The 72,089-nt window shown below is 37.4% G+C and overlaps 1 protein-coding gene, 1 long non-coding RNA gene and 1 pseudogene across 5 annotated transcripts; all 3 read right to left on the reverse strand.

Moving 5' to 3' along the window:
• Positions 1 to 25,229: 25,229 nt before the first annotated feature.
• On the reverse strand, positions 25,230 to 30,194 carry LOC143549953 (prolycopene isomerase, chloroplastic-like; annotated as a pseudogene). The gene is made up of 9 exons (XR_013138236.1): positions 30,083 to 30,194; positions 29,399 to 29,622; positions 29,194 to 29,304; positions 28,204 to 28,257; positions 27,855 to 28,121; positions 26,870 to 27,061; positions 26,646 to 26,803; positions 26,330 to 26,566; positions 25,230 to 25,571 (listed from the first exon to the last, which is right to left on the reverse strand). The product of XR_013138236.1 is annotated as a prolycopene isomerase, chloroplastic-like (transcript).
• An 871-nt stretch (positions 30,195 to 31,065) lies between these two features.
• On the reverse strand, positions 31,066 to 40,519 carry LOC143549954 (regulator of nonsense transcripts UPF3-like). 2 transcript variants are annotated; one of them, XM_077040717.1, is made up of 13 exons: positions 40,386 to 40,519; positions 38,146 to 38,252; positions 36,583 to 36,678; positions 36,402 to 36,500; positions 36,221 to 36,300; positions 35,331 to 35,441; positions 35,124 to 35,259; positions 33,906 to 33,970; positions 33,499 to 33,820; positions 32,265 to 32,351; positions 32,043 to 32,161; positions 31,905 to 31,956; positions 31,066 to 31,449 (listed from the first exon to the last, which is right to left on the reverse strand). In XM_077040717.1, exons 1-12 carry the CDS (start codon positions 40,511 to 40,513, stop codon positions 31,918 to 31,920), a joined length of 1,389 nt encoding a protein of 462 aa, XP_076896832.1. In that variant the 5' UTR covers positions 40,514 to 40,519; the 3' UTR covers positions 31,066 to 31,449; positions 31,905 to 31,917. The 2 variants fall into 2 exon arrangements, with proteins under 2 accessions (XP_076896832.1, XP_076896831.1); XM_077040716.1 differs by having other exon boundaries at positions 32,265 to 32,342; positions 40,386 to 40,513.
• Positions 40,520 to 60,666: 20,147 nt separating this feature from the next.
• On the reverse strand, positions 60,667 to 66,057 carry LOC143549950 (uncharacterized). 2 transcript variants are annotated; one of them, XR_013138235.1, is made up of 3 exons: positions 66,028 to 66,057; positions 61,710 to 61,967; positions 60,667 to 60,940 (listed from the first exon to the last, which is right to left on the reverse strand). It is a non-coding gene; the product is annotated as an uncharacterized LOC143549950 (long non-coding RNA). The 2 variants fall into 2 exon arrangements; XR_013138234.1 differs by lacking the exon at positions 66,028 to 66,057 and having other exon boundaries at positions 61,710 to 61,970.
• Positions 66,058 to 72,089: the final 6,032 nt, after the last annotated feature.

The raw sequence follows: 72,089 nt of genomic DNA on the forward strand, positions 1-72,089 counted from the left end.
AAGCAATTCACCAACGCTAACCATACCCGACCGATTACGTTGGGACTGAGGATGCTACAATACTTATTCAATGGTTCGAGCACATGGAAAGCGTGTTCCTCCACTGTGCATGTTCGGATGACAAAAAGACCACTTATGCCTCAAGCGTTTTCATATTGAGTGCCCTTACTTGGTGGAATTGCAAAAAGAAGGACCTTGGGGCTGAGGTTGCCATGGCCTTGCCATGGGATGACCTCAAGAAGCTCATGTTAGACAAGTTCTGCCCGAAATATGAACTCCGGAAGTTGGAAGAAGAATTCTGAAATTTGAAGCAAGATGGAGGTGATAAAACTGCTTACAACGATCGGTTTCACGAATTGAGCATCCTCATCCCGCACATGGTTACTCTTTAGGAGCGTGCCATTGATAAGTACATCACGGGTTTGCCGATGCAAATCCTAGATTCCGTCCTTAGTTGTGACCCGAAAGAACTTCATGATGCCATTACCCTAGCCTGTACCCTCACTGAAAACCATGTTAAGGCCGGGACCTTGACGCGGAAAAGTTCCAAAAAGCCCAAAGATAAGCCCGCATCCAAACCCGCTAAAGAGTCCAAGCCCGAATCTTCCAAACACAACCACAACCACAACTCATCTAATTACCGCAATAACAAAAGAAAGCCCAATTCATAAAACTTTGTCTTAGCCCAATAACAGGCCCAACAAGCCCCTCCAACCAAGAAACCATACACCGGCACACACCCATATTGCAACACTTGCCAACGTCACCATTTGACCCAATCCACTTGCCGAATGTGTACCAATTGCCACCGATTCGGCCACCTCACCCAATATTGTCGAGAGCCTATGAAAACGTAACTTAACTCCCCTATTCCCCAACCCATCACTCAATAATTTCCCCAACCATATGCCCTACCATATGCTCCATCTCTCCCAACTATACGAGCCTGCTATCATTGCGGTAGCCCAGACCATCTTCAGAACGCATGTCCAAAACTCGTTTATCAAATTCAAACCTACCCAAGCCCAACCAATCAACTCCAAATATATCAAGCCCAAACTTTCCAACCTCAAGCCGATCAAGTCGACCAAGCCCAACTAATGCAAGCCCAACCCATCCAAGCTATTCAACCTCAACCAAACCAAGCCGAGCAAACCCAAACGAATGAAGCCAATCAGGGCATGCAAGGACGTGTGTACTACACCAACGCCAATGAGTTGCAACTTAGGAATAATGGCATCACTTCACACTAGTCATTATGCCTAAAGACCGACCTACCCCGAGAAGACAAACGCTGCAAGCAACATTTTTTTTTTATTTTCGCATTTATTACTTTTGTTTTTGTTCTTCTCTTTTGAATATTGTCTCCTTGTACTCAAATTTTCAATATTATTAATGAATTGGTGTTTACATTTGATATATCCATCTTCACTTACTCCCCTCAAAAAGCACGAGATGCATTCTCTATAGCTATCTTTAGAATAGTAATTGTTTGCTCATGATCAACTCAATTTAACGGCCTATGACCGGTGACCTCAAACGTAATTGTTAGTGAAAACCGGGACCATGTGCATGGCTATGTACCTGGTTATCTAATAGGAACCGTAATCTGGGCTGCTTATGACCGGTCACTTTCGAACCGGGGCTGTGTACTTGGTTAAGGCGTAGCTATCTAATAGGAGCCCTATGCACGCATTTTATTTTATTGATTTTATATTCTCATTTACGATTTATCATTATCTCAATACGAGCGTCACCAACTTACACTCTCCCCATAACGGCTAGACTTCCTCGAGAATATCACAAACTTACGACTTGCATCAATATTTCTCTAATTTTGTTGGTTTCTTGTGGTTATCATATGTTTACACATTTTTTTAGCCTCTCATGAATCCCAATGTTTCGTATATTCGACTTAACTATTGTGATGATTATTTTCGTTTACTATAAAAAGAGTTTTTTTATTTCTCGTTTTAGTACCCGACAACTTGTTACGTCTTTCAAACGTTCGATCTTGATATACATTAACTCTAAAAAATTTTAATATTTAAGCTTGTTCAATCATTTTGGTGTTACACTAGTTAATATTTAACTTCAAGGGTTTTCTTTATTTTTCAATGGTCATTAAATTTTGTTTCGCCTTCACCCCGAATTTACTTTGACTTTCAAAAAGATTTATCTTAAACGTGTATGTATGATTTTTAACCCACCAAAAGGAACGAACCATGTGGACCAATCGACGAAATAAGTAATTACGAGTGCATGCATAATTACCGAAACCCTCGCATGGAAGTCATGGTGAGTACGTTGGTGTGCGAACAACTCAGAACCGAGGGACTAAAGGACAACGATACAAATGATATATAAGATGACAAGGTCATGATGGATACGCCGCTGGTACATCCTATATATAAGTGGACTTGTCATATTACCCATTTGTAGCGTTTTCCGGGTCACTCGAACATCTGTGTTGTTTCGTTTATTACGAAAATGAATTAGTAATTTGGGTTTATTCTTATTTTAATTTCTGTTTTTCTTGTATTCTAATTTCAGGACGAAATTTTCAAAAAGTTGTGAATACTGTAAAATTCGTTACATTTCGGACGCTAAAACCAGATCCGTTTAAAATTTTATTTTTTGTACTATTTTATTTAATCAGATTAATAAATTTATTATTGATCAGCTATTCTATTTCACGACACCGACTTAGTTTCGGTTATTATTTTTTATATATAAAATATTCTAACTATCAAAGAATTGCCTAATCAACCCCTAAACTAAGCTCTTAATCATTTTTGCACCCACCACAAAAGATGAAGGACCAATCTTTAAATATTTACCAAAAATATTCAAACATCCTTTCTCTCTTTCCTTCTTCACGATTGCCGGCCATCACCACCTTTTCTTTTCTTTTCTTTTCTTGTTCCATAATTCTCGGGTATGATCAAAAATTGATCTCATCAAATCTTTAGCTAATCATAAATGCATCACACCGACATGTTAATTATAGAAAACGAATCACAATCACAGCTAATTGCGTAATATTAATCTCGCGGCTCAACCGAATCTAAATTACTATATAAACACGACGAAAACACAATTAATCCTGCACACTCAATCATCTCTACATCACGAAACAAAACCCTAACCTAGTAGCAGCAAACGAAGCCATCTGTATAAGCTTTAATACCAAGAACGGGCCACAAACCCTAGTCGCCGTTCACCCTTAATCTGTCTTCAATCCGGGTAATTGAAACATGCTTGTTGTTCGTTTTTAAACCAGGAACAAAACCCCCAAATAAATTACAACAAACAATGAACCAATCAACGGTTTTAAGAGCTAGTGTTTTTATGTAAATGGATATGAATAACCGAACCTGTTTATTTATTTAACTGTTTCCAAGATATTAACAATTGAGGAACCTAGTCTGATGGTTTGTCTATGCGTGTTAAGGCCTGAACCGGCCAGGGACCCGGGTTCGATCCCCTCCTAAGCCTGACTCAATGTTTCCTCTTAATTTCTTTTGTTTTGAACATTTTAATCATAATATAACAATAAATAAACATTAATTTAACGAAACCGAACCCCGTGATGATTATTTCTCCTCATCTTGGCCCTAGTTTCACAACTTTCTTTTATATATACCTTTATATAATGATTATATATAATTAATATAGTTTAAATGTTTTATCACTCGTTTAAACACACCGATCTAATAACTTATTAACGTTCAAATAGTAAAGTGCTTATAATAATGAATCCACCTATTTCATAACATGTCATCAAAACTAGTATTTAATTTTTCGACAAAATATATATAAATATACAAATACATATAAATATATAATGATTAATTATTCATAATGGGTATTATTTATAAATATCATATCTTGGTTACACATTTTAATAACCATTAACGTTTACCAAATACCAATAATAATAATAACAACAACAACAACAACAACATAAATAATAATAATAATAATAATAATAATAATAATAATAATAATAATAATAATAATTTTGATCATTAAATTAATGAAGTTCTAATAATAAACTTTTTCTTAAAACAATCGAATCCCAAAATCGTTAAGTTTTGTTAATACTTCGCTTATATGTAATTAACATTACCTTTAATAATTAAGGCATTCTTTGTTGACGTATCTCGAAGGCTTGAACGTGTTCATCCTCACTTTTTATTATTATCTCATCCTCATTAATCTACCTATAAGGTAAGTAATTCACACCCCCTTTTTACCGTTTTATATTTTGGGGGCGTTATGCGTTCACAACTCCATTTTATTTCACTACAATTCCATTATTTGCGTGATATGGTATTGCTCAATTAATTATACGTGCAAATGCGATTATATGTTTATTTTTTGTTTTGGTGGTTGGTATCTCATCCTCATCCTCATTAGTATGATCATACGACGTCGGAGTAGCTCGTTATTTATGTGATTCGAGTGAAAAGACAATTTTTATATTTATTGTTATGATACTTGTAGTAGTTCATATTTATCGCAAGGAATTGTCATTTTCAATATTATATGTATTCAAAAAACTATGATTACTTGCTCAACTTTATATTGACAAACTATTTATTTTCACGTATGATGCATATAGCTATATTGGAAGAAGAAAATTTTAATAACCATTAACGTTTACCAAATACCAATAATAATAATAATAATGATGACGACGACACCAACAACAACAAAAATAATAATAATAATAATAATAATAACAATAATAATAATAATAATTTTGATCATTAAATTAATGAAGTTCTAATAATAAACTTTTTCTTAAAACAATCGAATCCAAAATCGTTAAGTTTTGTTAATACTTCGCTTATATGTAATTAACATTACCTTTAATAATTAGGGCATTCTTTGTTGACGTATCTCGAAGGCTTGAACGTGTTCATCCTCATTTTTTATTATTATCTCATCCTCATTAATCTACCTATAAGGTAAGTAATTCACACCCCCTTTTTACCGTTTTATATTTTGGGGGCGTTATGCGTTCACAACTCCATTTTATTTCACTACAATTCCATTATTTGCGTGATATGGTATTGCTCAATTAATTATACGTGCAAATGCGATTATGTGTTTATTTTTTGTTTTGGTGGTTGGTATCTCATCCTCATCCTCATTAGTATGATCATACGACGTCGGAGTAGCTCGTTATTTATGTGATTCGAGTGAAAAGACAATTTTTATATTTATTGTTATGATAGTTGTAGTAGTTCATATTTATCGCAAGGAATTGTCATTTTCAATATTATATGTATTCAAAAAACTATGATTACTTGCTCAACTTTATATTGACAAACTATTTATTTTCACGTATGATGCATATAGCTATATTGGATGAAGAAACAAACTAAAGAATAGTTGGACCTTAGGTTGCATTATGAATAAAGACTTATTTATTGAATTTTAATTTTAATTATTTAAGATGTAATGTTTATTTCTTTTGAGACAATGTTGTGCTTTGCGTACTTGACATATGAAATAAATAATTTAGATATTGGCACGTGTATTTTACTTTAGTGTCTTTTGAGCTATGATACAATTATATCGCGCCCCGGTATATTCCGCTTTAGGTTGGGGTGTGACAATTTTAACTATATGAATTCGTTGCAAATTCATTTTGTTGTTGCGTGATCACGCGGACCATAACATTGACAATAAATACCTCCTCGTTGCAAGCCTTCAATTTTTTTTTCATCACTAGATTAAACTGATTGCTAAAAACCGATATTTTTTAGAACATATTTTTGTTCCAAATACTCTAAATACCGGGTATTCTGGCCTTTGCCGAATAGTGTAAACATTTAGATGTTAAAAAAAATAAAAATTTTCTATCATATATGTTCAGGGTATGCATGCCCAATTGTTATTATAAATAAATATAGGGTTTGAAGCTCTCACTCGAATAAGGTTCATTTTTTTTAACAAATATGCATGTGAACACCTATTTAATGCATCCTAGATTCACTTTGAGGGTTACGAACCAACACACTATTACTATTGCTGACATAATGCTAAAACTCTAATTTTCCTCTTGTGAGACGCATAATTGAAACTCACATTTCCTAACTTTATTCGTTCATATATTTTAAAACTCATGAAAATAAATTTCGAAAATACAAACCAATTATTTTATTTTCTTCAAAATACCTCAGAATTTTATTTGCTTTGAAATGGTTGAGACAACAACCATGTATATAATACAATCAAATGTAACTTTTATTTTATATTATTCTATTAAACCGTAATATGATGAGCGGTTAAAAGTATTATTATTCCGTTAAGTTAGTTTCTGCATTTGTTCACAAAAAAAAACACACACACAGGCGGCAAGTTCAAATTCAGCAGCAAGTGAATCCATCCATGCCACAATCCAAATCTCATCATCAACGATCATCATGTATGTATGTGTGTGTGTGTATATATATATATATAATCTCCGTTCCATTTTTTTTTCTTGAAATCTGACAATTAATCACAGGCGGCAGCGATGCCGAATCCGTTTCGGGCGGCGTGAAGTTTCTGTGCAGTCACGGAGGCAGGATTCTCCCCCGCCCTGCCGACGGCCATCTCAAGTACACCGGCGGTGAAACTCGCGTCATCGGCGTTCACCGCGACATCACCTTCCCCGGTATCCTTCTCTTACAAACCATAGCATTGGCAAAATAAGGTTTTAATTTGTCTCAATGTGTAGTTTTGGTATTATTAATAAAATGAATGAATAAATTTGCATTTGAATCACTGGAATCATGAAGTAGATCGAAGAACAACGAATTTTGATCAAATAAATATTAATTATTGAATTATAGAATATGAATATTATTCGGTAGGAGAGAGAGAATTAAATTAAGTGTCGTTATTATTATTATTCTACTAGGTTAGAGCCCGTGTTTCACACGGGTGAAAAATATAATAAAAATAAAAAAAATTTATATATAATACATTAATTATAAGTGAATTAACAATATATCATTTAGAAATCAAGAAATTTATCACAATAACTACTTAAATTGAGTTGGTAAGCATCTTTAATTTGAAACATGAGGTCTTGGGTTCGAAACTTGTATCACACAATAATTTATATTTAGGAAACTGTTCACATGACATCTATGTAACATCCTATATAGAATAATGACAGTGAAAAAATCATGTTAGCTTTAATATATAGTTAGATTCTGATTTGGTTTGCTTTTGTAATTATGCTTAGTCTACTCTTCTCTTTTTGTAGTTATACTAACATTGGATTTAATTATAGAACTTATGAAGAAGGTTGCAAGCATGTTTCATGGTGAAATGATCCTCAAGTACCAGTTAATACCAGATGATCTTGATGTGCTGGTCACAGTAAAATCGGACGAAGATATCCACCACATGACTGACGAATGCGATCGGCACGAGCACCAAGGCGCACCGAAGCTTCGCGCCTTCCTTTTCCCCGCCAAAACACCGCCTGAAACCGCCAGTATAAACCCTGAATCCGCCGCTAGTCACGGTAAACCTACCTCCTTAACCAGAAACCATAGCTCCCCAAGTTTGCGCAATCAAGTTGCACCTGCAAGTTTAAGCATGAACCAAAACCACCATCACCACCACCACCACCAACCGCCACCACCACCACCACCACCCTACCAGCCGCCACTAGACCACCACCTTCACAAGGCTTCTGGTGTGGCAGAAGACTATTACAGGCAGCCACCATCTCACAACCATGGAGCAAGTAAAGGAGGGCATGTGTACTATCAAAGAGGTTCATCTTATGATGATTATTATGGGGATTATAGATATGATCGAGCCGATAGTCCTCCGAGCCCCGATGATCGGTCCTCAAGCACGGGTGCCCAGTCAGGAAGATGATGAATCTATAATGTAGATATGGTTAGGCATACAAGTATTAATCTGACTGTAGTTTGTTAGTATAATAGCCTAGAAATGTAAATAGATGACTAAGATGTATGCTGTAAGGTCTGATCCGAAGATAATGTGTTGTGGACCAGACCTCATCCTTCAATAAACAAAATAATTAGGTTCTAAATCGTCATTTCTAGCCCGTTCATAAATGGGTTGTTGTGTCATGTTGATATGTTTAATCCGATTAATTAAACAAGCAGACCTGTTAATCCATTTAAAATAAAAAAATTTTAAAAAATTTTAACTTACCCGTGTTCAGCGGGTCATGCATAGTAATGTTATGACTCCAAAATCAGCAAATATAGTTTTTAAAAGATTGGGTTTTGCGATTCAAAAAGGGGTAGCGGCGCAGCTTGTTGCCCGCTTGCCTTCTGTTTCGATGTAAGCTGAATATAACGTACATTAAAACAAACTTCTAGTAGCATGAAATTAATGAATTATTTGGTAAAAAAAATAAAAAATGATATAAATTTATGTTTCTTGGAGGCCCATTTAGTATATGATTACTGTCCAACCAATTCCTTACAACCCGAAAATATATTCATGGCTCATTTAAGCTGTTTATATTTTATTACAACTTGTTTGAACCCAAAAATATCTAAATTTAGATAGCCACTGCTAGCCATGACCACAAGCATGGCTGGACCAGGGGCCCATTCAGACTCACTGAGTTGCTTGAGTTGATCTCGACTTTAAAAGTGGGACTTGTGCTAGATCAGACTCCAACGGAGCCATTAACGTATATGAAGAAACGTGGATCTACTCACTGGTAGCAGATCTACTTTCCTCGGGTTTTGATTGTACTATTTCACCGATGGTTCTTCTGGATCTGTGTTCTTCCACCTACAAAATGAACAACGCCGTTAACTTACCCCTCAGAAAGGGACAGAGGGGTCCTCTTTGGGGTAACCCTCCGGCGTGAGAATAAATATATGTAGGAGAAGATAATAATGTGAGAGTAAGGGAATCTGGAGAGTATTGCTTAATAGCTGAATACTGTATGATTGTGTGACTGTGTTCTTGTATCTCTTTCCTTGTGGAGTTGATGCTGTATTTATAGTGCTAGGGTTTCCACTGATTGAGCTGGGACCAAATTAGGGTTTTGTTGGCCTCCTCCAATCGATTTGCGCCACGTGTCCTTGGAGACACCTGGTGCTTTTTCATTGGTTATAATCACGTGGTAACCCATGAGTCATGCTGAGCTGTCCACCTTTCATTTAGCAGCTGTCAACAACAGCATATCCTTATTCCTTAAAAAGATGTCTTCTGGAAGGTTGTCTGACGTGCACAATCAAGGTTGCCCTAATCCTGATTTGGATAAGGACGAGGTTGATTATGTGCATGTGTGATATGCGCCCATCCTGAGGATGCGCGAGGTCTTCTCTTTATTCTCACGCGCAGATATTTCATGCGCAGATGTGATACGCACAAGCATGTAATACACGTCACGCGCGGATGCCCCACGCGCAGCTGCGCCATGCGCAACTGTGATATGGGTGGGCATGTATGATGCGCGAGTATGTGATATGCGCCGCGCGCGGATGCGCCACGCACGATGTGATATGCATAAGCATATATGATGCGTGAGCATGTGATACGCGCGAGCATATGTGATGCATGAGCATATGTGATGCGTGAGCATATGTGATGCTTGAGCATATGTGATATGTGCAAGCATGTGATGCTTGAGCATATGCGATATGCGCATAAGTTTTGGCTTTGTGCCTTGATAATATCTTTGATTTCTAATGTCTTGTATATATCTTGTGGGTTGACCCGCCCCGCTCGATGTTGAGGCGGGTACATACCTCTTCAAGCCCCCCCAGTCTAATGTGTGTCTTATCTCGCGCTAGCGCGGTAAGATAGATATTAGACTTACTGATTTGGTCTTTTTAATGGGGTTTTGTCGTTTTCTTGGTTGTTTCCATCGTTGCGCGAAGTTCTATCCATTTGGTTGAAACGAAGGGTTGGTTGGTGGTGACGTGCGCCGGAAACGTGTCAGACGTTTCGTGTGCTCGAGGTGCTACAGTTGCCTTTCATGTCCCCTCGCACAGCTGTCTGGAACACGTGTCGCGCTCGCATTGGTTTGCACCTGCGAGTGGGGGCGCGTCTCTGCTCCGTGGCAGTTCCGTTACGTTTTTATGTCCCCTCAACAGTGTTAGGGACACGTGCCGCGCCCGCGTTGGCTTACACCTGCGAGTGGGGGCGCGTGAAATCCGATCAGTTGCCAATTTTCTCTCTCCTGGGCCTATAAAAGCAGGCCCTTAGGAAAAATTTTTATCTTCATCTTCATTGTTGTGTACTCCAAAGCTTCTATCTTTCCGATTTTCTGGTTATTGCTTCCAGATACCCTGTTATCTGTTGCTGTTGTTATTGTATGTCTGATAGCTCAGACTCCTCTAACCCCTCAATCACCTCTATTGCCTCTCGAAGACGCCGTGTGAAATCTGTGGTGATGTCGACATTGAAGCAAAAGGGCAAGGGGAAGAGGGTTGTTGAGACCACATCGGAGGAAGTAGGGAGGACCAAGGCCACGAAAAGGTGGAATGAAATCCCCTGCAAACTGAGGCAGGCCGATCTCGACAGCCTCATCTCGTCACAGGGTTTTCTCCCTGTGTTTGGCTGCATGTTGCCTGTGGCCGGGCAAACGGCGGCGGACCCGCCTCCCGGCTATATTTCACTGTACACCCATTTTTTCACCCACTGCAACCTTCGTCTTCCGATGACAAGGTTTGTAGGCGCGGTGTTACGGTTTTTCGGGATTCATATATCCCAAGTCCATCCGTTTGGACTTGTGCGCATGACTCATTTCGAGTTCATGTGCAAATCACAGCGCGAGGAGCCCACCCCTCGGCGCTTTCAATTTTTTTACAAGCCCAAGATCCAAGATTCTTGGATCTCCTTTATTCCTCGCAGTCAGAAGGTTAAGTGCAGCACCGTGTCATTCAAGAGCCTTCATGACTGGTCTGAGAGGTTCTTCTACATCAGGGCTGGTGTAATCCCCATCCGCATGACGATGCGCGCGATCGATTCTGCGCCCGCGGATGCGGATGTTATTAAGAACCCAACCGGCGCCTGGGTTAAGAAACTGACCGCCGAACCATCCCCCGCCAAGAAAATTCGCGAGGAGGCGCTGGTGGGGGTCGGCATGAGTAAGCTGTGGGCCGACAGCGCGGCGGAGCCTGTCATCCAAGTGGACGGCTTGCGTAAGTTATCGCATTGCTTTATTTCCGCGCTAATAAAATTTGCCTTTGCTGATATTATTTGTCTTGTTTTTGCGCAGTAACCAAGGAGTTTTTCCACGCCGCATACGACGATCAAGTGGAGGGTGGCTCCGTCCCGTTGGGCGCTGGGGAGGTGGGCTTCCCAGATCGCTTCGATGACATGTTCATCCCTGTGGATCTGGAATTTGACTTTGATAGCGACGCGCCTGGTAAGCCTTCGCACTTATGCTTATTCCTTTAGAATACCAAAGTTTATTAACAGTTCTGTTGCTTGTATTTGCAGATGCGCTCGAAAACTACGAGCTGGAGCTCGCGGAAGAGGAGGAGGAGGAAGAGGAGGCGCCCCTACTAAAGCGCAAAGCTAAGGGGAAATCTAGCGCAGGGGGCAGTAAGAAACAGAAGAAAGATGACACCCCTGTCGCTCATCCCCATGCTCAAACGAAGGGACCTGAGGAAACCCAGGTGTTTACCACCAAGGTTTCTTTAGCTTCCCTGCCTGTGAAAGTGGGCAGACCTCCTGTCCACTTGAGGTATGGTGGCGTGACCTCCTCCCTTAGCGCGGCTGAAGAGAGAAGCAGTGTCGCGCCTGCGAAAGGTATACTTTGCTTACCCATAATGGTTCAATGAGGGCGATTCTGATTGAATTATTATTAAATCTTTTCGCATTTGAATGTTTGCAGGACCGGCGACGGTAGCAGATCAGCCGCAGGCGCAACAAGGTGCTGAGGCTGCGCCGGGGGCTGCTTCGAAGTCCCCTGTTCTACCCTCAGAAAAGGGTAGAATGAACTTTATGGCGATGTTCGCCGCGCGAACAGAATTGCGCCAAGGTATGTTTTGCGCCATTGTCTTCTGAATTTTTTGTTTTGATCAAATCATAAACCATTTTTTGTTGTTGATTTGTTCATAGGAGTTGTAGCTGGCGTACAAGCTGCTGGTGACACTCTTGGCGCCGTTGCCGGCGCCGCTGGTTCTGCTCCTGCTACTGCTAGTGCTGGGTCTCCCCTTATTGGGATTACAAAGGAGCAGGAAGCCGTATTGCGCGCCGAACTGGCGGCGTCGAGACCTCCCTCGCCTCCTCCTACGCGCAGCCCTCTCCGCGAGACTGGTTTGGAGCCCTCCAGGTCGCAGGAGAAGAGGCCGATTGAAGAAGATGAGGAGGATGAGGGAGCTCAAGCTGAAGACTCCTTCGGAGTCCGTGCCAGCCCTGCGATGCCACAAGACTCCGCAGCGCAGACTTCTGGTGAGGCTGGCGCTGACTTTTCTGCTTCATCCCCGCAGGTATGTTTTAATTTATTGCTCCGCTGCGCGTACTTCCATATAAGTATGTTTTTATGACTTAGAACATTTCTTGTGTTTTGCAGGAAGGTGACCACGTTTACCGCCCGAGATGGAATATTAACGAAGACAGTTCCTTCCAATCCATGGGTGTACGCGAGGACTTCTGGGCTCATGCCGTGCCTCCTACTGAAAGGAGGTATCAGGAGGGGCGCACCCGCGCTGACTTGCTCAACGATCACATTTTCGCTGGGTCGGCTTTCTTTGCTGCCTCCCAAGAGCTTCATCGTGATTATATTAAAGTACGCGATGCTCTTGTGGAAGCCCAGCAAGAGGCTAAGGTGGCTGCCTGGAACCTTTCTGATGCTCGCGCACGAGCTGAGAAACTCCAGGCGGAGCTCAGCGAAAACCGAGCAAGTGCCAACACCGCCTTTATTAAGCGCGGGCATGAGCTCCAAGCTGCGCGGGAGAAGCAGCAGGTGGCGGAGGCCGAGGTTGCCAAGTACGCGCGGAGAGTGCGTGACTTGGAACTGGAGGCGGAGGCGCGTGACCAAGCTATCGTCCAGAGTATCACTGAGAAATCATCACTGGAGAGTGAGGTTGCGCGCCTGAAGAAGGAGTTGGCGGCCGCGCAGGCCGATAGAGATGAGGCCTTGGCGACGGCAGCGTCTAGCCAGGAAGCACTTGATGCTGCGCAGGCGGAGAAAGAAAAAATTTTGGCGGCAGCAGCGTCTGATAAAGAGGAGCTAAAAAAGACCAAGGAAACTGTTGAGTTATTAAACTCCCAGGTTCCTGCCCTCGAGACGTCTGTTGCTGGCCTCGCGCAGGATCGCCAATGGCTGGTGTCACAGGGCATGACTCGTTGCGCTTTGGCGATGAAATATTCTGGCGAGTTTCAGGCCCTTGTGATGGACTGCAATGCTGCCGCGCGCTTGGTGGGTCGAGCTGAAGGGTTTACGGATGGCTATGAATATGGCATGTTGAAGAAGAACCCATCCGAGTACCCTTACAAGAGCGACGCGGCCTGCGCGGACATGGCCGCGGTGGGGGAGAAGTATATGAATACTCCCATCCCCATCCTTGTGCAGGTACCTTGACCTTAATGAGTTTTTCTTGATTAATTTTCCAAGTGTTTTGTACTCAATACTTTTCTAATGATTTGCAGATAGCTGCGCTTGCTGACCAGCCCGACCTCGGCGCGCTAAAGAAGTTGCTCGATGAATGCGAGGGGGCTGGTGGCGATGATGGTGGCGCGGGGGATGTTGCCCCTGCCAGCGGCTCTGGCGCGGCGAAAGAATCTGCTCCTGACACCGTCGTGATAGAAGACTCCATTGAGGAGGAAGAACTTGACTATGGTCAGTTTGGAGATGAGGAGCGGGCCGCGCCAGATGCTGCGGGAGATGATGAGGGTGATGAAGTGGCTGACGTCGACGTGGAGACTTGAGAAGCCCTTCATCTTTCTAATTTTTTTTTGTTTTTTGTTATACTTGTAATTTGTAACTCATCACACTTGTAAATTTCAATGCTATGGAATGAAATTTGTTTTCCCTTTTTCACATCTTGCGCATTTCCATTCATCTCTTCATGTTTGCTTGTATAGATATAAGATATGCTTGCACGTTAAAATAAGAACAAGGTTGTAAGGAAATTATTTACTTAACCATAGTCCTATTTTGTAAGTGGTTTCGCAGTATCTTGTTTATGCTGACACGCGCGATGACTTTTCACTATTCCTTTTTTGCGCGTCGTTGTCGCGCGTTTTTTATATGGAATTATGAGTTTTAGCCATTACATGTCAGCATGTGTTACTCAGATATCCACTATGATTCCGCGCGCGACCTCGACCTGAGACCTTAACAACTATGATTTGGCATGTACTTTGCCTTAGTTGTGTTTAGGGATTTTTATGATCAGGCTGCGCGGGATGTAAGATGGATGTTTGTGAATGTTTTGAGCTAAGGCTCTTTGTTTTGGGCTAAGGCCCTGACGTTTTTAGAGTTAAGACTCGTTAACGTGTTTGAGCTAAGGCTCGTAGGTTTGGGCTAAGGCCCTGACGTTTTAGAGTTAAGACTCGTTAACGCGTTTGAGCTAAGGCTCGCGCATGTATGTTTTACTTCGTTTTATTTTGTTTTGAAGTCAATATAGTGTTGTCATATTGCTCCAAATTAATAAAGGAAGTGTGAAACATGTATGCAAAGGTAATAGAACAAATATTGAAAGATAGCGCGAATCATCATTCATGATGGCTTAAAAGCCTTGATTACATATTTGAATTTTTACATGAAGCATTTTCTAAGCTGTGCTGCGTTCCACGCGCGCGGTATCTTTTTTCCATTCAAATCTTTTAAAGTGTACGCGCCTTTCCCCAATTCTTCTGAGATTTGATAAGGTCCTTCCCAATTGGGGGACATTTTTCCTGGGGGTATTGCGCGGCTAGCTTCATTGTTTCGAAGGACAAAATCATTTTTCTTGAAGCGGCATTCTTTAACGCGCTGATTATAATATTTTTCCAGCTTTTTCTTGTATTTGGCTTCATTGATGATAGCCGCTTCTCTGCGCCCTTCAAGCAAGTTGAGGTCCAATCTTCTTTCGCGCTCGTTATCAGTCTTGCTCATCATGAGTACCCTATGGGATGGGCATCCAATTTCTGCTGGGATCATAGCCTCTGTCCCATAGGTTAGGCTGAACGGGGATTCGCCATTGCTAGTTTTGCTTAATGTCCTGTGCGCCCACAGGACATTAGGTAACTCTTCGACCCAAGAATGGGATTCTCCCTCCAACCTTTTCTTCAGCCCATTTAACAAACTTTGATTCGCGCGCTCCACTTGGCCATTCCCCTGAGGGTGGTAGACCGAAGTGAAGATTTGGTTGATGTGCAATTCTTTGAGCCAGCTGGATATCTTCCTGTCAGTGAATTGTTTGCCATTGTCGCTCACAATTTCCATAGGAAGGCCAAAACGGCAAATGATGTGGCTCCAGATAAATTGCTTCATCGCCTCAGCTGTGATTTTTGCTAGTGGCTTGGCCTCAACCCATTTTGTGAAATAGTCTACCGCCACTACCAAAAATTTCACTCGCCCTTGCGCTTGCGGCAGGGGCCCCACAATATCAATGGCCCATTTGTGGAAAGGCCATGCGGAGGTCACTGGAATCAAGTTGTTCTTTGGCCGCATGGTGTTTGGCGCGTAGCTCTGACATGCCTTGCATTTTTGGATTTCTTTTAGCGCATCCAAGTACATGCCTGGCCAATAGTAGCCTGAGCTCATTGCCTTGGCAACCACCATGCGCGGGCCAGCGTGTATTCCGCAGATTCCTTCGTGAATCTCCCTAATCACATAGCTTGCTTCTTCAGCATCCAGGCATTTCATGAGCGGTCCAAGATAAGAGCGTCGATATAATGTACCATCAAGTAGTTCATAGTTTTGCGCCTTGTGTCTTATCTTTCTCGCCTGTGCGCGATCGTCCGGTAACTTCCCCTCCTTCAGGAATTCCATTATTGGAGTTATCCAGGATGAAGGGGTTGTATGAATTACAAGGACAGATTGCGTTTGCACTGACGGGTTGCTCATCACTTCCACCCTGACATCTTTGCCAAAGTGATCAAAATTAGTTGATGCCATCTTACTCAACGCGTCAGCGGACTTGTTTTCGCTGCGCGAGATGTGTATGATTTTGAAGAAGTCAAACTGCTCAACGAGCTTTTTTGCCTGCTCTAGATATAGAGGCATGGTGTTCTCCTTGGCATCATAAAGGCCATTGACCTGTGCAGCTACCAAGTAAGAATCAACATGGGCCTCTAGCCTTTTAACCCCAAACTTGCGCGCAATGCGCAGACCAGCCAGCAGGGCTTCATACTCAGCCTCATTGTTGGTACTTTTGAAGTCCAACCTAATAGCATAAGTATATTCATGATTATCAGGGTCCACCAGTTTGAGGCCTGCGCCGGACCCTTCGCTGTTGGAGGCTCCATCAGTGAATAGCCTCCAAACATCTTCTTCATCATTTGCTCGCGGAGGGTCTACCTCGCGCTGAGCTTCTTCAATCTTTCCCTCTGGGATTTCCGTGATGAAATCCGCTAAAACTTGACCCTTTATTGCTGGACGGGGCTTATAGGTGATCGTGTGTTCACCTAATTCCAGCGCCCACTTTGTCAGCCTTCCGGAGAGCGCGGGGCGTCGCAAGACTTGCTGGATGTTGTAACCTGTCAGAACTTCAATAGGATGACCATTGAAGTATCTATGAAGCTTTCGCGACGCATGTGTTAGTGACAAAACTAACTTTTCCATGATGGAATAGCGCGTCTCAGGGTCTGTCAGCACCCGACTCACATAGTATATTGGCGTTTGGATCCCCTTGCGATCCACCAATAATACTGCGCCGATGGCGCGGTCTCCAGCTGACAAGTACAATGTAAGGGTTTCGCCAGGAAGTGGAGCTGTGAGCGCGGGCAGCTTTATGAGACATTCTTTTATCTCACTGAAAGCTTGCTCAGCCTCAGGCGTCCACTTGAATTGGCTCTTCTTCAAGCAGTTCCTCAAAGTGTTAACGAATGGAGTAGATTTGCTGGCGTGGTTCGCTAGGAACCTGTTGATTGACACCAATCTACCATTCAGCTTCTGAACCTCTTTCATGGTGGATGGTGAAGGCATGTCAAGGATGGCTTCCACCTTTTCAGGGTTCACCTTGAAACCATCCTTAGTGACCATTACACCAAGAAATTTCCCCTCTTCCGCGCCAAAAGTACATTTGCTCGGGTTGAGCTTCATGTTGACTTCCGTTAAGCGCTGAAGAGTTTCCTCGATGTCTTTGAGCATTTGTCTCTCCTCCCTGCTCTTGATCACCAAATCATCAACGTAGACTTCTAGATTTCTTCCGATTTGTTCACTGAAAACCGAATCCATAAGTCTCTGATAAGTGGCGCCCGCATTCTTTAAACCAAAGGGCATTTTTGTGTAACAAAAAACACCCTTGTCGGTTCTGAAGGCAGTCTTGTCTTCGTCTTGTGGTGCCATTTGAATCTGGTGATAGCCTTTGTAGGCATCCAGGAAACATTTGAGCTTGAATTGCGCCACGGAGTCCACCTTTGCGTCGATGTTTGGGAGGGGGTAACAGTCTTTCGGACATGCTTTGTTGAGGTCCTTGAAGTCAATACACATCCTCCATGACCCGTTGCTTTTCTTTACCATCACAGGATTGGCTACCCACGTCTGGTATCGGATCGGGCGGATGATGTTTGCGCGCAACAGGTCCTCAACTTGCTCATTCATGGCCTTCGCCTTTTCATCCCCCATGATTCTCTTTTTCTGAGCAATTGGCTCCACCGACTTGAACGTGTTAAGAGAATGTTGCGCCAAGTCTCGCGGGACCCCAGTCATATCGGAGTGTTGCCACGCGAAGACCGACGTGTATTTTGTGAGCAACCTTTTCATTCTCAATCTCGTTTCGTCTGAAATGGTAGCGCCAATTGTGACCGTTTGCTCTGGGAATTTTGGGTTTAAAATCCATTTCTCTGGCGCATTGTCCGCCATTGGAAGTTTCATTCTCCCTTTCCGCGGCGTACTTGTCACTGCGCACAAATGATCGCGGTAAACAAATGTTACGCCTGTTGGTGTAGGGAACCCCAATGCGCCGTGCGCTGGCGACGGTATAGCATTAAATTGGGCAATCGTTCCCCTACTCAGGATCATATTGTGGCATGACGTGGTGGGCAAGACCAAGAAGTTGACAACTTCGGCTCGCTTGTGCTCATCATCCCCCATAGTTAGTTCAAACTGAATTTGACCTAGGGGATGGATGATTTCATTTGAAACACCACAGATTGGTGCGTTCACCATCTCGAGCCGCGCTTGGTCTGCCGGGTCTAACTTTCTGAAACATTGCTCATACATAATGTCAGATTCGCTTCCAGTGTCCACCAGGACCTTTGACACTTCGTAATGAGCAATGTGTGTGGTGATGACGAGAGGGCTGCTGATTGAAGGGCCTCCCCTGATTCTTGGGAAGATAACTTGCTGCTCGCGCCAATCTCCGCTGATTTGCGCGCTTCTCTTTTTTGACGTCTGCCCTTGTCGTCCCCCCTCAGCCACACAGATTCTTTTGTATTTCTTGCTGGCAGAGGCTCCTTCCGGTTGCTCATCTTCTATTCTTGGGTTTTTCACCAAGTGAGCCAGCCTGCCTGATTTTACATCCTTCTCGATCGCATCCTTTAAATGATGGCATGCGTCGGTGTTGTGGCCCGGGGACCTGTGAAATTCACAATATTTGCCACTGTTTTGCGGTCCCTTGTAGTGTAGTTGCTTGGGGGGCTTGAATTGGACATTCTCAGTACTTAACACCTGTGAAGGTGTTTTAGTGAGGGGAGTCCATATTCTTGGCAGAGGTCTGCTAGGATCTCTGCCGCCTTCCCTCTTGTCACCCTCCCCGCGATTACGAACATCTTTTTGGGGCTGGGGTGAGCTTGGTTGCGTTTGCTTTTCTGCGGAAGAAAAACTTGTTGGTTGCAACCTGGACCATACAGAGTTCTGTTTGGCCCTCTTCTCTTTGCTGCGCGGTGATTCAGCCTGATGCGCTCTTTCTCTTGCCCTATCTTGGGCAATCTGTTTTTCATTTCTCGCGAAGACTCGCGATGCTTCCATTAGTTTTGCCCAAGTGGTGGGCATACCATCTCTGCTTACGAGAGCTCGGCGGAGTTGATCACTGCGCGCGCCTTGTATAAAAGCCACGCGCAGGAGTTGCTCAGTTATACCCGATTGCCAGAGACTCCTGATTGAAACGAGTGATGTAGTCCTCAATCGTTTCATCATTCCTGCGCACGCAGTGCATGATGTCATCAGGATCGCGCGTGTGTCTGCGCTGCTGTACGAAGTGGGCTTGGAACTTTTCCAATAGTTCCTCGAACCCATCAATTTGCCCAGTCGGCAAGCTCTCGAACCAGACACGCGCCGCGCCCGTAAGGCAGCGGGCAAACATGTGACACCATGTTGGCATCGTCCAGCTCTCTAGGTTTCCCGTGTTATAGAAACCTTGCAAAAAGTCATCTGGATCTGTTGTGCCATCATATTTGCCCAGACCACTTGGCATCTTGGTCTTGTGCTGGATGGGGGCCTTAGCGATGCGCTCAGTAAATTTTGAGTGCTTCACTAAGATGGCCGGCCTGTACGGCGTGGTTACGTCCACTTGCCCCCTCACTGGCGGGCTGTACGGCATGTGCAGATCCAGATCTGCTCTGGCTCCAGGCGCCATGTTCACAGGCGCGCGGAGTTGTGAGCCTCCTGCATGAGTATCTCGCGTCTTCCTCATGCTATGCACTTCTTCATCACTGAACTCAGTGTGTGCAGTGTGAACAGAATGTCCGTCTTCCGGCGCGCGCGGCCTTTTTGTAGTCTGCTTATCAAACGCTTGCCTTTGTGTTTGGTCGGCTAGCTTTTTCTGTTTGACCATTTCATTGTACTTTTCCATTAGACGCCGCTGCTCGTTTATGAGCCATTCATTCGGATCATTTGTTTCTTCTTCTGGACCCATTGGTCCTTTCAGTTTCGCGCCGGCAAGATTTTGTAACGTGAGATCGTCTGGAGGAGTTTCAGTCTGGCCGTGAGGGGTTGTGATGAAGGGACGGTTACTGGTGGTGCGCGTAGAATCACGCGGCACCCTCAGAAACTGCTGTCCCTCATTGACACCCTCACGTTCAATATCCTCCAAAGCTTGATCAGCGTTACGAACGCCAGAAACCATGGTGATTGATTTTTTTTATGTAGATCTGATGAGATCTGATTGCCGTTTGTAACAGTGGATGGCGCCAATGAAGAAACGTGGATCTACTCACTGGTAGCAGATCTACTTTCCTCGGGTTTTGATTGTACTATTTCACCGATGGTTCTTCTGGATCTGTGTTCTTCCACCTACAAAATGAACAACGCCGTTAACTTACCCCTCAGAAAGGGACAGAGGGGTCATCTTTGGGGTAACCCTCCGGCGTGAGAATAAGTATATGTAGGAGAAGATAATAATGTGAGAGTAAGGGAATCTGGAGAGTATTGCTTAATAGCTGAATACTGTATGATTGTGTGACTGTGTTCTTGTATCTCTTTCCTTGTGGAGTTGATGCTGTATTTATAGTGCTAGGGTTTCCACTGATTGAGCTGGGACCAAATTAGGGTTTTGTTGGCCTCCTCCAATCGATTTGCGCCACGTGTCCTTGGAGACACCTGGTGCTTTTTCATTGGTTATAATCACGTGGTAACCCATGAGTCATGCTGAGCTGTCCACCTTTCATTTAGCAGCTGTCAACAACAGCATATCCTTATTCCTTAAAAAGATGCCTTCTGGAAGGTTGTCTGACGTGCACAATCAAGGTTGCCCTAATCCTGATTTGGATAAGGACGAGGTTGATTATGTGCATGTGTGATATGCGCCCATCCTGAGGATGCGCGAGGTCTTCTCTTTATTCTCACGCGCAGATATTTCATGCGCAGATGTGATACGCACAAGCATGTAATACACGTCACGCGCGGATGCCCCACGCGCAGCTGCGCCATGCGCAACTGTGATATGGGTGGGCATGTATGATGCGCGAGTATGTGATATGCGCCGCGCGCGGATGCGCCACGCACGATGTGATATGCATAAGCATATATGATGCGTGAGCATGTGATACGCGCGAGCATATGTGATGCATGAGCATATGTGATGCGTGAGCATATGTGATGCTTGAGCATATGTGATGCTTGCAAGCATGTGATGCTTGAGCATATGCGATATGCGCTGTGCGCATAAGTTTTGGCTTTGTGCCTTGATAATATCTTTGATTTCTAATGTCTTGTATATATCTTGTGGGTTGACCCGCCCCGCTCGATGTTGAGGCGGGTACATACCTCTTCAGTATATTTGGATGTTCGTGTTGAAAGTGATTACGTAGTTATAAATGACGGCATTCTTTAACTTCATTAATTACAAAAAAACATTATTTATTTGAAAAGTTGTAATACTTTACCTCCTTTCCACCAACAGAAGTTACACTTCCTGTTAATTTTATAAGACAAATTTACCCCTACAACTAAAGAACAGAAATTGTAATTGTAGGGGTAAGGTTGTCACACTCAACAAAATATTTCTAAAAAATTACAAATGACCCGATATGCTTCTTTGCAGCTAGAGGTGGGAAAAAAGACATGTTAACCAAACCGGCCCGAAAATTGAACCAAAATTGAACCGGTTTGAAACCGAATACGTAGAAACTGGTTTGGAACCAACTGAAATCGTAGGCTCAGAACCAGTTTGTAATTTTCTCCACTAAAACCGATCCAAAAACCGGTTAACCGAATCAAAACCGGTCAAAAACTACGCAAAACTAATCAAGAAACCCGTTTCAACCCGAACTGAAACCGATCATAAAATGGTTTTGACTTTTATTGTTGAACTGTTTTGACCGTTTACCCTAAATTGCATTTGGTTCGGTTTTTGGCTCAAACCGAACCAATAACCAAAGGTTGGTTTTTGGTGTTTCGGTTTCTAAAAACGGTTTGGGTTTCGATTTCGGATTTACAATTAAGAGAATGAATCTAGGCCTGAAACTTTACGCTTAAGTTTTATTTTTCCTTCTTTTTGTTAACTAATGAATGTTAACTATTACGCGTTTGGACCTAAATTCTTTGGATCGGGTTTGAAACCCGGTTTTAACCAGTTCGATTCGGGTTGAAAATGGGTCTCTGTTCGGGTGGGTTCGGTTCCCAGGAAACAATTATACATTCATAATTCATATGCATGCACATGTGTAAACAATTATACTAAACTCCTAAAAACCCAATACCCAAGATGTTGAATCAGTATATACATATGCAAGATCTTAGCCGAGCATATTAGACCAAAAATCTAAGTTATTATTTAGGTAAATAATAATCGAACACCTGGCAATCTGGCATGCAACGGGAAACAGTTGCGACCCACATGCAAAAAAAAATGTGGTCTTATATTGTTTAGCAACAAATTTTCCAATAGAATCTTGAAGTCAAATAAACAACGCCAAAGAGATGATTCTACGTTCTAATCAAGGTTTTGCATTGATTGTACGTTGTGCATATATGATTACTAGTTTAGGAGGTTTTCTAGCAGAGGTCAACCGGAGAGTTCGCGTCGTCTAGTGAGATTTTACCGGGTACGATTGTTTGTTAATAAAGTAGAATTAATGTAGCTTTTTAGCTTGTTTGTTATTAAAATATAACTAATGTAGTTTATTATTACCATGTAGTAGGTAATGCCAAAGGGATGTAGTGGGTCTGTGTAAGGTTTTGATCCTGGTGCTCTACGTTCGGTGTTGGATTTACTTATAAACACGGTTCTAAATATCATAGAGAATTAAAACTTTCATGAAAATATAAAACAGTAACCATTTCTTACAAATCATTTAATTTTTGTCCTTCTTTACGGATAACCATACAACCATACATATTATGCCATACATACTTTTTGTGATATATACATATATTCATATACGTGTCTACATGCATACTCTTACCCTTTTTAGGTCATTTAAATATAATTCATCAAACATTCATATGGCATATAATTACCATTTAAGGTAAGTGTATTAACTAAACACATATGAATATGCACACAGTCCCAAAAAACATAACAGAAAAAGGGGCTAGAAGCTCACCTGAATCCTATATCTCTCGGAGTTAACGGTAACACCTCTTTTTAGCTGGGCATGGCTAACTGTGTAACAAATTACAAGCATCACTTAACTACTCCTATTTAGATCATATTTTTTGGTTAGTGAAGCCCTTAATGAACGGGGGTTCGGGGGGCAGCACCCCTAGTAGCATCATCAATAAGTCTTTATTAAAAATTCATAGAAAAATCAACTCTTTAAACAAATCGAATCGAATTCCAAACGAATCGAATCGAGTCCTCAAACGAATCGATTTTGGCAATCCAATCATAAATTCGATTCGAACCGGGCTTTCTTACTTTCGTTATAAACGTTTTCTTTCAACCCTTTATGACCCGTTTTACCAATATAACGAGCTCTGGGTCTTAACAACCTTTCCCACTTGTTCCATACATGGTCCGAACGCCACCCGTTGATCCCGAATTGTCCAAAACAGCTCGTTTAACACCAAGTTTATGTCTTTTACCAGGACCATAAATCTGGTGCAAACCTTAAGTAGGTTGACAAGAACAAATATATCTAATAACCCAAAGGCCTATTGAATATTCTGGTGGAATCAGAATATTCAACGGATAGGAACGAAGGTATGAGATAAGAACAACGAAACAATAAAATATAGTCGGTAAGAACAATATCAAAGACAAAGATTCACTGCATTTAATGTATCATTCAATGAAACAGTGAAAGGAATGTCAAGGGTTTCATGTTGGCGGCGGTGACTGTACGAGGAGACAAATAGAATATTCATTGGAATGTTTGTGACCTCGTATTCCGTTCTCCGCTATCTAAAATGGAAACCTAGGACGCCTTTTATAGGCCCTGACATTCCTTCTAGAATCCCCTAATTATTACATAATGAATGACATAGAATACAAGTGTAAAAGTCTTCGAGCATAACTTGTATCTTGTTTGAGCAAACTTGATATGCAGTGCATGCTCAATGAGGGACTTCGAGCACACTTTACTTAGAATAATTTCTGATAGAAATTATTCTTCTCTAGCATGCTTCATACTTCTTGACTAATCCTTGCTTTGCTCGAATTTGTCCTTCGAGCAAGCCTATTCTTCTTGATGTCTTCAATTCTGCCTTGACTTATTGAGCAATCTTCAGCATGCTATGATGTGAAGCTTGCTCGGAACTGAACCATGCTCGAAGTCTATACTTTGAACACATGACATCTTATTGCATCCATGCTCGTCACCAATGTGCTCAGACCACTTGTGCTTGGATCACTTTTGCTAAAACTTGAATGATCAAGTCGTTTGCTCGATTGGCAATCCGTACTTGATAGAAGAACACTCTTGCTCGGAGAAGTGTAGCTTGCTCGAAGCCTTCAACACCTAGAAGAATATGCTGAAAGACCATGCTCGATGATCTAAGCTTGCTCGTAGTCCATACTTAGCCGATTGCAAGAGGAGGTTGAGAAGATTCCAATCTTCCTTTGTAGATATCCGACTCAACGTCTTTCATACACGATATGGTCCGATTCACTATCCTACCGAGTTTCATAGCGATCCGACCTCAAATACTCAACCTTCAAATCAAGAACGTACCTTTCTTGGATCCGGTTTGGTTCGGATCTGAATCGACACTTGAATCGCTTTAGGTTCATTGTTGTTGATGATACGTGGACACTAAATCCACTCCCCTTTAGCTCGGATCTAGATCCGGATTTGGAGGAGTGTTTGTGTGTGTTTTTGAGTGTGTAGGGAGATGTAAGGATGATGGAAATGAGGGCTTTAGGAAGATTCAAGGGTGTTTAAATACCCCTAAGCCCATGAACCTTAAGGCTCATCCCCGTCTCTTATTCCATCTTTTATTTTTTTCTAAGCCCACACTCAACTTATTATTAAATACTAATTCACAATTAACTTAAATAACAGTATATTGATATTTATTTATAAAAGTACGATGTTACAGTGTAGTGACTAGTGAGCATATAATACAAATATATACATGTATGTTTTTCTACAGAAAGAAAAACAAAGTTAATTTCTCTCACAATCTTTCACCAGTATCATTTGTTTACAAAGTATCTTAACAAGTCGTCAACTTCTTTATGCTTTACAAGAAACTGTAGCTGTTGAACATAACAATTCTCATAAACAAAATATTATAACTTACAAACTTAGTGCTTGCACTATATCCCTATAGCATCAAGAAGTTGAGAGTGTTGAGAAACAGAAACCAGTGAATTAGCAACAATGGCACCACTAGCAGCAACAGCAGGGACCCCGATCCCTGGGAAAGTCGAATCACCACAACAATAAAGTTGCGGGATCGGTGTTGGGTGTCCAGGAAATGAGTCTTTTCCCGCTTCTATGGCGGGGCCATATGTTCCTCTGTTCCGTCTAAGAAACCGTTGGTGCGTTAATGGAGTCCCTACTAATTTCACTTCACATTTATCCCGACGGAACCCCGGACCCAGAGAACGCTCCACTGCTTTCCACATTACCTGAGCCTCAAACGGGTTAAAATTTACGCAAATGTATTCCAATGCACAATTCTTCAGTAAATTTATATTATTTTTGAGAAAAATAAGGGTGTGAATTTCTGACAGGACATGAACCCAACACGAAAAGTCGCAGATTTGGGTTTTGGTCTAAAGGGTTTGGGTCGAACCTGCAAAAGCATTTACCTAAGTGGGTGGTGTTTGTGTTAACCCAATAGGTTCGTGGGTTGGCTCGTTTAACATGTTCATTTTTCTATTATTTTTTTAACTGTGTTTATTAATAACTTAAACTATTTGGGTATTTTTATGCCAAAATGTAAAAGTTTTTAAAAATGGTATATTTAAAACATGACTGCTTAAAAAACTATAGATAATATGTAAATTTAGAATTTTAAAGTATTAAATTTATTAAATTGTAAAAATAATTAAATAAAATCCTTTTTTTGGGCTAAATGGTTCCTGTTCGTCTTAACTCGTAAGTACCCATGCCGTTTTCAGGTTAATGAGTGGCAATTTTCGGATCCGTGTTGGGTTCGACCCGCCAACCTGCGAACATGACCCATTTAACAGCCCCAGAGAAAAATATATTCTTTGCAATATATTTGACACTCTAAGTAATATTCTTACAAGAATATTATTTTTACGCTAAGCACCGCCCATTTAACGCTAAAAGCTAACTGTTTTTATAACCCATCTCATGAAATTGTTTACATGCAAACTCTCAATTTGAAAATAAAAAATGTGAACTGAGTATACTATACCTCAGATCTCTCCGCTTTGAGTTGCTTATATTGTGCGCTTTTACGATCAAGCCCTTCCCAAATTTCAAACGGTTCGGTTCCCGGGGTGTACGCGTGTAAAACATGTTTGCCAGGTGGCGCAGGATCAGGACTAAGGACACTTGGCACCGATATCAACACCACATTTTGATCAGCATCAACTCCACGGTCCCAATCATTTACAACTATATGATGAATCCCTAAATCTTCAGGTATCCCCTAAATATTTGAATATTTAATTAGACACCTCATTATTGAAATGTAAAATTTTTATTATATTTATTTCTTAGACACTCACCTCTGCATCAAATCCCAAATGCAAATGCATAAAGACTCGCATTGCTTTGTATTATTAATCCTTTCCTCATATGATTTTGCAACAACTTCTTTAGGTAATAACTTTAATGTGTCCCACATGGATGCATTGCTCACAACAGCTTGCTTTGCGCGTATAAACTGTGATTATTTATCACAAAAGTTATTAAAAATAAACATCAAATAAAATAAGTTTTGGTTACTCACTTGACCGCTTCTTAGCTTCACTCCAACTGCTCGGTCGTTTTCAACGACTATATTCTCGACATGACTTTTTAAATAAATTTGACCGCCAAAATTTTTTAATCCCCGAACAAGAGCATCAACAACCGCTCCACTTCCACCAATAGGGTATTCTAAACTGCAACCAGGTTTATACCATTCTGCAAACATGTAAATCTGCAAATATGGAAATATTGAGTGCAACATCAGTGGCCAGTGTTTTCATGACCGGACCGGTTCCCCATTTGAACAGGCCAGGTCGGACCGGATTTTAATTTTTTCTCTCAAAATCTCATTTTATGATTCACTTATAGAGACTCCATATTTAAGTCTTAAATGTATTATTAAAATTGCAAATTCACACTAAAACATAAAGTGTTTCCATATTATGTGTTGTGTTAGATATATATTTACATACACACATGAACGGACATGAGAAAACAAGCGTGTTCATGTTCGTTTATGTTCGTTTGTTAATAGTATTAAACAGCAAACCGAACATAAAAGAACGGACATAGCTCACCAGAAATGAACAAACATAAACGACCATACACCGACTAAAATTAAACATGACCATCTATCTGCCGGGCCTCAAAATTTAATAATACTATACTAGATTATAGCGTGTCTAAAAGACTTATTGAAAATAAACGAGCGTAAACGAAAAAACTTAAAAACAAGTAAGCTAACGATCACAAATTCATAATTGAGTGTAACGAAAAACAAAAACAAGTGTAAATGAACAATCATGCACATTCACGGACATAAGTGAATGAACGAGACACTGTTCATATTCGTTTGTTTATTAAATAAACAAACTTCCTGCCGAACAGTTCACAAATGGTTCACTGAACGTTCAGTTTGTTTACAGGCCCATTTGGTCCGACCAATAAACCAGTAAGGAGGCTGTCTGGCCCAGTTCAGTAACCTAACTACCATAAACAACATAATACTAAAGTAATTTATGTACCATTTCGGCTGAAAGCACACCGTCAGATTTAACTCCAGCAAGCAGGAAAGACAAGAGGTCGATCCAGTTCCTAATGAACGGATCTTTGAGTCCCAACGAGTTAACAAGCTTTGTGGCACCAAGTGCACCTGTGGGCCCCATTTGTGCAAATGATTTCAAAAGTGAGAGCGCGTATCGGGCCCCAGCAGTTGAAAGAACACCCAAGTCACCCCTGATGGATAAAGGGGGCAAAGCCATTGCAGCTGCAGATAATGGAAGTATTGCGTCCTGTTTGAATCGAAGTTTGACTTTATTTGACCAGTATTTGAGGATAAATACTGAAGTGAAAATAAAGTTAAATGTTGCTAACAAGAAGTTTTCGCCACTCCAGCACAGCTTCCGGGCCAGCATACATTTCTAAGTCCTGAAATGTTTATTTATAAAACTAAAAATAAAAAGATCTCCTTGAGCTAGAAAAGTGATTAAACTAAATAGAAATTTGGTGATATATGATATATCATATAACCATATTTTAACATATTACAAATAGGGGAGTAAAAGGGCCGAGCCTCAATCACCTAAACCTATTAAACTTCAAATACAATTTCATATTCAAACATAAATAAACATTAATTAAACTTCTACACTTATCCCTATTTTTAAGTGTTGTTATCTCAATAGAGCCCATGTTTAACGTTTAACTTGCGAGAGCTCGAGGTCGAGCTCAAGCTCAGCTCGGTTTCAGCTATATATTGAAGGCTCAAGATTGGCTCGTTTATTAAATATTTATACTTATATTATTTTTATATACCTTTAAAATTATGGTTTTTATTTAACATATATATTATTTAGTTATTTTTATGATAGCTTTTATATACAAATATACAATTATATTTATGTAAATATATATGTAATATATTAAATAAAATTATATAAATGATAGGCTCGCGAACCTGCTTGATAAGTGAAGTTTGGGCTCGTTTATTTAACGAGCTTACTTTTAGGCTTAACCTAGGCTCCTTTATTATATAATTTTCATATATTTATAACTACATTGATATATATTTATAATTATGATTTTTATCATAACTTTATATATAACAATATTCATATGAATATATATGTAGTAATTAAAATGATACAAATGATAGGCTTGTTTAGGCTCATAACTCACAAGCCTACCCAAGCTCTATAACTGAAGCTCATGCTTGGACTTCTTTAATAAATGAGCTTACTTTTAGGCTCAAGTTCGGCTTAGTTCGAGCTTTTATCCTGCCAATCTCAAGTAGCTCACGAGCAGCTTGGCTCGTTTGCACCCCCAGTTATTTAAAAAAACATGTTTTGAGTATTAACAAACTACCTTAAAAAATTCAGTCGGACCAATGCGCGATAGAAACTCCCCTTCGGGTACATAAACCATCCATGAGTTGCATTTGGCACACGGGACCGACTCACCTAACGCATCTAATACCTATCAACACCAATATAAAAATCAAATGCATTTATAGGTAATAACTAGTAATGTTAAATATTATATGAAGAATATGAAATGGCATGATGAATACTTGTGCAAGGGGATTCGCCTGAAGACCTTGAGATTGAAAACCCGAAAACAAGGAGGGGCCCGAGTCAAATTTGTAATCTTTGATCTCAAAGGAATGGGCAGCGCCACCTGGCAAATCATGGCTTTCGAAAACGATAACGTCTTTCCCGTATCTGGCTAGAAGAGCAGCACAACACAGTCCACCAAGACCACTTCCTATAACAATGATATCTGCTTCTGTCTTTCCTGCATGTTACCCTGTCATTTCATTAAATGACTATTTTGCCCTTGTTTATTTGAAATCAACCAATGGAATATAATTCTACAGCATTTGCAAATTACGTAGTGTAAAAGCGACGGACTACATTTTAACCGAATCTTGTAAACGAACTGAACGAACGTTTATTTATTACATGAACATTAAGAAAACTTTTGATTCATTTAGTTAAATGAACGAGCATGAACACATGTAACGTTCTCGCTTATATACTCATTTAATTGTTTGGGTCCGAGTTGAAGACCCAAAAGACCGACTCTCTATGTTTAATAATCTATGTTCATTTAAGTTGGTGAGGCGTTGTTTGATACTATTATTAACTACGGAAGATGCTCATTGCCTTAAGGAACAAGACACCCCTGTTATATTGGCGAAATGATGATTGATACATACATACAATTAAATTAGGAAAGTAGGAGAAATGGAGACCTGAGAAGGATTTGGTTTGTGAAATCGTAGAAGATGAAGATGCATCTTGAGTAGTAGTAGTAGTAATAGGCTTCAACAAGGGGCTTCCTAATCCTAATGTACCTGCTCCCATTATTAATATTAATACAACAGAAATCAGAAATGGGTTTTGACTTTTGAAATTGAAATGCAGTGCCAGTGACTGTTAGTTCGCAAATGGCCACGCAGCGCCTAACGATAATATATAACAACCATTTCCGATATTTATTTATAAACTTAACAATATTTCCTTTTTCTTTTATTAGGTGTCGTTATTTCAAAATTTGGAAACTACACACACACAAATTCTGAAATTGGATATAAGACGGTGAAAACAAGTAAATCTTTAATTCCTGTTGGAGATGAATATTTGAACAATTATCATGCTTACCGATTACCGTTCCTAAAACATAGTTGTCTGAAAGCGTCTATCTATAAACATCCGTAAAGAATAATTGTAATGACACAAATTTTAATGATGTATTTTTTATTGCACATTTTTAGGGCGTAATTTCCAATAAACAGCATTATAATTTTATCGTGTAATTTTAATTAGAGTTGGTAGTATTATGTGAGCCGACACCCAAATATTCATCTTATTCGGCACAAGCTTTGGCTAGTGAACATCCGTATTTTCACACTGCAAAGGCACAGCACTATCTTATGCACATAGCTGCAGCGATTTAGCCATCACGCAAACATGACAAAACACCTATTGGGTTTTTCATAGTGACTCTTCTACCGTGTTAAAACTTGGGAAAACAATAAAATAACACCATAGAAATATGGTAATGACAAAAGAACTAGTGAGACTCTCCTGACTATTTAACAACCTCCTGCATTGGCCCAAACCATGCTTTAAATAGCAGCAAAACCAAAACACAAGATCAACACCAATATCATCCTTAAACAAAATCCAAACAGCAGACCACAGTTACATAACACCATAGAAACACAGTCATCTCTCTATTATATGTGCATATATCAGGAACCAATTCCGGGTTGCTTAGCTTAGCATAGTATATACATACAGTCACTCTTAAAAGCCATAAAATTCAGCTATATAACAAAGACCACCAGCCATGGATAGCTTTGCTGGATGGGCAAGCAAGACTCCCGATTAACTAACGGGAACTTGCTTTTTCATTCAATAAAAAAAACACATCACTTTTGTTCCTGTTCCACTTCCTGTTCCTGTTTCATTTGTAACTAGGGTAAAATGTCCATTCTACCCCTAAGCTTTCACAAATAAGCCTGCATTACTTCATCATCTTTTTTGCTTCTGCAAAAACAAAATTTCATGGGCTCCCAACCTCCAATACTTCTAGAAAATCAATGTCTTCACTCAACTGCAAATCACCAACATTAATGTAATTAATGGTCTGGTTTAAACAAGATATTGGTGACATAAATTCATTTTTATGGCATGAATTATTCATTACGAAATTATGATAAGAAAAATGACAATGTTATTCTACAAGTTGATTCCTAAGAAAACAAATTTAGTAAAAAGGAACTGCTGTTGACACGATTTTTTAAATGATAAAAGAAAGTATATAGATTGCTTATTTAGTATTTACCCAACAAAAAATCATAATATCAAATCTACCCATTTTCATTTTATCGACATTTATAACCTTCCTTTATGCAAGTACATTATAGATTATGAGTGTTTGATGTGTAATGAGAAGAAGGATATAATAAAGTATATTATAAGTTTTTCATTAATGGATATCTTTAATATAATTTTTTTTAGTATGCCATTATTTGAGTTTTTAAAAAAAATATGAGAAGGAAGATTTACCTTAGTGACAAGACTAAGAACCAGAACTCGACTTCTGAACCCAGACCTGTTTCTGCATTATATTCGCATCTTACAAAAATTAGTCATCGTTAAGAAATCAGGAAATGCGGTCACCAATATGGTCTGATCAAAACACACCTCATGAGAACCAGAAACTCCTCTTTTCAAAGGCTTTCCCTCACTTAAATTTGAAGAGCCATCAGCATCCTTAAAATTGTAAGATGGTCCTCCACGCCGACCACCATGTTTGTAGGAGCCTACATATTTATCTAAAAATCACTTTCTTATCATATGATAAAAATCATGTTTTTTTATTGTATATAAGCACGCATGTGTTTTTCATCAAATGTACAAACCAACCGTTATCAACGGAGAAATAACCACCACGTCCCCCACTCCTTGCAACTGACAGGTCATTCTTCACCTCTCCATGAGTTCCTGATGAACCTTTTTAAATGTCAGCAAAACTATATTGTCAAACCAAAGGATGGCAATTTTGACCCATTTACTAATGCACAGGCCAATTTGGGCTGTGAATTTCGAATGGGTCAAATAAGAAAAACTAGCTAAAGGGGGAACTGTGCAAATGGATCAGCATGTTAAAAGTCACCCAACGTCTATCATTAATGAATACAACCTCACAATCATCATATTCAAAACTTAGATGATTATAGTTTTTGCAATCACAATTAATGCATAACTCATAAAAGATGAGCAAAAACTGTCGGTGGGGGGCAACTCAACCTGGCACGTATAGAGTATAGACCCTTACCCCTAATTCTGCATTAAACGTCACATGCTGACATTGGAATTTAGGGGTGTAAATGAGCCGAGCCCGAGCTCAGCTTGTGAGCACTTTTTCAAGCTCAAGCTCGGCTCAGGACCAGCATGCATATTATTTATTAATTAACTTAGATACATATATAATAATTAATCGTTATTTTTTTAGGGGTAAATCGCTGCTTCGGTCCTTGGGATTTAGTCAGAATTGCTATTTTGATCAGATTTTGATTTTTCGCTGAAAAAACAGTGTACTTTCAGTCCTCTAGCCTAAGGCCACATCCACTAGCACCATTTGACACCTATGTGATTTGATAAAAATACCCCTGTTACTAAAAAAAATAAAATAATCAAAGAACATAATTATTATTTATATATATTTTTGTTTTTTTAATAACAAGGGTATTTTTATTAAATCACATACAAATCAACAGAGCTAATGAATAGCGTTAGTCTAGTGGACCAGAATGACAAGTTTTGAAAACCACATTTTTATAGTGAAAATAAAAAAAAACTGATCAAAAGTTATTCAAAACAGCAAATCTGACCAAGCCCCAGGGACCAAAACAGCAGTTCACTCTAGATTCTATATAAAAGCTACTATTATACAAATATGTATTTAATACATTAAATGAAAATTATAAAACTAATAGGCTAGTGAGCCAGCTCGAGCTCGATAAGTGAAGCTTGGGTTCGGGCTCATTTATTAAACAAGCTTATTTTTAGAAACAAGCTAGTTAAAGCTCGGCTCGATTTGACTTTTAGCCAGCCAATCTCAAGTAGCTCACAAGCAGATCAGCTCGTTTAACCGTACCTTCTGCAGAATCTTGTGGCACTTGTATAGATTGAGAGCTAGAAGACGAAAGGGGTTCATCAGACCGCTTAAGGGGAGTCCAAACACCACGTTCAGGTCTGTCCTTGTTCCTGGTACTACGCCTGTCATTAGTATTATCATCTGGTAAACCATTGGAAGGCCTAGGTGGCGGTTTTATCTCCATGTTTGGTGGCTGGTTCTGTTGTTCAGATTGGTTTTGTTTGTTCACAAGTATGCTTCTAATCACCCTTCCCTCCCGTTGCTGGTTCTGTTTTGTACCACCAGAACCATGCAAAAGTTTAACAGGTGATGATAAGTTTATCTGGAATCCAAATAACAAAATATGTAAGAATTAATCAAAGTTTTATAGAAAAAAAAAAGAAAAAGAAAATATATTTAATATTTACATTAGAAATTTCTTTCTCTTTTCCTTTCAAGAGCAGAATTTTCTTTTTCCCGGTATCAGCAGAACCTGTAAAGAAAAATGCATAAACAAAGCAGTAAGGCTAATTGATACAAGTAGGCCTGTAACCGAACCAAATGTTTCGTGAGCAGCAAGAAGTTTGTTTATTTAATAAAAGAAATCTTTTGTTCATTTAAGTAAACAAACAAGCATAAACACATGTTGCATTCGTTCATTTATGTTTGTTTATTTATGATCATTCGCTTATTTCAGTTTGAATATTAACAGAAGTTTGTTTAGGTAGAATCATGATGGATTCTTTGATGAATCATGTGCATATTAACCACTAACTTAGATGTGTTTGTTAACCATTTAAATCAATGGATAATGTATTAGACGTGTTCACTTGCGTTCGTTTACGTTTGCGAAGTGTTCAGATTTTTAATGAACGAACACGAACATGTCCGTTTTCGTAACAAACAAAAATGAACAAAAAAAAGCATTCGATTATTTGCTCGTGACCCCGTGTTCGTGTTCGTGTTCGGTTAAAGTTTAGTTGAACGGACATGAGCATGCCCCCATTCTTCTTTGTTCGGATTTTTTACTGACCCCGATACAACTAATCTAACAATACTAATAAAAGAAAATAATGGAGATGATGTGGCTTCTCACATTCATTCTTGTTCTAATCTCTCTTCTCGTTCATTCTACATATTCATGGGTTATGGGGCAAAACCATTTTGACAAATGGGTTATAATTTCCTTTCTAATCTTTCATCTCATTCATCCTATCTCTTCATGGGTTATGGGTCAAAATAATTTTGACAAATGGGTTATAATTTTCTTTATAATACTCTAATTATCTTATTTATCCTACATATCCATAGATCATGAGTCAAAACAATTTTAACAAATGAGTTATAATTTCTCTTCTAATTCTCCAACTCTCATCTCATTCATCATAACTATCCATGGGTAATAGGTCAAAACAATTTTGGCAGAAGTTGTATATAAAGAGATTTTTTCTAATTTGTAAATTTAAGATTATAGACTTCTTATTATTTGTACTATATATTTTATTTTCTCTTTACCTTTAATTTTGTTCATTTCTTTCAAATAACGGACCTTATTTATTTTTATTATTTGACAAATCCCGTGCAATACACGGGTTCAAAAGCTAGTTATAGAATAGAATAAAATAAACACAGTGACAAGCACATACCCTCCAATACTACACTTCCAGATACAGAAGAACCAGCAGGCTTTTCAGAAAGCTGTTGACCATCACGGTTTTGGATCTGGACATAGGTTGACTTTTCTTTACCACTTCTGTTTTTCCCAGTATCTCTCGGCACATACTGCCAATGAAAACAAGATATTAACTAAATTTCACTTATAACTGCCGTATCACAACTTGTAGGTTTCATACCATGGTGGTTGAAGTCCTCCTTTCAGAACCACGTTTCACTGCAGCTGAAGTAGAACTTGAAGAGGGCCCGCCACTAGTCCTTCTTGCCAATTTCCCATTAGCCAAGGCCCTCTACATAGGTTACCAAAGAACAAAGAAAGCATATGCACATGTGACATGATATATTTATATAGTGGTAATAACAGTTACCATAAAAACTTTTAAGCCAAGAGAGTAAAACTCGTGAAGCAACAAAAACTACAAGATAATGTTAAAGATCTTACACGTTTTTTTGCCAAATATAAGCAACAGTATTTCCATTCTCACAACTAACAGCAACTAGGCTTGTAAACTAACCGAACATCCAGTGAACAGCTCGTAAACTGTTCAGTAGGAAGTTCGTTTATCTAATAAACGAACGAACATAAACATATGCCTCAGTTGTCCATTTATGTTCGTAAATGTTTGTTCATTTAAATATGTTTATAAATGTTTGATAACGTTCATTTATGTTCATCAGTTTAGGCTTGTTTAAGATCTTTTGTTTACTTTCGTTAACACATTCACTTCAATTTTTTTAGCCTGTTACAACTTAGTCACGTTTTAATAACTTTTAGGCCCAACACATTATTTTTCACGTTAGTTTAACTGATTTTAGTTCAGTTATGTTCGTTCATCTGCGTTCAGTTATGTCTGTTCGTTTATACTGCTAACGAACGAGCATAAACAACAAACATGTTCATTTTCTTCACAACGAACACAAACAAGAAATTTTTGTTCACATAATTATTCGTGTCTGCTCATTTGTTCGATTAAAGTTAAACAGACGTATAAGAACATGCTCCATTCGTGTTCGTTCAGTTCGTTTACAAGTGTGATAGCAACCTTAAGCTTTTAGATATAGAACATACCCGAGATGCACCCTTGGCAGCTCGTTTCTGGCGAATAAAATCCATTAAAGGAGTAACTATAGGTGCTTCTTTAGCAGCACCTTGAAAACCAAAAATAAAAATATAAGTTGTATTAACTCAATTCCATGTAAATTCCAATTTTCATTTTTAAGGATTGATTTTATTTCTATTTAAGACTAACCAGCTCGTTCTGCTTCTTTTCTTTCCAACTGTATCTCTGCACTAGGAAGATTCTCAACAGGCTTTGCAAGTAATTCAAGGAATTCAAGATATTGAGGATCTGTGTGTTAATCAAAAGTTAATTATTACTAATATATACGACAAAATTATCAACAAGAGTAACCATTTAGCCACCTACATACCTTTGTCAATGGTCCCTTCACGTCCATCTTTCTTAGACCATTGTTTTGGAACACGTTGTGAAGGTGCATACTCAACAATAGTTTTAAATTGTGTACCTGAAACATAATAATACTGTGATGAAACACTTAGGTCTATAAACGAACCGAGCTTTCAGTGAACCGCTCGGCAAGACATTCATTTATGTTCATTTATTTAATAAGCGGACGAGCATGAACAAAACTTTTGTTCATTACTTCATTTAGTTTAACAAACAAACGTGAACACATGTCACAATCATTCATTTATGTTCGTGAACGTTCGTTTATGTTCGTTAGTTTGAGTTTGTTCGTTTATGTATTCGTTCAAAATTGTTAAGCCCATTACAATCATAGTTGTCAATAGCGAATAGCGATAAATAGTGACAAGCTACCTATATGCTACGTAGCGAATAGCGGTAAATAGTGCCTGCTATTTCATGTTTAGCGAGAAAGCAAACACGAAAACATGCCTAAATATATGCATGTTCTTATCAGCATTAGCATTATGTTAATATTCAAGTATTCAACATTATGGCATTATGCTAATAACATAGTAGCAAAAGTTCAAAAATAATACCATTTAAAATATACCTGAGTACCAAAATTAAATATTATGAGAATTAAAAAATAATTAATAAAAAGCACAGAATATTAAAACCTCAAAAATGAACTTACAAATATTTGGAATTGAAATTTCCAATTATTTAGGCCCACTAATTGTGCAGTTAAGATTAAATTGTAAAGTGAATACCCCTTTAATAGGGAAGACAGTTGAAATCCAATTAAAAATTAAGTTACGGCCTAATCAGATGCAAATCAGCCTGAGATTATGAGATAGATGCAGCCGCTGCTGAATAGCTAATTGGATTTTAGAAGATTTAAAGAACTGAACCCGATTATTCTTGATAGCACAGTAGTTTCTACACTTCTAATCCCCAGGTCAGACCAGAACTCAAAATTGAGAGGAAAAAAAAAAGAAAAAAAAAACAGAACAGTCGCTATATTCACGCTATTTGTTCGCTAAATATAATATAGCGGGAAAGTGCCGCTTCGCTATGTAGCGCGCTATAGCGCCCGCTATAGCCGCTATTGACAACTATGATTACAATTTGTCTAATTTTATTAGATTTTTTGGCCCAACAGATTGATATTTGTGTTTACTTTTAATTGGTCTTTGCTCAGCTATGTTAAATATATTCGTTCATCTATCTTCAGTTATATTCGTTCGTGAACCGCTCATTTATACTATTAACAAACGAACATAAACAAGCGTGAACAGTTCTTTTCCTTAACAAAATAACACGAACAAGAAAACCCTCTTCGTGATAGATCGTTTGTTCGGTTAAAGGTAAACAAACGAACACGGAGCCCCTTTCACATTCGCTTGGTTCATTTGCAGGCCAAGAAACACTTAATAAAATGAATAAACACACATATTAAAAGTCAAAACTAAAAGTCAACAAACACATACTAAAATCAATCAACATGAAAAAGATGATGACGGCATTTGAACTGTTAAATGTATATAGTTAATAACGGTATTACCCTTCTCATTAACAAACACGTGGCCATCAAAGAACTCTGCAAACTCAATAACATCCTCTGGTTGTTTAAAGTCAATGTAGGCTCTAGAATAGGATTGACACTTCAAACTGCAAACATATTTAACAGAAATTGTTAAAAAAAATATGCCAAAAACAGATGCTTTCAATAAACTAGGAAACATAAAAAAAGAGTTCCACATTAGTAACCAGGTAGAATTATTACAACAGTAACAAGATTTGCATTAAATCAGACCAATAGCGGGACGTTCGTTAAGACTGTTATTTATAAATTATACGTTGATGAAAACATGCGCCATCTTGCTATGTAATGTAAAGTTAACAAAAGATCTAATAGCTGATTCAAGCTCTATCTACTGTCACTGGTGATGTCATTTACCAAAAACGAACACCAATAAAATCTAGAGATGTCAACAGTTAACCACAATAAGATGATCATGGGACCCTTGAAAACTAACAAAGCAAATAAAATTAAAGAAGAGTCTCGCCTGAAATTTTATTCCCAAAAGATTTGAACAAGTGACAAATTATGGTACACAAATTACTGATTTATTGATAGAGTTTTTTGTCAATATGGTACACAAATTATTGAACTAGTGATTAACAATGCAATTAAGGATGAGGTATAACCACCACATAATTAAGAACGCCATATGCAATTATAGTAAGTTATTAAACCAGATGCACCAGTTAGCAAAAACATTTTGACTACACGAAATTAGGCCCAGTCAAGTTCACACAAACTAATTATAACACTCGCGTGCTATAACTCAGTCTTTCACTGTCAATCATATGCAATCCAAATGATGAACCAATAGCAAACTATAAAACAAAAACGTAAACACAAATATAGAAACTGACAGGTGAGGGGTCTCTTCACATACTAACAAGACACCTTTGCTTAATGTTAGGCAAGCATGCTATATGCTTAATATTGCATCTTTCATTTATCTAGCTAGCATATCTCAACCTGCAACTTGTCTTGCTTTCAATGGTTCCACATTAATAAGCAGGTAGATTTGGTACAACGGTAACAAGATCTACATGAATACACACCAATAATGGGACCCTGTTAAGAGGGTTGTTTATACAATGATTATGTCATATGCCACCTTGCTATGTAATGTAAAGTTACCTAAAGATCCAAGAGCTAATTCAAGCTCTCTCTATTGCCAATATGATGTCATTTACCAATGTCGAACGCCAATAAAATCGAGATATATCGTTAACTACAACAAGATAATGGGACCCTCATCAACTAACAATAGAAATTAAATTAATAAAGAGTCGCGTCTGATATTTTATTCCCCAAAGATTAGGAAAATTCTTTTGTTATTAAAAATATGACAAGTCAAAAACATATACAATAATTAGCCTCATATACTCCTTTTAAACATATTGCTCACGTTCTTTGTCATTACACTACACAAATTATCAAACAAGTGTCTAACAAGGCATGAAGGCAATTAAGGCTATGGTTCAACACATATTCAGGGGTGTTGGGAATTGGGATTGCTTTTCAATAAGGTATTTGGGTTTGCAGAAGTGCTTTTCGTTTTAGCTGTTTGGTATGGGTTGGAAAGTTGTTTTTGAGAAGCCACAAAGCCTAGCTTTTTGTTCTGCTTTTGCGTTTTAGAATACCAAATTACAAATCTACCCACCCTTCCCTTTGCATTCATTCCTCACCAACCTGCTTTTTGTCCTTTTTGGTCATTTTACCTGAATAAGCTAAACCAAACACTTTTTAAAAAAAACAACCAATTGACTTATTGACTTTTCCCACCACAAAGGCTAATCCAAACACTTTATTAAAAACTCCTTTCGACAAAAGCCATAAGTTAATAAGCAATCTGAAACACCCTCTCAAACGTCATAAAGGTATTCAGGGCACCCAATTCAAATTATCCTCCATGGTTCAACACAAATTCAAATATACAGCAAGAACCAAACCCTAAATGCACATAACTTAACTTTCCTTCAAAAATCTACAACTGGGCTACCAAATCGTGTTTAACAGGTTAGAGGCAACGCAACTAACACAAGTATCAAACATAAAACCGACTCGTTTAGCACTTAGCTATATGTTTTACGTGGAGAAATAATAAACCCTATCCTCCTAATTTTATTAAATATTTTCAAAAAAGCATAAAATTGCTACTTATTTGCTAAACAGGTCTTATCGTAATTAATGAAGGTGAAAAAAGATGCAGGTACAAGCCTAACCTATTCTTGCCGGAGCGAAAACAAAACCAGTGGTAGCGACCGGCGAAGCGAGCATCGATTTGGTCGACGAGCGCCGACTGAGAGATATTATGCGGCAAGTGCCGAAGGACAACCTTGGTTCCCTTCATCCGTCCGTACAAAAGCAAAGCAAAGTAAAGTATCAAATAATTACATCTTCGTAGCGGCTGATTGGTGCCCTAATTATCGAGTGGAATTGGAAGGGAAGGGAAGAGGAAATTAGGAGGTTAGAGATTGAAGGTGTATCGTATAGAAGAAGACATGAACAAGTTTGTCGTTGTTGTTTCGTGTGGTTTTGAGATGCATGTTTGGAATGAAGAAAGGAAGGTCAAATTTCAAGAGGCGACTTGGAACTTGAAACTTCCTTGCTGTTTCTTGATGTCTTTATGACATCAGTCACTAAATAATATTTCTTTTTTTTCATATAAATTTTTTATTTTTTTTATCTACTCTTTTTTAACATCAGCTTTCATACCCGAGTGAGTTTAATAAGACACGAATGTTAACAGTTTATACTAATTTTGACGTTTCAGGCAAACTCATCCGGGAACACCTTCGAAGAGAAAACCCGTCACTTTAGAACAACCTCCTTAAATCTGGTTTCGAACTTGAAACCTTAAGGATTCAAAGCCTTAAACGTCACATTCCCATGTCATTGAACCAAAAAGCTACCTTTTAGGTTCAAAGATTTGAAATTTTCGTCAGGTCTTTGGTCTTCAAAACTGAAGTTTCAAGAATCACTTATCGTCCTTCCTACAACAATTTTCCACAAACACAAGTAGTGTATATGTATATGTATAAACATTTAGACAAGAAACTATCAATAGTCCAATATAAAGATGGGCTCAGTATCGACACGTATCGGTATAAAAAATGCTTGATTTGTTACTGGTATCTTAGGCAAAAATTTGGTAAATATGTTAGTGATTTTAGTGTAATTGGGGATTAAATTATTGATCAACTTAATTGTAATATGAATCTAAATAAGTAGGGTGCGAGGTGCACACTTAATTGATCGTATTATAATTTATAATCTTATTGGTACATATGGGCGAAGCCCTTAAGCTTTGGGGGTTCCAAAGTGGCAACGCCCCTTGATAGCATGGTCCAAGGGACGGAAGCCCTTGGAACGGTCTTGGAAATTTTTTATTCTGAGTTGCATTGCTTTATTAATAATACATTAGAAATATAATTATTATTAAATTCCTATGTGTTTTGTAAGTTACAATCATAGTGTGTTTAATGTATTCGAAAATTCAAATACATGATAACTGCAAAGGCAGTTAATGTCCCAAATCCTAATAATTGTTTCCTGATCATACGAGACTTCTTCCGGTTCAGTATACTTTCTTAAATTCATATTCGATTATTGCTCTCAAATGTGAGTTTCATCCGGTCAAAATATTTGGAAACAACAAATAATTTATTAATAATTACATATCTAATGTATTTTTAATATAGCAATGAAAGTCAAAATAAAAAATCTCCAAGCTAGCCTGGCAGCTCGAATCCAGCTAGAGGCTTTGCCTCTTAGACCCTTCTAGGGGCTGCCGCCCCCTGGACAATGCTACAAGGGCGCTGCCCCCGGATCCCCGCCAAGGGGGCGTTGCCCCTTTGGAACCCCCATAGCTTAAGGGCTTCGCCCTTAAGTTCCAATAGGATCATAAATTATAATAAGATCAAATAAGTATGCACACTGCACCCGACTTATTTAGATTCTTGTTACAATTGACTTTTTCAACAAGTTAATCTCCAATTACACTAAAATCACACACATATTTACCGAATTTTTGCCTAAGATATCGATACCGAACCGAGCATTTTTGATACCGATGTCGGTCGGTACCGAGCCCATCCTTATATTGAGCTATTGATATTCTAAATGTATATACACATGCATATACATATACATTACACTACTCATATAGGTAGGTTTTTTCCTCTTGCACCTGCATATACAATTTTCCAAAAGAACTATTAAGAAGCTAAGCTTCAACATCCTTAACTTGCAAGTCTGAACACATATATTAGGATGATGTAACTAATGTGTTACAATTTATAGATGTTAACCTTTCCACATTTCAGCACCTAATTTCAAATTAGATAGGAATTGGGTGTCTCAACATGAGAAATTTTAGTGGACTTTAAACTCATCCCTACAGCCACCTTGTGCACAAAATCTTTGCTTAACGCTTTCGTTAAATGATCGGCTAAATTTCGTTGAGTTTTTAGAAACTCCATTGATATCACATCATTCATGATGAGCTCGTGAATAATGTTATGTGTAACACCTAAGTGTCTAGACTTCCCATTATCCATTTGACTATAAGCTTTAGCCAAAGTAGCAGTACTATCGCACCTGATAGAAATGGGTGATATCGGTTTAGCCACAATAGAATCTCATGAATCTAGTTTCTTAGTCATCCATTTTCTTTACCAGATGTGGCTAATGCTACATACTCATATTCATAGTCGAGTTAGTGATGCAAGTCTTTCTTAGATGTCCATGATACAGGACCTCCCCCAAGTAGAAAAGTCCATCCATTTATGGAAGAATGATTTTCCGTATTATTAATCCAACTTGCATCTGAATAGACTTCTATAACCATAACCGAAGGAAGTTAATTCTAACCATAATCTATGGTTCCTTTCAAGTACCTATCTACTTGATTTATAGCTTGCCAATGATTTGAACTCGGATTGCTAGTGTACCTATTAAGCTTTCCAATAGCATAAGTTATACCGATCTAGTACTTATCGGTGCATATGGTGCATACATGAGAGATCCTGCAACTCTTGAATATTCAAGTTGATTCACTGCATTACCTTTATTAGGCAAGAGCTTATAAGCAGGATCCGTAAGAGTACTAACAGGAGAACAATTTAGAAAATTAAATTTCTTCAAAATCTTCTCAATATAATGAGATTGAGATATTGAAATACCATTGTTCTCACGTTTAATCCTTATACCAAGGATCACTTCAACCTCCCCCATATTCTTCATATAAAAAAAAGATGACAAAAATTTATTTGTTTTATCAACTTGATCTTGATTTGTACAGCATGTTATCTACATATGAGCAAATTATGACTCCTTTACTAGAAGCATCAAGGTTGTTGTGTACATACTTGTCTGATTGGTTTAAGAGAAAACCATTAGACAACATCATACCATCAAATTTTTGATGTCATTGTTTTTGGTGCTTGCTTTAGACTATAAAGTGATTTAAAAAGCTTACGCACCTTATGCTCATTAATGAACATAACAAAACCCTCTGGTTGTTTCATATATATCTCCTCATCCAATTCACCATTCAGAAATGCATTTTTCACATCCATTTGATGAATCGCAAGATTTTGTATAGCTACTAAAGCAATCAACAATCTTATTGTGGATATTCTTGCTATAGGAGCATATGTATCAAAGTAGTCTATTCCTTCCTTTTGTCTAAAGCCTTGGATAACCAATATGTCCCACCCCAACCTAAGGCAAAAATTTCAGGACGCGAACTAATTGCTCACAGCTCACAAGATACTATCATACAGTATTAATGACAATATCTATATTATTTTACTAGATCAACCAAGTACACAATTTGAAAGAATACAAATATAATCCAAATCAATCAAATATTCTTGTTTATTATAATAACCTAAAAGTCAAATAAACTAAGTTCTTCAATCACTTCAACCATCCAAGACAAACACCCTACAATATGCGTAAAAATAGGTTTGTAAATAACACATATTGAGTAAGTAATTACCTGTTGATGATAAATATAATATATGAAATTGCGAATCAATATCATGAGCATTAACAATTAAATAATGAACAAATAGGTGGTGTCGTTTGACCATTTCCTTGCTCAACATGTATTGTTGATAAACCTATTTTTATGCATATTGCAGAGTGTTTATCTTGGATGGTTGAAGTGATTGAAGAACTTAGTTTATTTGAATTTTAGGTTATTATAATAAGCAAGAATATTTGATTAATTTGGATTCTATTTATATTTTTTCTTCTGAATTATGTACTTGGTTGATTTAGTAAAATAAAATAGATATGATCATTAATATTGTATGATAGTATTTTGTGTGCTGTGATCAATCAGTTCGATCCCTCGGCATTTCCGTCTTAGGTTGGGGTGTGACAAATTGGTATCAGAGTCAAAGGCTATAGGATAGGCCATTAAAAACTGCCTAGGAGCATGCTTAGGACCCTATATGTGCTTTTGTGTAGCCTTATGTGTTTTATTTTGTTGTTTACGGCTTTACAAATTTATTTATTTTTATTATTTAGTTATGTACACATATACACAAACTCCGAGGCTACACGGAAAATTCCTTAAGAATTCTCATTATTTGTTTTCATTTTACTCTTTTTCTTTAAAGCAAGAAAGATAAAGTATTCCCGTAGTAACTGTAAGGGGGAGAAACTATGAATCGGGCCTTGACAAAACGATTCTGAGAATCAAAGGAAAAATGTTATTCCTTTCCTGGAGGATTCCCGACCACAGTATTCAAACCTATAGGCAAAAGCGGAACATACGTCATGTTGGGCATCAGATTTTCGGTATCCTAAACAAGCGATATATTCAAGATAAGTTCAGGATATAGTATCCTCACAAGCAACAGGTATCCTTAATATATCATATAAATAACGGATCAGTCGTCTTTCTTTGATGTTTACCAGGTCTTGTAACGTTCCCATAATCTCCTAAAGACTCGGACTACAGCTCAACTACTTCAACTGAAACGTACTTAATGGAAGTCGTGGAGTTTAACGGCTAGTTTGAAGTAGTCTAGTATTTCCGGATTTCTAGGAGTTATAGTTAGCTGAATTTTTGTATAAATAGAGCTATAGATTGGATTAAAACACACAACGTACACTCTAGCTATAGCATTACTCTGTAACACGATCCAAAGAGAAAAAGCTCCAACACTTGTAACCTTTTTTGGATTATTAATAAACTGGTGGTGATAGCTTTCACCGCCTGGGGTTTTTTTCTTCTTATCCTCAGGATAACGGGTTTTTTCCTAGCAACAAATCCTTGTGTTACTGCATTTTTACATTCATTTCCCTTCAAGAACCACACCTCACTCACTAATTTGGTTACGAAATTACGATTGTTAATTTTTAGCCAAAACAATTTGGCGCCCACCATGAGGCAATCGGTGCTTCAATCCTTTAAAACAGTTTACTTCGTTTTCCATCACTCTCATCCCTTCATCATGTCTTCACAACCAAAAACCAATTCCATTTTTGCTCTAGTGGTCAGCACTGCTTCAACTGTCAACCTTATTCCTCCTCCAGTTCTGAAGAAGAACACGCAGCCCAGAGGAGAACTTCCAACATACCCGGGAACCTCTACACGGGTAGATCTGGTTATTTCTAACAGTGAGATTCTTTCTTTGATGAAACAGGTAAAGACTCACATGGAGCAGCAAGAAAAGATCAACTCGAAGCTGTTCAAAGAGATTGAAGGGATCAAAAATAAGCCAGGGCAGGAGGCTACTCCAATCATGCCTAGGATCCTTGATCTTGATTCTCCAGGATCATCTATCCTCCAGAATCATGGATAATTGGGGGTGCAACCAACAAGGACTCCGTCTCAGCAGCAGTCAGGATACTGGGGAATTTATCCTCCGGTATCCTCGGAGTTACCCAGACCTACGAGGCCAGACTCCATCAACATGCATCCTCGTTCAACCATGCTAGCCGGCTTATTCTCGTCAGGATCTCCCATAGTGTCCTCTGAAGTGCATGTTGGGGATGATATCCCTATGCAGACGCCACCGTATCCTGAAACTACTTATGCTGGAGATGCTAGTCGCCAAGGCTCCGGATGCCAGATTCCTAGCCACGATCTCAGTAACAATTTACCTAATGCAAATTTATATGCTAATCGTGGTTCCGTGAAGGATAAGGGGATGTCCCCTGAGATAGCAAGAGAATTGCTATAACTGAAGGATATGATTTCAAATATCCCCGGGATAATACGTCCCATAGCAGAAGTTCCCGCGGGCAGCCACAGGTTATCCAGATTCACCTGGCCTATATGCGACGTAGAGATCCCCAAGAAATTCCAAACTCCTAGCATGAAGCTGTATGATGGCACTACGGATCCTGAGGAACACGTAGCTCAGTATAGAGAAAGGATGGAGATCAACCCCATCCCTATCGACATCAAAGAAGCTTACCTATGCAAGGGATTCCGTTCGACGCTAATAGGACCAGCTCTCAAATGGTTATTGAGTATTCTTTCCAATACTATTACTTCATTTGCTCATTTGATTAACTTATTCAATAATCAATTTTCTTGTAGTAGATCTTTTGAGAAAATGACAGGTGATTTATATAAAATTGTTCAGCATAATAATGAATCCTTGAGGGATTACATAACTAGGTTTAGCATGGAAGCTTTGGATATCCCCAACCTCAACATGGCGGCTGCTGTTGAAGCTCTCAAGATGGGATTGAAGAAAGATTCTCCTTTCTATGACGATCTTGTCATGACACCATGTAGGAATCTTGACGAAGTCAGAAATAGGGCATTAAGATGTATTTAGGTAGAGGATGAAAATAAGGCTCATGGGAATCTGATTATCCCGAAATATGAGTCTACCAACAGAAAGTCAGATTCTCCACAAAAGTTCTCCAGGCCTAAGCCTTATTCCAAACAAGATAGTTCCAGGATAAATGCCGTGGAAGAAGACGAAGATGATGAGGAGTATCCTAAAATCTCCGAATATTGTTTTAACATTGATATTGGTGGTGTGATATGCGCCATGCAAGATGTAGGTGACAAGGCTAGATGGCCCAAGAAAAATGAAAAGTCCGGATCCAGCAAAGACAAGTCCAAATGGTGTGCATTCCATGAAGACTTTGGTCATCATACTGACGATTGTATAGCACTTCAGAAGGAAATTGGATACCTTTCCAGCAAAGGGTACCTAAAGGAACTGTTTGGAAGAAACAAGAACAAGAGTCAGGATCCTGCCAAGATACCTGAAAGGGCACCCTCTCCACCACCCGAAGCAAAGGTCGTTGCCTTTATCTCGGGAGGTTCAGACATTTGTGGAACTTCATACTCAGCGGCCAAGAAACGTTCCAAAGAAACAAAGATGGATAACGGAGAAAGACCTCTTCGTACCTCCATATTGACCACCCAAAAGATTATATCCTTCAAAGAGGAGGATCGATGTGATCTTCAGGATCCCCACCATGATGGTTTGGTAATTACTTTATGTATAGCTAACTGTTTTGTACGCAGGATACTTATAGATGGCAGGAGCTCCGTGAACATCATCCAACTAGATGCTTTGAAGAAGATGGATATCCCTGAAGCTGAGATTATCCCAAGATCCTTAGTCCTCGTGGGGTTTAGTGGGGAAACCAAGAATACATTGGGAGACATCAAACTTCCAGTATACATAGAGGGAGTAAACTCTCTACAAAAATTTTGTGTTATTGACTCATTATCTTGTTGTAATGTGATCTTAGGCAAGCCTTGGATCCATGACATGAAGGCAATACCCTCAACTTATCATCAATGTGTAAAAATTCCAAGTCCTTGGGGGGTTATCAAGATTGAAAGTGATCAACAGGACGCTAAAGATTGTTATGCATCATCAATGAAGTCGGCTGCAAAGCCTACTCCAGCATAGCAATTACAGAAACAACCAGGGGAGGTGTAAACTCTCTACAAAAATTTTGTGTTATTGACTCATTATCTTGTTGTAATATGATCTTAGGCAGGCCTTGGATCCATGACATGAAGGCAGTACCCTCAAATTATCATCAATGTGTAAAACTTCCAAGTCCTTAGGGGGTTATCAAGATTGAAAGCGATCAATAGGACGCCAAAGATTGTTATGCATCATCAATGAAGTCGGCTGCAAAGCCTACTCCAGCATAGCAATTAAATAAATAACCAGGGGAGGTCCTGCAAGCTAGGAATCAAGATGTGAAGGAAGTATTCTTGAATGCTCAGGATACTGATATCAAAGTTCTGTTAGGATCAGGTATGCCTGAGGATATTGAACAAGGATTGGTATCCTTCATAAAGAAAAGAGCTTCTACCTTCGCATGGAAACATGAGGATATGACAGGTATCTCTAAGTCTATTATTACTCATAAGCTTGGTATAGATAACTCTTTCAGGCCGGTGCATGAAAAACGAAGAAAGTTTGCTCCTGAAAGAAACATCATCATACAAGAAGAAGTGCAGAAGCTACTCAAAACTAAGATGATAAGGGAGGTCCATTATCCTAGATGGTTGGCCAATCTAGTTGTAGTCCAGAAGAAGAATGGGAAATGGAGAGTGGTTGTGGACTTCACAGACCTGAATAAGGCCTGTCCAAAAGACCCCTTTCCACTCCCACACATTTATTCGATGGTAGATGCGACTGCTGGTCACGAGATACTCACCTTCATGGATGCATCATCGTGATTCTAACAAACTCAAACGGAGCCATCAGATCAAGAAGATACAACCTTCATGACTTCCACAGGCATATATTGTTATATTGCAATGCCTTTTTAACTAAAAATGCAGGTGCAACATACCAAAGGCTGATCAATATGATGTCAAAGACCAACTGGGGGACACGATGGAAGTCTACATAGACGACATGGTGGTGAAATCAAGAAGAGCTGAGGATCATCTCAAAGACTTGGCAATAGCATTTGATATCCTGGAGAAGTACAACATGAAGTTGAATCCTGCCAAGTGCCACTTTGGAGTTAAAGCAGGAAAATTCCTAGGATACATGGTCACCAAAAAAGGAATAGAAGCAAGCCCCGAGCAGATCAAGGCTATCCTGGATATCAAATCACCAAGAAGCGTCAAAGATGCCAAAGGTTAACTGGAAGAATAGCAGCTCTCAACAGGCTTATCACAAGATCTTCAGAGAGGTGTAAACACTACTACGATATCCTGAGGAAGAATCAGAACTTTGAATGGGGAGATAAGCAAGAAAGGGCGTTGGTATCCTTGAAAGAATACTTGTCCTCAGCACCACTATTGATAAAGCCAGTTGATGGTGAACCACTATCTTTGTACTTAGCCGTTTCGGGTAGTGCAATAAGTGCTGTCCGAGTTAAAGATCACGAAGGTTAACAACATCCAGTATATTATGTAAGTAAAAGCCTACAAGATGCTGAATCCAAGTATTCTTATCTTGAAAAATTAATTTTGGCACTTATAATGGCTTCTACTAAACTAAGACATTACTTTGAAACTCATGCTATTCATGTAAAAACTAACTATCCTATTAAGGCTATTTTGAGAAACCAAAAACGTCGGGTAGGATGGCAAAGTAGGCTGTGAAACTTAGTGTATACGAAATTTTGCATGAACCAAGGACAACCATCAAATCTCAGGCACTTGCCGACTTTGTGGCTGATTTTAGCAAGGATATCCTTGACGAAGTAGAAAAAGAAGTTCAACAATTGGACGTCAAAGAGACCTTGCGTACAGATGGAGCCTCTAACATAAGAGGGAAAAGTCTAGGTATCCTACTAAAATCACCACAGGGGGACATTATACCTCTATATATATCTTGTGAATTTCAGGCTACTAATAATGAGGCTGAGTATGAAGCCTGGTTAGCAGGATTACAATTAGCTAAAGATGTGAAGGTCAGGTATCTTCAGGTTTATGTCGATTCGTTATTGTTAGCTAACCATTTAATGGCTCTTATGCAGTAAATGCAGAAAACTTAGCAAAATATTTAGAAATAGTTAACCAAGCTATGTGTTTCGAAACGTTTGATATAGTACAGGTACCTAGAGAATAGAACGCTGAAGCAGATGTTTTATCAAATTTGGCATCAGCTCTCAAGATACCAAGTGACATCAAGATACCCATCGTTCATATCTTGACACCAGCAACAAAGGAGAACCACGAAGTCATGGAGACTTCAAACTTTGAAGACAGCCCAGTATCCTGGACCCGTCCCATAATACGGTATCTTCAGGATAACGAGATCCCGGAAAAAGAAAATCCCAGAGCTTTTCAAATGAAGGTAACTAGATATATTATCCTAAATGATATTTTGTATAGAAAATCACTTGCAAATTCATACTTGAGGTTCTTGGAACATCATGAAGTACAAGAAGTCCTCAAGGATATACATGAAGGTGATTGCGGAAACCATACTAGGGGCAGAGCATTAGTGTCCAAGATACTAAAACATGTTATTTCAGGCCAACAATGAAGAAGGACGCATTGGATTTCTCCAGGAATTGTGACGCTTGTCAAAGACACAGCAACATCTTGCACCAACCAGCTGAACCACTACATCCTATCATATCCCCGTGGCCATTTATGAAATGGGGGATGGATATTATGGGAAAGCTGCCCAAGGCTCCTGGTGAAAGAGTATTTTTGCTGGCTATGACGGATTACTTCTCCAAGTGGATCGAGGCTGAAGCATTTTTCCAAGTTAGGGAGAAAGAAGTGATATCCTTCATCAAGCGCAATATCCTGACAAAATTTGGTATCCTGGCAGAGATCATTTGTGATTATAGTTCAAAGTTCATTAGTATAAGGACAACCAACTTTTGTGAAAGTTGGGGAATCAAGATGGTAACTTTAACGCAGTACATCCTCAAGCCAATGGTCAAGCATAATCAAGCAATAAGATATCATCAACAACTTGAAGAAAAAATTGGGGTCCAAGAAAGGAAAATGGGCTGAAGAGTTGCCATTCGTTCTTTGGGCTGATAGAACCACTTCAAAAAATACAACGGGTCAAACACCTTTTTCTTTGGTGTTTGGGGTCGAAGCTGTTATCCCTATAGAGATGGTGATCCCCACAACAAGAAACAGCATCCAAAATGCTGAGTCCAACAACCAAAGCCTTTCTGAAGATCTAGACACTATTGACGAGCTCAGAGATCTAGTTAAGATCAGAATTGTGGCCTACCAGCAAATAATAGCCAAGTCCTACAACAAAAACATCGGAATTAGAAGATTCCAAGTAGGAGATATGGTGTTGAGAAAAGCATTTCAGAATACCACTAATCCAGCAGATGTGAAGCTAGCTCCAAAGTGGGAAGGCCCTTATTTGATTGATTCAGCAGCAGGCAAAGGGGCCTACAGATTGATCAGTATGGAAGGTGTTCCTTTACCAAGAGCTTGAAATGCTATCCATCTTAAGACATATTTTTACTAGTATTCTCAACCGGTATGTTCGTATTTTCAACATTTTACGATAAAGGTATGTTCCCTAACCTATCTATAAATTCTTATATATTTAAACTTCATTATCTCTTTATCAAGTTTACTGATTTAAGCATCGGAGGGGTGTTAGCCAGGCTAACACCCACCCCTCATCAAAAGCTCAGTGTTTTGCAAGTATCCTAAGGATACGTTATCTTGACAATAGTTAGAAGCTGATCACTTCCCACACAAATAAGATATCCTTGATATCTTCTAAGGTTTAAAGGTCTTCACCTTTCTAACGAGTTGGGTAACACCCCACCTGGAGCGCACGATGTTCGACTATAGTTCGAGGCAGCTGGACCAGACCAGCTGATAATCCGGTTGTTGTTGGCTATAGATCGGATCCTCAAGATAAGTGGTAAACGTGTCACACATACGTTACTAAGGTTTATAACATTTTCATGTTATCTAAGGTTTCGGCATTTTCATGTCACTCACGCTTTGGGATTTTTCCCAGTTTTATCTAAGTTTAGACATTTTCATGTCTCTCAAGTAAAGGCCTTGTCGCCAGCATAACGGGTTTACCCCAGTAAAGGCTTTATCGCCAGTAAACCGGCTTTATCGCCAGAATTGTCTAACTTGGTTTTGATAGATCAGAGATTGGTCAGGTTGCTAAGTGTAAAGATGTTACTAAGTTATTTTTAACTTAGCAAATTCCAAAAGCATGATCCATAAAGACTCAACAGTCAGGGACATCATATGTAAGCTTGTTAAGTGTTCACTACGAAGGTACTCCTTTACACTTAGTTTTGTTGTACATTTTATTATCAAGATATGATCTTTTCGGTTAAATTGTAACAACTCTTATCTATAGAAGTTTTAAAGATATGTTATCTTAAAGATATTCTGGATGCATTATCCTTAAGATATTTTTCTGAATATAATAAGTTTTGGAGACATATTTTCTAAAGTGTATGGCTCATAAAATACTCTGTTTAGAAAACATACTTTCTAAATATATTATCCCTAAAATGTTCTAGTTCAAAACTTGAAGTCCTAAAAAGGTTTCTTGGACATAGCACCATACTCTAAAAAACATATCAATATTATTCATCTAAAACATCATAACAGATAAACACAATGTAAAGCCAAAAGATTATGTCATTATTAATAAAAAGCGAAGGAAATTAAACAACAATGCCCGGGCTTCGTCTTCAACAAATGGAAGACCCCTCCACCTAAGCATTATCGGATTGTCAAAGTTCAGGAAAATATGGGCTTCGTCTTGAAACCAAGATCCCTCCACCCATGGTTTCCTATTATCCCAAGCATAGTTATTCAAAACAGAAATTCAAATTGTCTAACATACTGCCACAAACCATCATCAAACATGAACCACAAACAAACATAAAAAACCGGGCTCAGGCCTTGTCTTTATCGCCATCATTGCCCAGCTGATCACCATCACCCACCGCCTTCGCCACCTCGCTAGTCGCCACTTTCACTGCCTCTTCAGCCACTTCATCCACCTTGCTTGGCCCCGGCTCCTCCATGTCTTTTCCACTTAGCTCCTTCACAACTTTCTCCCAAGCTTCCACATCCTATAAAGGAGTATCCAGGCCAGCATCCTTGGCCTCATTAGCCATCCTGAGCCGGGATTGGAAGATGGAGATCGCCATCGATATCTTAGCTCCCTTAGTGACCTCCTGGATCCTCACCAAAGCATTTGCCTCCTAATGGGCCAACTCCTTCCTAGCCGACGCAAGCTCCTGCTTCAAGTCTTCAATCTCCTTAGTCTTCTTCTCTAGGAGATTGGTCTTGGAGGTCCCAATCTTTAACAGTTCAGTGTTGCGAGTATTGGAGTCGGAAAGTTCTTGGCTCACAGCACTAAACCTGGAGGATAGCAGCTCAAGACCCTGCCAAGATAAGTTATTCTCAGTATAAGTTATCTTCGGGATACAAGGATATGATAAAGAAATGCGTACCTGCTAGAACTCAACGTCGTACACCGGGGTGGAATCAGAGGTCTCTTGATTCGTTCTCTTCTTGGAGCTTTTAGCATGGTTGCTTTCAGGCTTTGGCAGAGCACTGGGAGTGATTTCCTTCTTGATGTACTACGGGTGGACACCATGCTATCGATATTGTTAAGCACAAAGACTGCAGCAGACTTACCTGCAAAAATACAGGTTAATATCTCTAAACCTTTAATATTTATAACTAATAGATTGGTGTTTCTTACCAGACATATCGGAACCCACTGATTGGGACGGATCCTGGAAGCTTGATTGAAGGTGGAAGGTTCTCTCCTCCTCGTCTATAAGGTAAAACAAGTTCACCTTATTCCTGGTCCATCGGCTAGGGGAGCGATCTCAAAAAACTTCAGAGCTGCAAGAAAAAGACAAAATACGTTAGTTCGATACATTTTAGCATACTACCTTAGGATAACGTATCCTACTTTTGGTAACCCAAATATATGGAAGACTTTCGGGATCTGGAAGAGAATCCCTTTTGACGAAGAAAAATTGTTTCTTCCACTTATCATTGTTCTGAGTATTCCTCAGGAAAAGAGGGGTTCTGCCGGATTTAGTCTTGAGGAGGTAACGAGAAGAGCCATGGCTGCGAAGGTCGTAAACAAAGGCCAGCTCAGAAAGGGTAAAATCTAGGTCATGATCGGTAATCAATCTCTCAAGCACAAACAAGGTTCTCCAAACCATGAGCATGGTTTGGATAAAACTAAGGCTGGTTTTGCTGAAGAACTCGGTGGTAAAAGCCGGGAAAGGATAGGTGAAACCGATTTTAAACGGTAAAAAGGGGAAGTAGATCCAAGATTTTGAAACAAGGTCAGACGAAATTGAAGGATCGAAGGGTCTGAAGACGGTTCCCGGAGGAAAACATCCTTCGGCTTGCAGGTTCATAATGTCGGTATTGTTAAAGGTACCTACTTCATTAACAGGGTTTGTGATGAGATTTTGTGAAACAAAATCCTCAATGCCGGAGGATCGGAGTTTGATACTCATAATCTTTGAGGATGAAGAAGAGAAAGGGAGAATAGATTACCTGGATAGATGATCGGATGGAAGTTTGATTTATTTATCCAAGTAAATATAAGGATAATCAAGGGTTTAGCAGACTTCACGGATGCGTGACACGTGCGGATAATCTACACTACATGCAGAATTCGAATTTCAAAAATTAACAGCTATAAAGCACTTTCACAGCCGTCAATTTTGGGGACAATTGTTGGGCATCAGATTTTCGGTATCCTAAACAGGCGATATATTCAGGATAAGTTCAGGATACAGTATCCTCAGAAGCAACAGGTATCCTTAATATATCGTATAACTAACGGATCATTCGTCTTTCTTTGATGTTTACCAGGTCTTGTAACGTTCCCATAATCTCCTAAAGACTCTGACTACAGCTCAACTACTTCAACTGAAACATGCTTAATGGATGTCGTGGAGTTTAACGGCTAGTTTGAAGTAGTCTAGTATTTCCGGATTTCTAGGAGTTATAGTTAGCTGAATTTTTGTATAAATAGAGCTATAGATTGGATTAAAACACACAACGTACACTCTAGCTATAGCATTACTCTGTAACACGATCCAAAGAGAAAAAGCTCCAACACTTGTAACCTTTTTTGGATTATTAATAAACTGATGGTGATAGTTTTCACCGCCCGGTTTTTTTCTTGTTATCCTCAGGATAACGGGTTTTTTCCTCGCAACAAATCCTGTGTTACTACATATTTACATTCATTTCCCTTCAAGCACCACACTCACTCACTAATTTGGTTACAAAATTACGCTTGTTAATTTTTAGCCAAAACACGTCATATGATCGGAACTTTAAGTAGTCAACATAACCGATTTAACGAAAACATTCCTTATTTAAAAACGAATTCACGTTGATTTCGTGTTTAAATTCGGAAATTCCAATTATTTTATATTATTATTTTAAAATGTTTAGTTGGGTGAAAAACCCATGACAAGCCATGGACACTCCAACTATCCATTTTCTCAACCCGTTTTAATTATGATCTTTTGTTGGAGCATTATTATCCATGCTTCCACTACCCATATTTGATTTCGTTAATTCGTTATTTAGTTGGACCATTTAAATTGCCATGGAGAACTCATAGGCGGTCCAACTCATTTATCATTATAATTCGTTAATTAATTTGGCCACTTAAAATGCCATGGAATGCTCATGGGAGACCCAATTCACAAGTTTTATGTTACCTTATTAGTTGTTAATTAAAACGTCATGGAAAGCTCATGGGAGACCCAACCCACGAAATTTGGATTTATTTATTTTGTTTAATTTCTGAATGAAAATCATTTATAGTATTAAATTATTATCCTTAAAAAATTATCAATAAATCTCTGAGTTCTCAAAGGTCCGACACATCCTCCAATTATAATTCATCATTTCAAATTAATAAAATTTATTTAATATCAAAATTTCATGCTATTTATAAAATTTATAACCCTTTAATCTGAAAATTTGTCATAATTTGTGTTTATAGAAAATTATTTCCTTTTTGATGCTCGCATCATTTATTTATTCATTCCAATTAATTTTATTTTAGAAATTTATTTAAATTTTCAAATTCTTGAGCATATTATTAAATTATAAAAAGAAATTATTTTCACTATTATTTAAAAAGTTTTATTTAGACTTTTGAAATTTATACCGTTCAGATTAAGGCTAAGGTATATGTAATTGTCATTATCCCACTTTAATTTCCTCCTTCAGAATATACCGTTTAGAATAAGTTTCCTTCTTCCATAACCTCCAATACGGGTGTACTCAACACGTTCACCACTTTCATGGTAGTCAAGAGAAAGTGCATCTTCTTTTCCCATCTGCGGAAGTCCTGGCCATCAAATTCTCCAATTTGTCAATCTTGCTTGTCATGTCCTTCAATGATTGCCCATTCGCCATCTTCAGATAAAACAATTTTGATCTTTTGTTGGGGAATTATTGCAAAATAACGGGTACTTTTGGATATCTGAGAGTCGTGTAAACACTTTCAGATCAAAATGATGAAGCTATTGATTTTGACTTAATGTTGCTTTATTAAAAATACATTAGACATTTAATTATTATTAAATTTTGTATGTATATTGTTAGTTACAATAAGAACATGTTTAACATATATGATATTCAAATACATGATAACTACCAAAGGTAGTTAATGGCCCAAACCCTAATAATTGTTTCTTGATCATACGAGACTTCTTCTGGTTCAATATACTCTCTCAAATTCACACTCGATTCTTGATCTTAAATATGAGTTTCATCCTATCAAAAATATTTGGAAACTACAAATAATTTTTATCTAAAAGTGTTTACACAACTCTAAGATATCCAAAGATACCTGTTATTCTACAATAATTCCCCAACAAAATATTGGGTTCGGTACCAATCCCAGATTTTCCGATCCTGGTTTTTTTTAAAACTTGATACCAGTACCGAGATTCAATATGTTTCGGTACAAATACCGTTTGCATTTGTTCATCCCTGCTCCCTAGTTCAATGCCATATTTTTGAAAGTAAATAAACATATTTAAATTTATATGTACTCTAACCAATTAACAAAACAAGGGTTAAAACGGTCACTATGATCTCAATGTACTATACTAACGGTTTTGAAATATATTTTGGATTATAGTATTTGTTGTTATCGTAGTTTTATGGTTTGCCATTAACGGTTGATTTGTTACAAGCTACTAAAAGTTAGTAAATATTTTTCTTATCAATTGAGTTATGGTGTGAAGATATTTACTAACTATAAGTTGGGCATCAAGGGGTTGATTTTGTGATAACTAGGTGACAAACCTCTCACGTTGCGGCGGTTCAACGACGTGAATTCGGTCATTATCAATTAGGTTTGTAAAGTAATGATAACTACAAAATATATATTTAAAACGACTTGTAGTTGATTGGTATAACCAGTGTGATACTTGAAAACTCGAACTAAACTAAAGAATGAATTCGCCAACGCCCAAAAATAACGAATTACCGTAACAAAAAAAACACGTATTGAGGCAGGGAACTGACGCGAATTCCGTTAGTATCAGGCGCTAAGACTAAACCAAGTAATAAACTTTGTTAATGCCAAATGCAACAATTTAACATACCAATGGACAAATTGGTAATTTAATAGACCAAGGAACTCAAAGTGGAGGGAAATATCGGCGTCAGAGTTCAAATGGGGTAAATTTCAAAAAGGGGTCGCAACATGTTTCCTTTCGTTCACCACAGAGATGCAAGTAGTACTTTACTCTTTTGAAAAAGAGAAATAGTTTAACTATGGGATAATGGTTTTTAATACGCTCAACTTTCATCCGTCAATAGAACATGAAAAATAGACTATAGTCAAGGTATCGTACTTTTGTGCTTTCTTTGGTTCATAGTAAATAAACTAGTGAAGAATATAACTGAAGACAGCTTAATAGCGATAGCTCTACATTTTCCTTAATTCTAGGTCGTGTGTTTGAAGTGTGGCTCTCATCCTTATTGGTTACTTAACAGCAGAGTCACTATTTTAAGTTAAATAAGGAGTTAATTATACGAATGCATCATGTGGGAAGTTTACATTAACCGTTTTTGTCTCATATTTTAACGATTACATCTACAGTCCAACTATATATTTTTTATTTAAGAAAATGACTTCTCTAATTTCTCAAGAAATAGACGCAACGGTAACCATCCCACCCCCAGTCTCACATTGAGGGGGTGTTTGGCTGAGTTTTTAATAAATGTTTATTTGCTTTTTCGAAAGAAAAAACTGTTTGGTAAAGCTTCATTTTAAAGCTTCAAATTGGAGTTTTTCAAAAAACAAATAAGTATTGATAGAAACTTAGCCAAACACCCCATGAGTTCTCTTCGATACCCCCGTTGCACTCATTCTTCGCCAAAGCTATGTGGCACCGTGCTACAAAAACCCGATTATGTTATCACCATTATTAGGGCATCTGTAATGGAACAACTTAAAAATGAAAAATGTCCGGTCACATAGATGGAGGATTTTTTTCCACTAAGGTGTGTAATGGTTTTACTGACCCACCATAATTAAAATAATGTTTAGATTAAATAAATAAATTAAGAAAAAGTAAGTGATTTTAGTGAAACTCATTTGCCAAAGTAATTAAGGGCAATGCTAAACGTACCTCCTTTATATCATTTTTACTAAACGTACGCCCCCCTGAACTTATTAGATCAACTACTATTAGCTCTTAACATTATTTACATATATATTAATCCCTACAACATTATTTTTCACTTAATAGCCTCCACTACATATATCAAATTAAAAACTATTAAGCTATTATCATCAATTTTTAATTTTTTTGTATTAATTTTATAAATATTTATAATATCTTTTCTTAAATATTAATAGCATATATATATATATATATATACACACACCTATTCTAATAAAAGAAAATAATTTGGACATATGTCATTTCAATATTCATTCTTAGCCTAAAATTCCCACTTAAACTATTTTCTATTTTTAATGAAAGCATATTTATGTCAGTGTAATAAAAACATAACAATTAATCATTTAATCAAATAACTAATTACCTAAATTAAGGAATTAACAATACGCGGGTATTTAATTCAATATAATCAAAATATTTATATGCTTAATGAAATCAGATCTATATTGTTTTATTAAATCAATTTATATACACTTTCGAATGTAGAGGATGAATGCGATAAAATTTAGTGAACGATATTTATAAGTCTAAGATAATAAAGAAGTGAGCATTAATGAATATCAATTTTATTCTCACATATTCATTCAACCTCCATAGATCCAGAGAGTTTTCATTTATTTCTTTCAAACCTTTAGCATAAAAACATGTTTTATTCATACTAATTTTATATATGATGCTCTCTTTTTATGTCATTCATGATGAAACATCTTATCCTCTGCTGTAGAATTCGGTATTCCATTAAAAATATAATTACAATTTACAAAATCACTAGGTGCATCTTTTTCTTGATTATAAAGAAATTGCGTGAGAATAATCACGTATTCGTATGAATATTTCATTAGAAAGTATAATTTTAACTTATAAAACCACTTAATTTGATAAAATATAGGTTTTAAAAAAAAAGAAATCAATCATCTAATTTTTTATAACTTAATTGTATTTTTTTAAGTATCCCGCGCATCACACGGATTCTAAAACTTTATATATATATATATATATATATATATATATATTTCTATAAATATAATAACGCATTGATACAGATAACAATAAATATTATTATTATGATCTAGGATAATTAACAAAAAAAAGTGGAAAAATAAATTAAAACAAAAAAAAAAGTGGAAAAATAAATTAAAACAAAAAACTTTATAGTTTTTCATTTAATATTTTAAAGAGACCATAAAATACAAAAAAAAAAATGTAAAATGTTACATGAGAATATGTCGAATAAAATTTTTAAAGGAAATGAAAATTCAGGAAATAAAAATAAAATAAAAAAACTTTATAGTTTTTAATTTAATATTTTTAAGGGAGACCATAAAATACAATAAAATGTTACAGGGAAATAATATGTCAAATACAATTTTTAAAGGAAATAAAAGTTTAAGGAGGGGGTATGACAAGTAGAGAAGTGGCCTATCCCGTAACTAAATACGCTTTACTTTTTGGAAAAACTTCTCGCTTGACGTTGTCATTTGCCTGAAGAGAATACCCAAAACGCTCTCCCATAGTGGTGTTGGGGCCGTTTTTGGCTGATCTGGTGACTGAGGAGTGAGGTCATTATACCAACTTGCTCTGTACTAATACTTTTTAAGATTTTTTTAGAAGAAATAAAACAACTAATTTCCATAATAAATTTCTAATTTTTTTACAAATAAAAAGTTTACCATTATATAAATTTAAGCTTAAGCTGTTAATTCTTTTTCTGAAAATTTGTGTTGTATCTTCCTGGAACAGCAACACCATACAGTCTAAAACACTACCCATAAACACAGCGATTTTGTAACCGTCATTTGTGTGTATCTTAAGAAAATATTACAGTAAAATATGGGGCTTTGAAAAGCTGAAAGTAAAACATAAACACCCAATCAATTCTGATATTACATTTCAATCACATCAAGAACATTTACAAGCGTTTTATCGACCTCAATATCGCAACATCGCGATAAATCACACAAAATAATGATCTTTTTACAGACAGGGAAAAAAGAAAGACAAGTTTAGTGTCTAGGTCATATCAATACAAATTTGAGTAAGAAGATTCACATCTTCTCACCATGTATCTCTACATCTCCTCATATTCTATTTTTGGCTAAGACATCTTTCTCGCCAAGAATTTTGCCATTTACACCTGCGTTGATAGATATAATAGTCTAGTTATTTCATAATCATGGAACCCTAAATGAATTATGAAAATCCTAGATCACAAGTACCAATAGGACCAGTAAAAGGAACCAGTAGTGCCTCTACCATCAGGCGCTTATTGCAGGGCATGTTCATGTTCGTTCGATTAGCTTTAACCAAACAAACGACCGAACACGTACAATTAAACAAACGGGGTTTTCTCGTCCATGTTCGTTCGTTAAGAAAATGTGTGTTTGTGTTCGTGTCCCATTTATGTTCATTTGATAATAGAATAAATAAATGGTTCAAGAATGTACATGAACACAAATGAGAGAGACATAACTGAACATAGATGAACACACATAACCAAGTGAACACCAATTAAAAAGAAATGTGAACATTAATCTGTTAGGTCTAAAAATTAATAAAAGCAGACTAAACTGTAACATGCGATATTATAATTTCATAAAACTAGACAAATTGTAATGGCCCTAAAAATTTATATTAATGTATAAGCAAACAAATTTAAACAAATGTAATTGGTGAACATAAACAAACGTTCGCAAAGATAAATCAACAAACGAGGAAAAAAGAAAAAACTCATGTTCGTTCGTTTAACTCAATGAACAAAAAAAAATCTGTTCATGTTCGTTCCTTTATTAAATAAGCTAACTTAAAAGAAAAAAAGTATAATACCAATTGACTACCAAACTGGGCATATTTGCTAAGAAATCTATAAAAAAAAAAAGATATTAGTTAGTATCAGAAAAACCTACCTCCATCACATTAACCAGCTCAGTCCCGAAGACCAAGTTCAAGTTCAAGCTCATCATCTTCTTCAAACAACTTTAACAGACGAGCATACTGCTCTTCACGTTTCTTCTTTTGCCATAGCCTGAAAAGGAAAAATGATAGTCCCACAACTGTTGAAATCGCGATGCATAATATGAGTATTGTAGATCCACTCATGCTACTTGAAGACGAATGAGCTTCTGGTTTCTTCTCTTCTTGGGATTTTGAATCGTCTGAAAAGCCTGAAATAATATAACGTACAAAAAATCATTGAGCATAACAACCTAAGAAACGATGGGTACAATAAGTAATGGTAAAAAACACTTAAGAGAGTTCAGTTATAACTTATGGAGCAATTCACAAAATGGTAACTTGACTCCAACTGATAAAAGAAGGTTTGCACACGTGTTTGAGAAGCAAATAATAAACCTTTGAATTCTAAGTTGGGGCAACAAATTTTAAAATGCTTGTATCCAAAACTAGAAAAGTTACTATAGAAGGATAAATCTAATGAGGGATTGATGAACATCATTTAAATTAAGCATCTTTTATTTACTGCTACTTTATGTTCTTTGGTAAAAGCTTCTTTCACTAATTCCTCAATTATAAAACTTTATTTTATCCGCCGTGAATATTAGCTATCCATAATTCTTTCCAAAAGTATGAAAAACTGAAATAGAAAAAAATATCGACAAAATAATACTCGGCATAGAAACTTGCTTCTATGACAAATCACTAGCATAAGCTTTAATTACAGCCAAAAGTTGCATCTCTCTGATATGCTACCATTCATAATTTCTTCACCCCTTTGGTTGTTTTACATATCAGTCTTCTACAAAACCTAACTTTAACCAATTTTGACCCAAAATTTTTAAACACTCACAGGACTACTTGACGGAAAGAAAAAAAATACTGTTCCTTAGTTAGTCCTAACAAAAAAACTAAAAGATCATATGGAATTCATCTCCATATACCTATTTTTCACTACATACTTAAAACCTCGTTTGCTAATAAGTTTAAGCAGCCTCAAAACAAATATAACACAGATCAACATATGAAATAGCCTACACAAGCAAGCTTCAACTGGCTCCATATTGTCTGATTTCCTAACCCTAATTCCTAAAGCAAGCACACACCAATGAGTCATGAAACATAGAGAAACAGAGCATGATCAAATCAGGCACAATTCCATCATTCCTAACACATATAAAAATTTAACAAATCGTTGAGCTTAGCAAACTAGAAAATATGGGCACAATAAGTAATGATAAAAATAACCAAAGCTCAGTTATAGCTCGATAGCATATCCTATACTAAAAATGCCAATTCACAATCAAGTAACTGATTCCATCGGACACATAAATGTTTGCACACGCATTTGCGAAGAAAATAATAATCCTTTTATTTCTAAGTTATAAGACCTGTACATGATTACTATAGAAGGAAATCTAATGAGGGACAGATACATTATATAAACTAGGCATCTTTTATTTCATGTTACTTTATGTTCTTTGGTGAACGTCTTAATTAATCCCTCAAAGGTTCTGCTGCATAACCACCTATAAAACTATATTTCATCTTCCATGAGTACTTGTCATCCATATTTCTTTCCAAAAGCATTAAACTGAAAATAAGATCAAATATCGATAAATTCATACTTGGTATAGAAACTTGCCTATAACAAGATCACTAAAATAAACTTTATTTACAACAGAGAGTTGCATCTCTCTCGTCTGTTATAAATATAAACCTTTTTAATCAAGTAAGGCTTTCATAATTTCTTCAAACCTTTGGTTGTTTTGGCAATACAGTATCCTATAAACCCTAATTTTAACCAGTTTTAACCGAGAAGTACATCAAGCGCACCATTTTAAACCAAACACAGAACTATTTGACGGAACGAAAAAAAAAAGATTGTTCCTTAGTTAGGCCTAACAGAAAAACTAAAATATGATATCGAATTCATCTCTATATACCATAGTCATAGAACTCGTTACGCGCACTCAAGACGCATAGGCCTTGCCTAGATGCAAGGTGCAAAAAAGAGTAAGGGCCTAAGGAAAAAAGCGCACTTAAATAAAAAATAAAAAATATATTATGTATATGAAAATAGTACTATTCTACATATAAAATAAACAAAAGTTATTATATAATATGGGAAAAGTTAAAATAGAAAGGGAGACAAAAATGAGAAGTGTCAGAAGGATTTGTGGCCATACAAAAAAATTCAAAACAAATAATAAAAAAATTATAACTCAAAATATAAATAAAAAACAAAAAAAATTAAAAAACCAAAATGTTTCCCCCGTCATTCCCGTTCCAAAAAAACGCCGAAAAGACACAATGCCGAAAATGAACAAACAACACAATGATAAATAAAAAAAGACACAATATGTCTCAAAATATGACACAATGCTGAACAAAATATAACACAATGTTGAGTAATATAACACAATATCAAGAAAAAAAGACACAATAAGGAAAAAAGACACAATCAATACTAAAATAAACAAAAAACACAATAATAAATAAAAAGACATAATGATCTTCTTTCCTCAACATCGTGTCTTTTTCGAGTTTTTTTTTGTGAACGAGGAACACGGTGGAAACATGTTTGTGTTTTCACATTTTTTGTTTTTTTATTAAATTTTGAGTTATGTAATTCCATCTAACTAGTACCAAAAGTTCTAAAATAGTCAAGATTCAAATGTAATTCCAAAGCTAAAATAACATATTTGTTTAATGTAATTCCTTTGAACTCTCCTAGATCTAAGTTTCAATGAAACTCCTTGCATTTCTTTAGCTCGGCTTTTATCATCTAATGTTCCTGTTGTAGACAATGCTGAAGCGCTCTCCTAGGAAATAGAAGGGCATTTATTGCGTCTCGCCTAAAATTTGGGCCTAGGCGCAAGAAGCGATTAATAACAATGAATTCATCTCAATATATCTATTTTCACTACATACTTATAACCTTGTTCGCCTAATAACTTCAAGCAGCCTTAAAACAAATACAAGGCAGATCAACATATCAAATAGGCTGCACAAGAAAGCTTCAACTGACTCCCCTATTGCCTAATTTCCAAACCCGAATTCCTAAAGCAATCACACACCTAATGAGTAACAAAACACCTAGCAACAGATAATGACCAATTCAGACAATTCAATCTATCCTGACACATACGGAAGGTATGCATAAGCCAAATTGATAGTAGAATACATAAGATATCTCAAAGGTTTTGCTGCACAACCACCTATAAAACTTTATTTCATCTGCCATGACTATGGTTGCAAAAATCCCGATTAGGCGCCGATTAATCCCCGATTAATCGCTAGTCCCCACCCCACCGATTAGTTTTTGGCTAATCGGTCAATGGTCAAATCTGGCCAAAATAGGGATTAATCAGACTCGGGTGACATTTTCTGGCGAGGTTTCGGCAACATTCAGCGGTTTCCAGCGAGATTCCGGCCAGAATCAGCGATTATTTCTGGCCAAAATGTGTATTCGTATATAAAACTGTAAATTCACATATAAAAATGTGTGTTTGTATATATAAAACTGAAAATTATGCATTAAAGTCCAATCTGCTTAATCCTGATTAATTGCTAGTCCCCACCCTACCGCTCGACTATCGACTAGCGATTACTACAACCTATTGAGTACTTGCTATTCATAATTCCATCCAAAAGCATGAAAAACTGAAGATAAGATCAAATATCGACAAAAATTAATCCTCCACTAAAATAAACTTTATTTACAACCGAGAGTTGCATCTCTCTCGTCTGTTAAAAATATATATGCCTTTCATAATTTCTTCATTCTTATGGTAGTTATTACAAATGAGACTCCTACAAAGCCTAAGTTTAACCGAAAAGTACATCAGGCTCACCACTTTAAACCAAACAGTAACAGAAGAACTAAAAGATGATATCGAATTCATCTGTATACATCTATTTTCACTACGTAGTTAAAAAAAACCTTGTTTGCCTAATAACTAACTTTAAGCAGCCTCAAAACAAATACAAGGCTGTTGAACATATGACACAAGCAAGCTTGAACTGGCACTGGCTCCATATTGTCTGATTTGCTAAAGCAAGCATATAGCAACAGATGATGACCAAATCAGACACAATTCAATTCAATCATACACAAGATACATAGCATAAGTCAACGTGATACATAGCAGATCGCAATTTAAAACAACAACACACAGAGCCGCAGATAGAAAAGAAAATAATAATGAAATCGAAATTCACATCGATTAAAGCTTCTAAACACATAATTATCATGAGAAAAGGAGGGACCTGAGAGAAATTGAAGGGAAAGTATGAACAGTCTCCGATTTGAGATCCTAATATTATTGTGACTCATCTCTCTGTGAAAATATGGATGCAGAATTACGCTATTACTTTTCAAAATGGTAATTAAGGCCCCTCACTATCTAATAAGTTCCAACACACCCCCTCGTCATCAAACGTCCGAGACGAGGTAATTAAAATAAAACAAAGAATACAATCTACTCATACAATGTATGGAAAGACTCGTTGCTTTATTTTGTTTGGTATACAACAAAAAAAACTGGAATGAAATACAAATTAAAAAGACTCTTTCCTTTAAATAAAAATAAAACATTAACAATAAAAAAAATAGGCAATGATTGTGGTAACAGTGGTGGCGGCAATATAAAAGAATAAACTGGAATTGAGAAAGGAACTTGAGGGAAATTGTACAAAAAATAGGAACAAGAACCCTAATGATCTCATATTTCAAATCTAAGAACATGTTTGGGATTGAGTTTGAAAAATGTTTATTGGCTTATTGGTGTTTTCAAATAGCCAATAAGTTAAAATGTGTCTGGCAATCACAAAAATCTTTTTATTTTAGCCTTTTGAAATGGTTAAAAATTAGTTTTCCAAAAGCCCAAAATCCTAACTTTTCAAAATGAACTTTTGAAAAAATCAATAAGCATTTTTCAAACTCAATCCCAAACATACTCTAAGTCATCTTTCTTTCTCTTTCTTCTCGCACCGTTGTTTATGTGAAAATATTGGTGCAAAATTACACTAATTGTTTTTAATAGCATTCACGAGGAAGGTTAGAATAAAAACACAAATTTTTGTGAGACGTGTAATAAAAGATCTGGACCATTGGATTCAATATAACACACAAAGGTATTTTTGTCCAAATTTGTTTTATTATTTTTGGTATGAATATGTAAATTAATTGCACAATGAAGGTTTATTTTCTCTTAAGCCCACCTTTCTAATATTTTACAACCACCGGCAAAAAAAAAAAAAAACACCTCTGACCACTATTCTCAACGCCACACCTAACCGTCTTTCATTATCCTTCGTCCATAATCTTTATAGGATTCGATTAGAGGCTTGGAAAAAGAAGAAACAAATTAAGAAACCACTAGATCTGGATGCTAAACTTGCTACACTCAAAACTCGGTCTGTTAGTGGATCGGTGGATAATAAAGATGTCCATGATGTTTGTTACTAACGATTTAACAATTTGTCGTAAAGTGTGTTTAGACTCATATGGGGAGCACGCGGTGCACTGTAAAGAGCTCCCAGGGTTCAAGTACCGACACGATCTGGTTAGGGATGTGCTCTTTGATATATTCAGGCGAGCTGGAATTTCTGTTAAGAAAGAAGCACCTGTGAATTTTCTGACTGACCCGTCGGAGGGAAGATCATCTCTTCGACCGGTTGACATTTTGGTGTTTGGATGGATAGGAGGGAACACGTGTGTGTGGATTTAACAGGGGTTTCTCCTTTGGTGGGCTTAGTGAGTAGTGGTTTCGCGGTCGGTCAAGCCGCATTAAAAGCTGCTTCAGGTAAGGTGGCAAAACATGAAAAGGCGTGTCTTGACAACCAACATGTATTTATTCCTTTTGCTTTTGACACTTTTGGTATCCTCGCGCCTGAAGCTGTGGAGCTACTTACCCGTGTTCAGCGGGTCGTGCATAGTAATGTTATGACTCCAAGATCAGCAAATATAGTTTTTAAAAGATTGGGTTTTGCGATTCAAAAAGGGGTAGCGGCGTAGCTTGTTGCCCGCTTGCCTTCTGTTTCGATGTAATCCAATAAACAATCATATATACAAAATAAAAAAAATTATTATTTTGTTTTGTATATATGTATGGACGTAACGTACAATACGGTGAGGAGTGCCATCGGAGTGGCGTCGAGGGCATGATGAGATCGAATTGGTGACGAAGTCGATTTTGCTGGTGGATATAGATGTTGAATTAGAGAATAGTGGTGTAATGATTAGTTATGGATCAAGAGCATTGTGGTTTTTTTTTGGCAAATTGAAAATAAATAATTCTAACTTTTGTGTATTGGCCGATAATAATCCCAATTTTAAAAATCACTACCAGTGATCCCAACTTTCAACTATTTTTGTCTCAATGGTCATCCGTTAAAAAACACTTAACGTCGTTATGTTTTTTCCCAAGTTTCAAACCGATGTTTTAGGGCTTTTGATCGGAAGAACTATACGATTCGACTGATGTAAAATTTATCTTGAAACGGTGTTTTAAATGACTTGATTTTTTGTTAATTGGAAATTCAAACTCCCGAATTGAAACATTGTTTCGTTGCTTGGATAACAGTTTCGAGATAAGTTTTACATCGGTCGAATCGTATCATTCTTCCGATCAAAATCCCTAAAACATTGGTTTGAAACTTGGGAAAAAACATAACGGCGTTAAGTGTTTTTTAACAAAGGACCATTGAGACAAAAATAGTTGAAAGTTGGGACCGCCGGTAGTGATTTTTAAAGTTGGAATTATTATCGGCCAATATACAAAAGTTGAGATTATTTATTTCGAATTTGCTTTTTTTTTTTCACGAACATAGTGTGTTTTTGTGAATGTTGGCCACCAGTTTATTTTTTAGAGAACGATCTAATATATTCATGGTCATTTTGTGATGATTTTGTTTAGTTCATTTGTGAGAGTTTTCTTTAATTTTCAAATAGGAAAACATCAGTAAGTAATTTCATTGTATCAAAAGTTTTCCTATAAAAGTAAGTAACCTTATTTTATGTTATACTAGTTTTTATTCCCGTATTACGGGGTCGTTTTACATGATTCGTTTATAATATTTATATATTTTTGAATTTTAATTCTATCTATTATAGGGAAGTTAATATATATTTAGGATTTGATTATGAAAGAGTGTCACAAATAAATGAGATGTTATAACTCAGTTTAAAAGTTATCTGAGTTTGGTGAGACCCATGGCTCGCTTATTTTTTTTACTATAAAATTGTTTCATAATCATAAATAATATCTTTTTTTCAATCGGATATTAGTTTAGTATATTCCTATTTTATAGGATTTTCATATCAAATATTTGGTGAGATTACTTTTTAATTTAATGAGATGTTTGATGCTAGACTGTCGCTGTCTGTCAAAAACTATTAAATCTAATGTCCTAATCACCTTAAGTTAGTCAGGGTAAGTAGGGTGTCGAACCACGAGGAATATGTGGTCAGTGTAATGTAAAACCGATTCCTAACATTATGAAGTAAACTGTCAACAGTGCTGATCACACTAGCAATTGATTTGGTTTAATATTAAACAAATAACTTATGCAAAGAGTTAATCAATAAATAAAGAAAATCACACCCGGGAATTCAAGCAAGCAACTAACAGTATTCTCATGCAACTTAACAGGTTAATTATCACTGGTCAACTAAAGATTGATTAACGAGCTAAACCTTAGGCATCCACAATCGCTAACACACGGCACTGGTTATCAAACAGTACCTGCCAGTGTGACTCAAATAAGGGCAATTGTATGCTTTCTTGCAATTAACTAGTCAACACAACCCTATGAGAAATTATTATAGCAACCGACAAACTAATCGTTCTGATCGACAAAAACCTAAACCCACTGAATGCAAACATCAATACTCATAGATTAACGAAAGATAATTACAATTAATTGTTCTAATACATGAGGAAAATACTGAAAGATTACAAACTATACATCCCGAGTATGACTCGAAAGGATTAGCCGCGATGCGTCATCTCTCGGTCTTCGATTTCGATGTTATGGATCATGTAGGTGAAGTAGAGATTATTGGAATTGATGGTTTTCTCCTTTGTTGCTCTCAAAATGGTCTGCTAACTGGTTCCAGAGGTTTCTATTCTCAAACCCTAACTTTTCCTTATATAGGGTTTTTTTTATTTATTTAAAATGCTAATCCTTGGTTTTATTTTGGCTCAGCATATGATACTCTAGTTTCAGCAAATGGTACTTTAACTTTAGAGTATGATACTCTAATTCAACAAACCATACTTTAAAAACTCTTGATGTACGCTCCTCTTATGCTCAGCATATGATATTCTGTTTTCAGCAAATGATATGCGAAACCAACTTTTACCCAGATTCTCTAGTTTTGGATCATACACTATCACACATCATCCCGGGTCTTCATTCCGTACTCGTACAGGTCCATATTAACTGCTTTAATCACCTGTGACCTGAAATATAACAAACACGTATGAAGTACCAAAGTTCATGAAATAAACAACTAAAACAAGTAACATAAACACACGAACAATGTACAAATTGACCGAACACCAATGTTATAACCCGTTTAGGGATTATCTGGGTTTGGTGAGACTCATACCCGTGAATTCGGGTCAAATGCATGAGAAGCCCCAATTTACAAATAAAGCAATTTGGTGGCTTGAGAGAATTTATGAAGCAATCAGATAGCTTTAAAGGTTTCGTTTTTATATATTTAAGATGGTTTTTGTGATTACATATCAAGTTTTTTATAGCTTCTATAAAATAGACTAAACATTCTAAGCGAAATGAACAGTGTGTTTAGATCTCTTTTGTAGTTTGAATTTTAGTTATTGCGTTTTAATTATTGGTATGTTTATACTATTGGTGTTATGTTATAGGTGTTGTGCCAAAAATAAAATATAATAAAAGTGATCATCGTGAACGAATCGACAAAAAATGAAATGTAATACACCGACTGGCATGAATGAATCAAAAAAACTGTTGATATTTTGTAATGTATACACAAAATAACTCAATGAATCTGCAAATAAATTGGATTTTTAGAATTTAGATTTTATCTTCTAAAAAATCGCAGTTACTAATTATAGATTAATAATTTCCATATATGATATAAACACATTAGACACTTATACTCTTGAAGTGTTATAAAACAACTTCCAATTTTTAACCATTAGATCACCCAATTCAACGCACCAAATTCATTCCTATATGTTAGACACTTCATTTTTTAGTATAACCCATCCTGGTATTCAAAGACATCGGCTTGGTTAATATTTAGAGAAAATTCTTAAAATGGCCCAATAGAAGAGAAAAAAAATCCCATTATAACCTATTATAACCTATGTTATCAGACCTGACCCGGACGTCGACCCGGAAGCCTTACCGGGTCAAAGGTCTGACCAACCCGAGTAGGCGGACCGGTGTTTGACTCGAATAACATTATAAATAAAAAATATATATATATATATATATATATATATATATATATAAAATTCATATACATAAAAAATAATAATAATCAAAAATCATAATAATAACAAACTTTAATGTTTATTTATGTTTTATACATTGCTTTTTAAATATATATGATTGATGTTTGATGAATAAAGACATCAATGATGCTTGATTGGTTGACTCACAGGGTAATTATTAAACTTCTATCTCGGAAATGACCCAAGTTCAAATCCTGTCATGCACATTTCATTTTGGATTTAATGAAAAAATGTGTTTTACCGGTTGACCCGCCAGGTCACCGGGTCCGGGCTGACCGCCACCCGCAAAACCCGGCTGGGTTTTTTAGAAAACGGCCCAACCCTGACCCAGCCCGGTATAGGGACCGAGTCTCGGTCGGACCGGTACAACCGGCCGGGCCAAGTTTCAAAACGCTGATTATGACCCCACCTCCCTTTTTAAAAATCTCAAAAAGTTTATGCAAATTCCGTCAAAGATGATACGTTTGTAAGAGCATTCTCAGCCTATTCCCTACCATATATCCATATATATATATATATCATATAATTACACTAAAAATCAGTGTATTTTCTTTATCCTTTTCAATTTAATAATAATTTGTATACATTTATCATTATATTTTTTCTCTCATCTACTCACAACCACTTTCAGAAAATGTTAAAAAATTATACGGCATCTACAGTGAAACCCAAATTTAACTTTCTTATATAACATTTTTGCTCTACTCTACTCACAACCACTTATAACCTTACCATATGATTGCAAATCTCCCTCACATTTTTTTAGGTAACGGATTGAGAATGGTCTAATTGAGCCAATGAGTTTTAACGACTAATAAA

Source organism: Bidens hawaiensis, unplaced genomic scaffold (assembly GCF_021521415.1).
Source record: "Bidens hawaiensis isolate Kalapana, Puna unplaced genomic scaffold, B.hawaiensis_p1.1 tig00015874_1, whole genome shotgun sequence".
NCBI classification, from domain to species: Eukaryota; Viridiplantae; Streptophyta; class Magnoliopsida; order Asterales; family Asteraceae; genus Bidens; species Bidens hawaiensis.

What these genes read in the sequence shown, in the direction of transcription:
- LOC143549954 (XM_077040717.1), bottom strand. Translation starts at nt 40,513, where the DNA reads ATGAAGGGAACCAAGGTTGTCCTTCGGCACTTGCCGCATAATATCTCT. An exon ending in CGTGTTTGTTAATGAGAAGG is followed by an intron (nt 36,679 to 38,145) that starts GTAATACCGTTA and finishes ATTATGTTTCAG; the next exon opens with GTACACAATTTAAAACTATT. An exon ending in GCCACAAGATTCTGCAGAAG is followed by an intron (nt 32,352 to 33,498) that starts GTACGGTTAAAC and finishes ACATTTAAAAAG; the next exon opens with GTTCATCAGGAACTCATGGA.